The sequence below is a fragment of the Tasmannia lanceolata genome, unplaced genomic scaffold (genome assembly GCF_043159265.1).
Source record: "Tasmannia lanceolata isolate RefF3 unplaced genomic scaffold, GAP_Taslan_0.1 ptg000012l, whole genome shotgun sequence".
Taxonomy (NCBI): Eukaryota; Viridiplantae; Streptophyta; class Magnoliopsida; order Canellales; family Winteraceae; genus Tasmannia; species Tasmannia lanceolata.
In genome coordinates, this window is record NW_027518689.1 from 32,154,699 (window position 1) to 32,224,383 (window position 69,685).

At 39.0% G+C, this 69,685-nt stretch overlaps 7 protein-coding genes across 9 annotated transcripts; 5 read left to right on the forward strand and 2 right to left on the reverse strand.

Annotated features, from left to right (window-relative positions):
* Window positions 1–6,058: 6,058 nt before the first annotated feature.
* On the forward strand, window positions 6,059–8,196 carry LOC143887195 (uncharacterized). The gene is made up of 3 exons (XM_077391299.1): window positions 6,059–6,423; window positions 6,525–6,829; window positions 7,717–8,196. The coding sequence occupies exons 1-3, from the start codon at window positions 6,156–6,158 to the stop codon at window positions 7,777–7,779; spliced, it is 636 nt and encodes a 211-aa protein (XP_077247414.1). The 5' UTR covers window positions 6,059–6,155; the 3' UTR covers window positions 7,780–8,196.
* A 6,488-nt stretch (window positions 8,197–14,684) lies between these two features.
* Window positions 14,685–26,072, forward strand: LOC143887196 (uncharacterized). The gene is made up of 4 exons (XM_077391300.1): window positions 14,685–15,078; window positions 15,160–15,431; window positions 24,428–24,489; window positions 25,577–26,072. Exons 1-4 carry the CDS (start codon window positions 14,876–14,878, stop codon window positions 25,784–25,786), a joined length of 747 nt encoding a protein of 248 aa, XP_077247415.1. The 5' UTR covers window positions 14,685–14,875; the 3' UTR covers window positions 25,787–26,072.
* A 4,087-nt stretch (window positions 26,073–30,159) lies between these two features.
* LOC143887857 (cytochrome P450 89A2-like) lies at window positions 30,160–34,196 on the forward strand. The gene is made up of 2 exons (XM_077392082.1): window positions 30,160–31,195; window positions 33,325–34,196. Exons 1-2 carry the CDS (start codon window positions 30,230–30,232, stop codon window positions 33,877–33,879), a joined length of 1,521 nt encoding a protein of 506 aa, XP_077248197.1. The 5' UTR covers window positions 30,160–30,229; the 3' UTR covers window positions 33,880–34,196.
* Window positions 34,197–36,563: 2,367 nt separating this feature from the next.
* LOC143887858 (cytochrome P450 89A2-like) lies at window positions 36,564–39,203 on the forward strand. Its single transcript, XM_077392083.1, has 2 exons — window positions 36,564–37,604; window positions 38,344–39,203. Exons 1-2 carry the CDS (start codon window positions 36,639–36,641, stop codon window positions 38,896–38,898), a joined length of 1,521 nt encoding a protein of 506 aa, XP_077248198.1. The 5' UTR covers window positions 36,564–36,638; the 3' UTR covers window positions 38,899–39,203.
* An 11,087-nt stretch (window positions 39,204–50,290) lies between these two features.
* Window positions 50,291–52,581, reverse strand: LOC143887859 (cytochrome P450 89A2-like). Its single transcript, XM_077392084.1, has 2 exons — window positions 51,502–52,581; window positions 50,291–50,967 (listed from the first exon to the last, which is right to left on the reverse strand). Exons 1-2 carry the CDS (start codon window positions 52,486–52,488, stop codon window positions 50,422–50,424), a joined length of 1,533 nt encoding a protein of 510 aa, XP_077248199.1. The 5' UTR covers window positions 52,489–52,581; the 3' UTR covers window positions 50,291–50,421.
* Window positions 52,582–53,922: 1,341 nt separating this feature from the next.
* On the reverse strand, window positions 53,923–56,454 carry LOC143887861 (cytochrome P450 89A2-like). Its single transcript, XM_077392085.1, has 2 exons — window positions 55,390–56,454; window positions 53,923–54,681 (listed from the first exon to the last, which is right to left on the reverse strand). Exons 1-2 carry the CDS (start codon window positions 56,374–56,376, stop codon window positions 54,136–54,138), a joined length of 1,533 nt encoding a protein of 510 aa, XP_077248200.1. The 5' UTR covers window positions 56,377–56,454; the 3' UTR covers window positions 53,923–54,135.
* A 90-nt stretch (window positions 56,455–56,544) lies between these two features.
* Window positions 56,545–60,745, forward strand: LOC143887862 (zinc finger BED domain-containing protein RICESLEEPER 2-like). 3 transcript variants are annotated; one of them, XM_077392086.1, is made up of 5 exons: window positions 56,545–56,912; window positions 57,848–57,911; window positions 58,032–59,672; window positions 59,760–60,078; window positions 60,165–60,745. In XM_077392086.1, exons 3-5 carry the CDS (start codon window positions 59,091–59,093, stop codon window positions 60,263–60,265), a joined length of 1,002 nt encoding a protein of 333 aa, XP_077248201.1. In that variant the 5' UTR covers window positions 56,545–56,912; window positions 57,848–57,911; window positions 58,032–59,090; the 3' UTR covers window positions 60,266–60,745. The 3 variants fall into 3 exon arrangements, 2 of the variants coding, with proteins under 2 accessions (XP_077248201.1, XP_077248202.1); XM_077392087.1 differs by having other exon boundaries at window positions 57,851–57,911; XR_013254405.1 differs by lacking the exon at window positions 58,032–59,672 and having other exon boundaries at window positions 56,585–56,912.
* The last annotated feature ends 8,940 nt before the right edge of the window (window positions 60,746–69,685 follow it).

Below are 69,685 nucleotides of genomic sequence, written 5' to 3' on the forward strand. Positions count from 1 at the left end.
AAAATAGACTAAAAATCTGGAAAGTTTCATATTTGTAATTATTTTCAAACATTCTATTTTAAACTACATTCTTCAAAACCCTACCAAAGCTTGAAGACAAGGATTTCTTGCTATTTTTTTGTGCAACCTCATCTTCTATCACATTCTTCACCAAGGGGATTCTTATATTTTTTTTAAAAAAAATTATAATTTTAAATCTTATAACTATTTAATTAAAAATTCACTGGTCACAACGCCTTGTCTGAAACGGAACATCGAAACGGATGAAACTGGTACGTTCCATTCTAATGAGAAAAATGAAATGCCCACCGAAACGGAATTAATAACTAAGGTTGGCGCTCAACCCCTTCAAATCCGACCTCCAATTCAGTCACTGATTATTCTATTTGATGGTCGGGAGTTTTATGTAATTGTGCAGGCTTTGTGATATAGGAAGCATTACATGATTCTGAGGGAGTTTATTTTATTTTCTGGTGATGAATTCCTCACAAATAGTAATGCATATCATACGTTGAATCGAAGACTACCAAATGGGTAGCCTATCTGTAAAAATTTACGGTCGAGAGCACAAGGCTGGATTGCAACAGATTGTTTATTTAGGAGTTCTTATTATTATTATTGGTGAATAGTTGATCAGATTTGAACATCTTAATTGGGAAGGGAAAAAGATTACATGTTTAAATACTCTGTGACCTTGTGAAGGTCCATTGAGAAGATGTGAGTATGAATTTTGTGTTGGGTCTTTTGCTGATTCAATGAGGTGTGAACTTGATTTTTGTAGTTCTGAACAGCTTCCTAAGATGGCTTGCTTTTATTCCTTGTAAAAAAGACCTTGCTTGCATGTTTGTTGACATGACATCAACAGAGCCTCACTGTTAGCCTATTTACATCCAAATTTAGGAAATGTCTATTAGGAAAAGTTGGAGCCCAAGTTGGGACACAAGTCCAATTAGGAAAAGCCTAATGATATGAGATTGGATGCATGGATGGAATTGTTTTGAACATTTGGTTGCAAATTTTCTATTTTTAGGGTTTTTTATTTTCTGTTTTGGATGTTCCTTCTACGAGAAAGTAAGGCCATGTTCTAGTATATTTACTTGTATTTTTCTGAGATAATTCTGTTGGAACATTTTTCCTTCTCCCTCCAAGGTTTAACTGTTTTAACAGATACAAAATAAAGGAAAAGCTGTGACTTCAATCGCAGAACTGTAAACACCCAGATATCTAGCTCATGCTGTAATTAAGAAACTTTAAATCCTTGAGTTCCTCTACTAATGGAACTATTTAATCTAGAACTTTCGTAGACTCAGCTATGTTGATCTCCTGTAAATGGAAAGTCCAATTTCAGGATTGAGCAATAGTTTCAAACAATATTTCTTCAAAAAGGTTAGGGCAATGATAAATTCGCACCCCCTGTGGGATAATTCGCACCCCTTTTAACGTGAATTGCGGCGGACTTTAACGCTTTTTGACGTCGATTCACGTTAAAAGGGGTGTGCTACAGGGGGTGCAAATTTATCATCACCCAAAATTTATCTTTTTTACCTAATTTTTGTTTGAGATTTTGCAATTTTATGTGTGTAACAAGTAATATATTGAAAGTTCAAATAGGATATAATATTTTATTTTCATGTACAAATTTACTATTAGGGTTAAAACTCCAAATATGCAGTAAATTTAAAGTTATGGTAGTAGTATTAAAAAAAATTAGATAAAAGTGATCCAGAAGTGAGGCAAAGAATCTTAAAGTAATGTAACTTAACATGTGTCGAGGAATGCTAAACTCAAGGGCGCCCTTGCATAAATCTGATAAAAGGGCACCCTTTCATAGGAAAAAATATAAAGAATTACAATCGGGAATAGCATGTGCCCTTTACCCCTTAGCATCATTACAAATGAGCTCCAATAGAGCAAGGGGCCGATCACTATTTTAATTAGCCCCCTCCTTATAAAATAGGCTTGCTTTATAATAGAGACAGAGATAGATAAAATTAATTGAACTTCCACTTCTTACGGCAGCCTAGCATCATCTCTCTTAGTTGATACTAAGTATGGGCGACTCTAACCTACCTTCTTTTTTTTTTTTTTGATGACATTAGGTCTTCCACGCCAAGTTTTAGCGCGGGAGGACTATTCCCTACGGATGCGGGCAATCACCCGTGAACCTCGCACATAGGGTAAGCCCGGGGGATTCGAACTCTCGTCAATGGGGGGCATACCCAAGACTCTTTAGAGCCACTCCCTTCAATTAATAATCTAATCGACGGATCTAAATTTAAGATTGATTTTGTATCACTTCATCTTTTCTTCAAGGATCTCAAATTTCAGCATGATATAAAGTGCTTAACCCAATCTTTCCAACTCAGTAAATGGTGTGGAAGGTCCAGTCCATACTGGGTTGTAAATGAGGTTTAACCATCACTTCATATAAATCCTTTAGGCCCTACTTCAAATTTACATTTAAGGGCATGTTTACAACTATTAAAAAATATTCCATGGAATATTTCTGGGCCGAATTGAGAAATAGGAGCTGAGAAGGAGCGAGGGGAGAGACGGACTTTGAGAGGACAGGAGTGGAGAGAGCATTAGAATTTCCCTCTACTTCAAATTGAGGTTTTCTTTTTTCCTTCAACTCCCACCATATGAATGGTCTCCCTCTAGGCCAATCTCTCACAACTGGCCCCGCTAATATTCCATGAAATAATTTTTCATGGTTGCCAAACATGTCCTAATTTTGAGCCCAGGTGTTGTTAAGGGACGATTCGAGGCCGCCATGGACAAATAGACCCTCGGACATGGATTGAATGTGATGGTTGCGGTTGCAAATTTGGAGAGGAAATTCTAATCAAAGTGGTGAAACGGAAAGGATTAGAAGATTCTAATTGTCAAATGGGTGCAAATATCAAATTTGACTGTTTCTTATCTCCCTACGTAAGGGATGACCAATCAAGTCTAGTCATTCCTTTGATTTTAAGACATAAATTCATTGATTGCACTTTTGATTTTGAGCAGCCCATGTTTATCTTTTGATAAGAGCCGCCCAAGTTGGTCAATGGTCACTAGGTTTGTGAGTTGGAAATTATAGAATTGATTATTGGCCCCAGCGGCGGAATCGTGGGTCACCCATCAAAACATGAGTTAAAATGAGGGGCCCCGCCCACCTGATGCGGAGATGGTACAACCCATCGTATCAAATATGGAGTAAAATGGTGGGCCCCACCGTATGAATGGATTTTGGCCTTAGATGGTGGGTCCACTCATGGATGTAAATGGAGAGTCCCACTATATGGAATTGGGTTTTGGATATAGATGGTTGCCCTTACCATATCAAAATATGAAGTATAAAATGAAATTGTAATAGCTCTTAAGAGTTGATTAACTAGCTCTTAAGAGTTGATTAAACTAATAAAGGATAATGTGAGTTCGGCCTACTATGAACGCAGGATAGTGCGTGTATATCTATGAGAAATGCTAAACTGAAGGGTGCCCTTGCAATCCCTCTTTAGCAAGTAGAGAATTGCCGCCACCTCTGAATCATGTGAATAAGAAAATTTTAGTTATAAGACTATTTTTTTCTTGTAAAAGAGGGGTCACATATGACTTTGTACCAAATTGCTCACACACACATGTATAGAAATTATTTTACCCTTTATGATAGTTTATTGATAATCTTATAGTAAACGTTTACTAGTATTTTAATTAAAATTTTAATATTTTTAGGGAGAAGATATTTTCACTCCCCCTGTAGTGCGCATCCGCGCCCCTTATAAGGTGAACTGTGGGCAACTTTATGTCAAATCACGTCAATAGGGGCGCGAATGCGTATTGCAGGGGGAGTGAAAATATTATCGCCCTATTTTTAATATAATACATGTAATATTGTCTATATACATAATTATGTCACATATAAGTAGGGTGATAAATCAGTTTATGACACTAGAACACCACCTAGCCGATAAATTACCAATTAATTTTTTTTGTGGGGGTAGCCAATTTGTTGTGGGTAAGCCCCTCAATCTATGTAAAAAATTGATTAATTAATTTAGCGGATTAATAATAGCATCACCAAACAAAATGTTTCTTGTTAGCTCTAATTGGCAGCAATGGGTCCCACCGTACTAATCCCCGTCATACCTCTTTTCTTTCCTGCCTCCCATCCGTCTGTCTTCATCCAGCTGCATCAGACTACACAGCCTGAAGCTCATTTCTTCAGAATCTGCTAGCTGCATTTTGGCCCCGGCCAGAAAGGCTCTGATGACTCAAGGTTCATATTAGGGAAAGGAGAGCGAGGGGAAGAGGGGGCAGCCCTCGGCCCGATCATCCAATTCGCTCCAACAGACAGGCATGGTTCAGTAGTCAAAGCAACTTCGTCACTTTCGTGTACCCATCGGACGGCAGCCCTACCAATTAGGACATTGCTTTTCATTATCATTACCATAACACGCATATCACTAGTATAATTCTTAATTCATTCATTCTCATCCTTCTTAAGAGAAAAAGGAGAAAAAAAGAAAGAAAGAAAGAAAGAAAGCCAACCTCAAACAAATAGATAAAAAAGAGACGTTTCTCACACTCTTTATATGGTCTCTGGGTACATGTAAGTACAACAAAAACAATTGCGGTGGAGCCCATATTATTGTATGATCCAAATCGTTCATTTATCGGATCAACTTAAATAGACCGTATACGATGAATCGTGACTCTCCAATCTGGAGATAGGTAGAGATTTAAGATGATTGGCATAGTATTAGAAACATGTACAGATCAGAAGGTTTAGATCATCCTAAGTAGATGATTTTCATGGCAGGGCCTATTTAATTGGGGGGATCAGCCAATGAACGATTTGGATCATCCAATAATGTGGGCCCATTGTATTTTTTTGTTGCACTTATTACACCATATGAACACTCGTTTCTCACGCGCAAACGGGATCCTTCCAATTAAAATTCAGCCATTTGTCGTGATCCCTTTACCAGAAACCTAACCATTTTGTTAAAAAAATTGGTAGCTTCTTTAAACAGAGGAAAAAACACGATTCTCGTGAAATTTCTTCTAGACGTGTGAACTTACCAAACCTTTACTTTACTTCAATGATAGATGAAGCTTCCAAAACTATACACATGGCATGCGCATATAAGATCCATGTGGTTCATCTGTTGACCCCACATGGATGAGCTGCCTGCCACGTGTTAGAGATCTATCACTGTGATTTTAATCCAATTTGCACAAGCATATATACATTTCACAATTAGGGTTAGATTTTTTTGAAATGATATATTTGCCCCCGTTTCTTCCCCGGGCAGCCCCTTCTAGTGTAAAAAGTAAGGGTTGTACTCGGGTCGGGTCGATGCCAACCCGACCTGATCCGACCCGATGAACCCTTTTTTTCCAACACGAACCTGACCCAACCACATTTCCAACCTGACAAGCTTCAACCCGACCTAACCCGAGGAACCCCTTTTTCCAACCCAGACCTGACCTGACCCGAGTTCAACCCAACCCAACCCGAGTTTTTAAGCTTACAAAAAAAACGAAAAAAAAAAAAAAATCATAAAAAATGTCGGGTTTCACTCTGGTTGGATTGCCCAAACCCTCAGCCCGATCCCAACTTGAACTCAACCTAGGTTGGAAAAACTCAACCCGAACTCAATCCGACCCGACCCGACTTGACTTTTTTCAGGGTTGAACCCGACCCGAGTTGCACCCTACTAAAAAGAACAGTCATAATTCATAAATACTCTAGAGTGGGCTGTCCCAGGGAAGAAAAGCGGGGGAATTTTTTTCTTATTGCCGTGAGCCCACTCTTACGAGCTTATCATAGTCGGCTACGCGTTTCATTAATGTTTACGTCAGCGCGTCTGTCCATAGCATTTAAGATTAGTTAGCATAAAAGTAAATGGGCGATTTACTCCAAAAATGTCGTGTATAGACAAGGTTTTGCCGTTAATTCGTAAAGATAGAAGCCTCTATTTGACCGGAAGCTTCCGTGTATGCGAAGAAAAGTCAAGTGACTTTACTAGTCAAACCTAGAGGCCTGCAATTTCCATGCGCATCCTCTTTCTATCTCTCCACCCCTTTTAAACGTTTCTCCCATTTCTCTTCCCACAAAATCTGATTTCTCTCTTTGTCTGTGTAAAATTAAGTGGAAAGGAAAAATGGGTTCTGGTAAGGAAAAGCCAAGAAGAGTTGTGAGAGGTGTAAAGACTCTATTTTTCCTCCTTAGTATGTTTATTTCATTTCTTCTTTTTTCTGCTCCTGTTCTCCTCGTTATATCTGATGCGATTATACCTTCTGCTCTTTTCTCTGCTTTTCTATCCCCTCTTTCATTCCAAACTCTCCAAACCCATCTCAGAAACTACGATTTCAGGGCTTCTATCATCGACATACCTCTAATTTCTATCATCAGATCGATTCTCATCATATGTAAGAACCCAATTCTCAAATTATTTGATTAAAAAAAAGAAGATGATTTTTCTTTCATTTAATGATCATTTGATTGAACCTTTTTTTCTTTCAATTTGTAGGTGTTTATTGCCTTTGTGATGGGCCTGGGCTATCTCGTGGGCCTTATTTGGGAGTTACTACCCTGTGCTCTATGGCGTCTTTGGCTTTTGTTACTTTCAAGGCATGTGTTTTTCAGGCGAAGATCAACGGTGTAGATGGGATGATGAAGATAAAGGAAAGTTATCTTTTTGTTCGGGAATCTCCGGCTATGGAAGCCATGTTCTTTTGTTCACTTGTTTTGGCAGTGGGGCATGTGGTAGTTGCGTATAGGACCAGCTGTAGGGAAAGACGAAAGCTCCTGGTTTACAGAATCGATCTAGAAGCTGTAAGTTTCTCCATCTTGGAATTTCGAATTTTACACTGTAAAACTAGTTGTAATTGTAAGTTGTAACTAGTGAAAAATACTTTCATGCACATTCAACGATAACCTTGTAGTTTCAAACTCATCAACTACATCCTGACTTCTCAATTTCAATGTGTATAACGTAGATCTCCTCTTTTGAAAGAAACACTATCAATGCTAATTAAGATCTTCTCTCCGGTTCTCAATTTCAATGTGTATAACGTAGATCTCCTCTTTTGAAACACTATCGATGCTAATTAAGATCTTCTCTCCGGTCGGTCGAACAGAGAACCCTCTTTAGTCTGCAAACCTAAAACACAGGGAGCCCACATTGTTTGGATGATCTAAAGCATTCTTATATACGGTGTGCCCAAAAAATCAGCTTCATAGGATCATCTTAACCCTTCGATTTGTGAACGGATCGTCAACTGAGGGGTCTACCTTATACACATTGAAGAGTTGGGTGAGTTTGAAACTAGAGGGTTATCAATTAATGCGTCAGAAAGTTGAGGGGGGGTTGTAACTGTATTTTTTCCTTGTAACTATATTTGATTTACATCTCATTTTAGCGCGTGCAATCGATCAAAGGAAAAAAGAAAACTTTTGGATGAAAAACTTTACCATGTAAATGTTTTACTCAAAAAATTGATTTTTAAGACACTGTTACTGCAATTGGAAAGGAGCCTTTATTGTTTTCTCTCATTGACCTTCCCTTTGTTTGCGAACCACGATATATGCCGCGTCTTCTTTTTATATTGGCACTCCTATTCTTTATTTCAAGAGTTTTCTTCATGAAAAAGAAAAGACCCATTTGAATGTGAAGATTCTATGTTTGGTGCAGCTTGCTGATATTTTTCTTTGTGGCTCAGGTTTCTGCTTGCAAGAACGGCTTTCCAACCTACCATAAGGTTCTACAAGTGAGAGCAAAGTGACAGATGGGATATTTGACAGTGGGACCTGCCATGCAGCCCAATCATAGTGCGTTATTTTTTTACTATCATTGTTTTCGGTGAGAGGGAGTCTCACCGAAACATTCCTCAGACCTGGAAGAACTGGATTCAAGAAATCCAAAACTTCAAAGTGTCTGTTAGCCATCCACACCCAGCTATTACTGTACTGTATCATCATAGAGCCTATGACCAAGCAAAAGTATTGGTTGTGAGAGATCTTTCATTCTTTCGTTATGTAAAACATGTACAGTTTTATATTGGGAACATGCACAAGGTGCACCACCAAAACATATTTCTTCTGTTTGGACAATACATTGAGAGAGAGAGAGAGTGTATATGTAAGGAGAAATTCGTGTAAATTTACGGAGATAGTGAAGTTCCATTTGTTTGTTGAGACCATGTATCTTGTTAGTGCTTTTGTGAATTGAGATTGTTGCTGAGAAGGAATGCTTCTCTTTCAACGGTTCAGGGGAAAATTTTATACATGAATTTTTTTTGGGTCAGACTTGGTAGACAAGCCTAAATAAAGGTCAAATTTTGGGTTGCACTTTTCGGTAGAAAACCATGAGGTTGGAGATAGAAAACTAGTCAAACACTCCCTTAGTCTTGAGAAACTGCGCTATTGGAATTTTTTCTTGGTTTTGCGATGGCTGTGGGTTTCTATTTTGATTGATGTTTTATGCAATTTTGGCCAATAATTCATAACATCAAACTTCTCTTACGCGATAACTCTACCCATATTTTCTGTTGCAGTTTCTCCAACAACTAGATACAAAATCTCTTGTGATTAGAGCTCTAAACTAGGGTTGAGTTTATTTCTTCTTGTGCTACTTGTTGAAATGCCATATCCACTTAATTCACCTGAACTACTTAATTCACCTGATTGGAACAAAGCTCTAATACGACTATAATATCTAAAATCTGAAAGTATCCTATTTCAGCAAGAAAAAGGTTGACTGATTCACACATTTATTCCAGGCCAAAATATATAGAAAAAATAAATCTGTAAATGGGGCATAAAAGGGCTCAATTTATTTTAATGGGACTATAAATGAGTCAGAGACGCAGGTTAAAAATGCTTGGGGTTACAGCCCTCCAAAAACAACTCAAAATAACAATATGTGATACACTTTGTAACGGTTTTTAAAATGGAAGAAATGGTGTGAATCCACTCTCATGCTCATTAGAGATGACTCTACGTCGAACTAGTGTGTTAGGAAATCTCTTCCCACGAATTGATATTCTGTGAACTGATATAAAATCAATCCCCTTCTCATGAACTGCTAGCAACGGTGAAGCTTCTTAAACGAAGAGAACCCTCACACGATGTGAGCACCAAGGGTTTATTTGGTTGCACAATCTATGGGCTTTACGAGGTGTTTATGTTGGTTTTGGGGTGCCACGTCATCCACTAGTAGTGTTTAGTTGCATATTTTGATTCAAATTACTAGAAGACTTTCCCTTTTCTCTCCCTTGTCTTCTCATGTGGCATGACTTGTCTTCCACCAAACTAGTTAAACAAGGCTTTTTTTGCTAATAAAGTCTTGGGATTTATGTTGGGCTTATAAGGACTTGGATGGGCTTATAAGGACTTGGGCACCCTCCCCTTAACAACTAGTTTTTAAGTGTGAGTTCTACCATAATTGGTATCAAAGCCGGGGCGTTATAACTCTTGTGGTGCCCTCGAGGATGGAAAAAATTCCTCGGGGAAGATCTCGGTAACCCAGTGTAGCCTCGAGCAAAGTCCTTCAGAGAAGATCTCGTAGTTTCCACGTTACTCCCAAGTGAAGGACAGAGATTGTCCATGTTGCTTCCGCGTGGAGGGGTAGATTGTTTGGGGTTCCACGCGAAACCAAAATTCCCACATCAGAAAAGTGAATGGATGTGGATGGGCTTATAAGGACTTGAGCACCCCCCTTAACGGCTAGCTGTTAAGGGTGAGTTCTACCCGAGTCCCAACAATTTGGCCCATCCCTTTCTGACCCAGGCTCGCTCACTCGTCAGGTCGATTTCTTTGGCCCCGGCTCACTTACAAGCCATGTCAATCCCTTTCCGACCCAGAATCTCTTGCTCACCAGGTTGATCCCCTTGGCCCTGGCTCCCTCGCTCGCCAAGCCAATCCCTTTCCGACCCAGGCTCGCTCACTCACCAGGTCAATTCCCTTGGCCCCGGCTCACTCACTAGTCGGGCCAATTCCTTTCCGACCCATTAGTTCGAGGTTGATAAGGTGATGAGTTATGATGCTTGATTTTGAACTCTTGGCATAAGGAAGCTACCTCTTTCTTAAAGTGAGAACCGTTGTCTGATATAAGCTCATGTGGGACACCATGTCTGCAGATGATGTTTGTTCTGATTAACTTCACTACTGATGCTAAGGACAAAGGGTATACGACTAGGCTTCGATCCACTTGGTGAAGTGATCGATCGCCATGAGTATGTACTCATGTCCGCTAGACAATCTGGGAGAAATCTTACCATGATGTCTATTCCCCATACGAAGAATGGCCATGGAGAAGTAAGCCAGTGAAGCTCTGATAGAGGTACATGTATCAGATTACACATATAATATGATTCCATGTAAGCAAATATTTGTTGAATTCCATTTTCCAAAGTTGCAACTATCCATTGCTTTCGTGAATTTGATACAAATGGCACTTCTTGACAAATGCGAAACAATCTTATTCGAGAGTTGTCCAGAAGTATCCAAGGCGAAGGATCTTCAGAGTCAGCATCTTGCCGTTCATGTGAGGGCCACAAACCCTTTCGTATACCTCTTCTAAAATTTCGGCGGCTTTGTCTTCATCAACACACAAGAGTTGAATCCCATCAAAGAATTTGTAGTACAACTCTTCGCCACATATGACGTAATAAGATGCCTACTTCTGTAAGGCCCTTCTCTCTTTTGTGGACAACTCGAGGGGTGCCCCTTGCCCGAGAAAAGGTTCTTAATGTCGTAATACCAAGGCTTCCCATCTAGGCATCTAATTGCTATCTCGATCACATGTATATGTGCCGGAATTGATTGTTGTTTGATTGTCAAAGGCCTGACTTTCACACTGGTAGGGATATTGACCATAGAAGTGAGGGTTGCGAGTGCATCTGCAAACCTGTTCTTTACTCGAGGGAAATAGGTGAACTTGATAGTTCGGGATTCTCCCACCAATTTCTTGAGATAAGAATGATATGGAATCAACTTTTCTTCCTTTGTCTCCTAGTCTCCATTTGTCTGACAGATGATCAAGAGCGAGTCTCCATATACTTGGAGATCCCTTACTTCTAATGACAGAGCAGCTTCGAGACCGGCTATACATGCTTCTTATTCAGCCATGTTGTTGGTGCATTTGAACTGCAATTTGATAGGGATAGCCTAAGACTCTTTGTCATTAAGGTGGAAACCTCACTATAACCTTGTGCGGTATGCCCATAGAACCACCAATCAGATCCATCACCCTCCAAATATAGGTAGGGGTGTAAACGGATCGAATTCGAAGCTGATATGGCTATATCCGAATTCGATTACAGTATACACCATCTGAATTCAGATTTGGATTTGGATTTGAATTCGAATTCGACAGATATTTAATATCTATTACCGAATTCGATTCTTGCGGATATTGTTCGAATTCGGATATTATCCGTATCCGTTTATCTAGTAAATTCAAACATTATATTGCAGCCCTTTATCTTTCTTCTCCTTCTTACTCCTCGAATGAATTTTTCAAACCCTAAAACCAGACATCTACCTTCTCTACTCAAAATTAACTCTCAAACCCTAAAATATATGAGATACTCTTATTCCTTTTAAAACAAAGGCCGAGAGAGAGGCGGCAGGGATGGATGATGGTGTTGGTAGTGGTCTTTGGATTTTTTCTTTTTATTGGTATATATGATGGAATGGGTTTGGGATATTTTGAACAGGGGAAGTGGGAGTGATGATGGTGGAAGATGAAGAGAAATGGGGATGGGGATGGGGTTTGGGTTAGAGATGGAGGTGATTGGCGGTGATTGAGGTGGTCGTGAGAAGGTGGAGAGGGGCGGCGGAGAATTTTGGTGGAGGTTGGGGGCACCAAGGAATGCCAGAGATGGTGTCTCGGCCTCTTCCTTTCTCCTCTCTCTTGCTTCTCCTTAGAAGTCCTATCTTTTAATTACATTTTGGATTTTTATATAACCCTAAGTTGGAAAACTGATCTGAGCCGTCCATTTACCATCAATGACCTAGATGGCCTTTTTGCTTTAGAATTCTCTAGAAGCTATGCCATCATCTTTCAATCACCATCATCCATTTGTCTCTTTCATCCTACAACCCACATTTGTTGCTTCATAAAGACATGTCAAACTCCAAGAATGCTCTTAAAATGAGAGATAACTCCTTTTCCCACTAAAAACACTTTTTGTATTTGTTTTTTTTTTTCCTAAAAAGAAAATTCAAAACAAAATTCACTTTTCTTTTAGAAACAAAAGATAGTGCGTCATTACTAAAAATAAATATTAATGATATTATTAATAATAAATACAAAGGATGTACTTCTCGGATTCGGATGTTAAACAGATCGAATATACCAATTACCAGATTTGCATCCTCTAAGAGCCGGATATTTTATAAACGGATTCGGATTGTATCCGTTTTAAACGGATTCAGAAGCGGACGGTATTTGAATTTTCAAATATCCATTTACACCCCTAAATATAGGATTGCAAAGTGAACCGCATCCTCTTCTAGCGTGGGGCTAAAAATGAAATGAAATAAGTCTGTAGTTTCGCCATTCTTTAGCTAGTTTTGTGGCGGATACGATTGGTGGTTTTCAGGCCTATGCATTAGCGAATGAGTGTAGTGAACAGAACTTTCCTTCCTTGTTCCTGAGCTCCCTATTCAAAGTTTTCGCTTGGTTTTGCCGTCAATGTGGAATTTTCTTTTAATCACGCTTTTTGACAATCTTGGCCATCATTCTAAGACAGCGTCAATGATTTTCTATTGCCGTTTCTCCAGCAACTTAATTCAAAATGTCTCCTGGTTGGTGCTCTAAACTAGGATTGACTTCATCCCTTCGGGCATGTTTGGATTGCAAGAAAATGGGTTGAGCCACCATTTATGCACATCTTTGGGCTTGTTCTACCCTTTTAATTAGACCTGGCAAACGGGTGGGTCAGACGGGTGGGTCGGGCCGGGTCAACCCGCGGGTGATGCTGGTGCGGGTCCACGGGTCGGGTGAGGAAATGACCCGCATTTTTGCGGGTCAGAATTTAGGTGACCCGCGCAGCCCGCAGGTGGGCCGGGTCAACCCGCAAATATGGGATTGTAATAATTCTCCTGATTTGACCGCATCTGTTTTTCCGTAATTATCATAACTTTCTATTTTTATTTTTTTCGTAATTTTACAACTTTATAACCATTTCTATGTAATTTTTCATTTAAAACTTTATAACTTTAGCTATTTTACTTTTTTGTGTAATGATTACTTTTTTTTGTTTGCTAGCAAACCAGGTGCGCATCTTTGCACCACCCCCGATCTTTGCACCACCCCCGATGGCCACATGCAGAGAAGTTGCCATAGGAGAAGTTTGGTAGTAAATTCTTATAAGATAAAAAACAGAAGGAAATGTTATCAACACTGCTGTTTTCTTATGAGCGCAGTCTCACTTTATTAAAAGTATGGTATGGCCCACACCATAGGATGATCCAAACCGTCCATTAGATGGGCCATAGCCTAAATAGGTTATGCTCCAAAAATCATTTCCATAGGATGATCCTAACCCTCCAATCTAAATGTTAGAGGGTTGATCCTAACCCTCTATAGATAAGAGGGTTAGAGTCAACCAATGGAAATAATTTTGGGGCATAACCTATTTAGGCTATGGCCCATCTAATGGACGGTTTGGATAATCCTATGGTGCGGACCATACCGTACATTTTATAAAGTGAGGAGTTCCCTCATAAAAAAACAGTAGTGCTGATAACATTCTCAAAAAAAAAATTAAAAAATAAGGTAAAAATGCGGGTGCCCACGGGTTGACCTGACCCGACCCGTGTTTTTGCGGGTTGGGTCACCCGCGGGTTAGTTTTGACGGGTCACTAAAACTTAGACCCGTGCCCGCAAATTTGCGGGTGGGTCGGGTCAACCCGCGGGCACGGGTCACTTTTGCCAAGTCTACTTTTAATCATTGGCGGGACCATATTGAGTGGGCCCATAACAAATCAGAAAAATATTTTCTTTTTAAAAAAACTAACCAAACACAAAAAAGGTTTTTCTTGAAAAATATTTTCCTTTTCAATCTTGGCAATCCAAACAGTTGAAAAGTAATTTTTAAAATTGTTTGGAAAATCATGGAAAGGAAAAAAAATCTCAAGAAAACTTTTTCTCGCATAAATGTTTTTCTTGCAATCCAAACAGTCCCTTCATGTCTTTTACGTTCCTCACAAGATAGCAGAAACAAAGCTCTGAAAGCGTTGTGATATCTAAGGTTTGGCACTAAGAAAAGCTGTAGCAGCGAGGCCTCTAGCTCAATTGGAGGTTTAATCCTAGTAAAACAAGTTCACATCTTCCTATCAACTCTCTTATAGAGCAATGATTTAAAATATTACACCCTGATGCGGAACGGGCCCACTTCATCACAGTCAAATCTTGATCCAACGGTAACGATGACCCGTTTTAGCCTTTAATTGAAGCTTTGGATCTCTAAAAAGTCTCCCTCGGTAGCTGCTATCACAGCTGTAACTAACCTTTATTATTATTTGCTTAATACTTGACTCTGTGTAAACTAATAATTAATTACCCTAAAGCACAACTCCCCATGATAAAACAAAATTACGAAAATCTCCTTCTGTTTTCTCAAAATGACCAAACTCTCTGTCTCGTGTCATCATTACTTTCCAATATTGTCATGTCCGAGTTTCGTCATTCCAACTGCCCCCACTCGTCAGTTTCTCCTTCATTTTTCATCATCACCACGCTCAACATCTTTTATTCAGTCTCCTTCTTCAATCCCTTAAACCCTAAATCTCTCTCTCAAAAAAAAAAAAAGCAAAAGAGTGAGAGAGAAAGAATGTAAAGATTACTTGATTACTTCTCTTCTTGTAGAAATGTTCATCCGAAGAACAAAACTCCAAAGAATCGATTTTTTTCAGCTTTTTCTTCTTATTCTCTTTCTCAATCCCTTCGATTCCTCTTCTCTACCCTGCGATGATAATCGCTGCAAAACTGGATCCTGCGACAAATCCGGTGACTGCATTTGTAATCTCCCCAATCCTTCCACCATTCTAGAAGGAGATCGCCCCTTTCTAGGGTAAAACCCTCTCATTCTCTCTACTCCTCATCTCAATTCCTCTTTTCTAGGGTTTCTAATTTGTAATTTTGTTGATTTTAGAGGTAGATTCTGTGATGAGGACCAGATCATGTGTGATGGGACAATTTCATTCTGGTGCGAGCACGGGGCGAGCTGTAATGAGATTGTTCAGGGGGAGAATTATACTTGTAATTGCTTGCCTGGGTATGCGGGATTGCATTGTGAGCACATTGGGGCTCCTTGTGGTCAGATTTTTTGCTTTCATGAAGCAGAATGCCTTGTTGAAGGTGATGTCTGTGAATGCCCTACGGGTTGGAAAGGAAGTGTTGATTGCTCATTGCCTACCAGAACTGGTAAACAAGGGTTTTGGATTCTTGTTTTTTCGTCAATTTAATTTCTGCTTTGATTTGTTTTTAATTGTACTGAATTGATCACTGATTATTTACAATTCTATAGTGATATTAAACCTTTTCTTTTTGTTCCTTATCCTTCCAAGAAGCTTTGTTTCCATGTTAACTCCTGGATTGTATTGTGAATTGAAAACAAGAATAATAAAAGTATATAGTGCAATCAACTCAACTCAACTAAGCCTTTGTCCCAAACTAGTTGGGGTCGGCTAATGAATCTTTTAGAAAATTCTCATGAAGAAGGTGAAAGAATCTACCTGGCTCAAATTGACTAAGTCTAATCCTAACACTAGTTGGGTTCGTCAACATGGATCATTTTCTTCCATTCTCTCCTATCCAAGGTCATGTTCTTTGTTATGTTCCTAGCCATCAAGTCTTTCCTCATTGTTTCTACACAATTTGTTTTCGGTCTGCCCCTACCCCTTTTTACTCCGTCAACTTGGCACGAGTCACTTCTTCTCACTGGAGCATCCAAAGGCCTACGTTGGATATGCCAAAACCATCTTAAGTGGTGCTCTCTCAGCTTCTCCTCAATTGATACCAACCCCACCTTTTTACGGATGTATTCATTTTTAATTCTATCTAACCTTGTGTGGCCTCACATCTTTCTAAGCGTTCGCATCTCCTCTACACTCATCTTATGCACATGCTGATTCTTGGTGGCCTAACATAAAAAATCTAAGAGGTGTTTGAATCAAGGTTGCCAGAGCGGGAATCGAAAGCGGGAATCGAAACGGGAATCGATGGCTCCCAGAGAAGAATCCTGCTTCCTTGGTTTGAATTGTCCATTTAGTCAGTATATAGAAAATTTAACTGCTCCTGGGCATCCTTTTTTAAGAGTTATGCCACATAATTCCATTTACTATTATATTTATTAATTTATCAGCCTGTGGTTGTGTTTATGTCTTTTACTCTCAACCCAGATCAGGATTGATCATTCTATTTTGTTTTTCTATTGTTTGCGGGGAATCGATCTGTGCCGTTATGTATGCTGGGTCTAAGCATGCTAGACATTAGAAATATTCTCCTTCCATCATTTCATCAACTCCAATGTGCAGTCCATATTGTTCATTAGTTATGGTTTCCAGTACTCAACACTCAACAAAGCCTTTGTCCCAAACTAGTTGGGTCGGCTAAATGAATCCTTTAGAAAAAATTCATGAAGAAAGTTTCCAGTAAAAAAATGAAATTAGTTGAATGCTTTTTTTTTTAATCCTTTTGAGCTATTCATTTTGCTTCTCATTTGGCACTTGCAGATCTTTGTTACTGAAACTCGTGTGCTGATTATGCACATTTTGGCAGTCTGGCAACGTCATTTTGGGTTCTTGACAGCCTATAGTTTGTTGCAATCTTCTAGACCACTTCATTTCTTTGGAACTTGGTTTTGTGCTCATATATCACATGTTGTTGTTGTGAACTTGTGAAAACTATTCTTTACTGCTCACTAACCCATTTTTTTCTGGATACCAAATCTCTTCACCCATCTTTCAACATATGGAAACTAACTCTTGATGCTTTCCATTGATTCTTAGTTTTTTTTTTTTTTTTGTTAAAGGATCTATACTTGTGGTGTCTGTTGAGAATACTTGAACATTCAACAAGTCTTTCATCGTAATTCATTCATTTTTTTTGGTAATCAAGATTCATTAGTTCATTTTGAGGTGATGAGGATTATACAAAGGAGCTTTTGTTTGGTTAAAGGCAGGGATTCAAAACTTGGTTTCAGGGTATGTGACTTGGGGTGGGCGAAACTGAGACCTTTTGTAATGTTCCAGCCAAAAGATTCAAAAATAAACTCGACACACTGTGTTCATTTTGAGGTTGGCCGAAAGGCCGAAACAGAGTAACTTCTATCAGAATTACTCAATTCCATTAACATTTTAAACATGCTTCAAGTTTTAGTTGCACGTGGTATCTCCTCTTAGAATAAGCCTGACCTAGCCTTGCATTCTGTTAAGATGGTGAACTGGGCACATGGAATGTCTTCACTTCCGCTTGAGGCCATTCGTTTCTTAATTTATTCATGTTTTATAATTTACTACTGATGCTTCTGCCAGATAGAAATTTCACATAGTAGCACGCCGTGGCTCTCAATGTGTTCATCATATTCTTGTTCCTTTCTGTTAAAAGGTCATGAGCATGCATTCCCTTTTCCGTTTGTTAATGCCCTATTAGTTTGGGATTATGACAACCGATTGCCACCCCCCAATCCGATAATCGGATTGGGAGGTGACAATTGCCACCCCTCAATCCCATAATCGGATTGGGAGGTGACAATCGGTTGCCACAACCTCAAACGAACAGGGCCTAAGAAATAGGAGAGGAAGAAAACCTTGAGCAGAAAATATCAGAGAGGTTCAACTTGACGGATATAAAATTATTTGATGGGAAAACGAGCGGATCAGATGGTTGTTAAGATTCTGGATGACCCTCCTTATCTCTGGCTTATTAACCTAATTGTTAACCTCCTTATTAATATGGCTGATCATAATGGAGTGAACTGTTTCAACAAAAGAACTGCCTAGATTGTACCTCTGTTTTAGTTTTACGATGCACAGAAAATAAAATTAGTGTTTCACTCAACCAAAGTTTGATTGCAACCATATCTTGGCCACCAAAGTTTGACTGCAACCATATCTTTGCCAAACATGGTGTGGGAAAGAAGTGCCCCAACTTTCTGTTCTCGTCCATTGTAACAAACAGTCCTGTATATTTGGTTTCCAGGTTTCTTCAGCGTCAAGGAACGTGATTATTTTGGGTGGTGCAAATCGAATCACCTTAATGAAATCCAATTCCATATTTTCAGATAATGTTCATCCATTAAGTGGAGAAAATGATTTATAAGAAGCATAAAATGATTATGCTTCATTACATAGCATCTACTTCCCTTGATTTTCTTTGCTACATTATTGAAATTTTTTTTTTTTCTGTCTTATGCTGAAAGGATATGAATATGCTTTCACTTCAATACATCAAGATATTTTCAATAATCATCTGAGCAGAGATGAGAGGAAAGAAGGGTGTAATGTTGCCTCATCCACTATTGTTTATATTGCTATTGTCGAAAAATGAAAATAACTTGAAGTCATGAACAATTTTCACTCTTCCATTCTTTTTGTTGTTTAAGACCCACAACCTGTTCCAATGAATGATTCCTTGTATTTTCTAGATTCTATGAGGTGAAACGTTTTAGGTTGTTTCTTTCAATTATTCTAAGGGCTTTTTCTTGAGATTAAATAGGTTGTCTATGTATGAGAAGCTCTAGCTCTCAATGAACTCTATTTGGCTCTTGTTTTCTCTAATGGTCCATTGAAGATTGAACAATTGATTGTTCTATAATATGCACTATTATTGGGAAAAGTAATGGGCACCGGAAAATTGCATAAGGGGTACAGACATACCCACCCACGCACACGGACACGCGCGCTCACCACCACATGCACATGCACATGCACACACTCAAGATAGTGTTTGATAGTCACTTATGGAGAAAACCATGTGAATTGTTTGAAAATGTTTGGGATGGAAAAGCAAGGGGAAAATGCTTGGGATGGAAAGCCAAGAGATACTTTTTGTTTGATGATTTTTTATGTTCTTCATATCCAAGTGGTCATGTAGAAAAAAAAAATGAAAGACTGACTATCTATATTTGTGAGTTGGAAAAGTAATGGAACCGAAAAAATGGAAAATTAGCATCATGTGAGTGTGTCTTCCGTGCAAGGTGTCAATGGTCTTTGTGGTGTCTTGTGTTTCAATTTTCAATAAATTCCAATGGCAATAGATGGGATGCAGGTGTGGCTTAATGTAAAATTTTAGGGGCTTATCAAGACTGCTCAGCTTTGTCTTATATAATTTCCTTTTCCATGCAAGTTATATGTAAGGGTTTTTTTTTATGTTTACGGCCATGTCACTGGTTGTCTGAATAATGCAGTTCTTCACTTCTACTACCTTTTGGGAGATAATAGAATGCAAGAGTTATGATGTGATGAATGACCTTAGTTTTATCACAAGATTAAAATTTACTCATGGTTATCAAATCAAAATTATGAAAATCTTGAAAATTTCTTCCTTATTTCTCATTGAAATCTTGTAGTTTATTTTGTATCTAGACATTCTCTTCATTCTTATTCTTGTTTTGGGGATATCTTTCCTTTTTCTGGGCCTGTTATTTGAATTCTAAGGAGGTAAAAGATAGCACTTGCATTCCCATTCCCTTTTTATTCTTTCCCGTTCCTTGATTCTAGGTTTTGTGTTGACCATTTCATCATTATATATATATGTATATATATCTAGGTTTTGTGTTGACCATTTCATCATTATACATGTGTGTATATATATATATATATATATATATATATATATATATATATATATATATATATATATATATATATCTGATATTATTGTAGACGAAACCATCTATTCAATCAATTATCTTCACATTGCCATATTCCCGCCTTTTAGACTCTTATTCATGGAGAGTTGTCCGCTGATTGAATTGCCCTTGTAGGAACATTTTCCATTATTTATTTTTGTGTATTTTCCATTAAGATCCTTAGGATATTGTTGAATACTTGCAATTACATAGATGTCGCTATAGTCACTAGGTTGTTGGAGGGAGGCCATAGCTTGGTTGATCATTGCAAAAACTGACTAACTCTTTTCTTGGTATGAAAAATTTTGATGGATTGGCTAAATATTTTTACTAGTTCTCTAGTTTTGCATTTCGCTTTGCTGTTGCTGGTGCACATGGTGGAATGATAGGGTAATATTCATCAAAATGTCATAGTGCTGGTGAGGGTGAATTCACTATGTCAGTTATATTGCTATTTAGTTGAAGATGGAAGCTTGGAATGCCTTTAAGAGGAGGAATGATTCGTGAGTAGCGCGGCCCTCCCCTCAAACAATCTCGCTATGCCTTAATCCCCCTATGGAGAAGGGTGTGGATTTGTATACCAGGAAACCCTATGAAATGCTGTGTATCTACTCTTTAGAGATTGGGAATCTTTTTAGAAGCCAATAAGGATTTGTTTGGGTAAAAGAGTTATTTTATGTGGATCTGAGTTGAATTACGTGAGGTGCTACTCAAGGTAAGGACATTCTTTACTTGGGCGGAAGGTGGAGATAATGGGATTTGCAATGGGATACTTAAAAGGAGTATCTTGTCCTTAAACATCAATCTAAGAGGAGTTTTTTAGGAGAAAACTAGGAGTGGCTCCATGAACTCATTGGAAACCACCCTCAAAGCTCCCCTAGATGCACATGTTTAACACAAGGGAAGCGGTTGGAACCTTGGTTTAGAAAATTGACAAGAAGTGAGTGTAGACACTAAAATTTTCCAAGGAATCAGAAATACAATTTCTTGATATCGTTTGGTCTTCTAGCACTAAGGGGAAATTGAATGTCCTCTTCCAATTGTTAAAATACCCTGGAAATTCGGCCATGGATTTTGAATAGGGGGAGAACACCTATATGTTTTTCTTAAGAAAGGTTCAAAATTAAAAAAAATTAAAAAAACACATTTGAAATTAAAAAAAAAAAAACGCTTCCCTTTTTGCGGTTTTTAGACCATTTTCGGTAGTTACACCTTTTTCTCCACATCTAAAAAACAATAAATAGAGGGGTTTGGGCACAACAATGGGACAAAACAAGATCCCGTCGACCAATCACATATACGTGTGCCCCTCTCTTGCATCCCTTCCTCATTCTCTCATCTTTTGTTTAAAGAATATGGAAAGGTTGTGTTAAAAAAACCTTTCTCCCATTAGATTTTTTTTTTACTATTTTTTTTCCTTCTCTTCCAACAGAGTGGAAAAGCGGTGTTCCAAAAAATTTTCATTCAATCCTTTTGCCCTTTAGACATTTTACGTGTTATCGTGGGCGTTTACAATCTAGGCTTTGTCTTTTGACAGGGGCTCTCTGGATCACATCCAGAGACCCCAATTTATATAAAGTTATTACAAAATTTTGTCTTAACTAATGGAAAAAAGATAGCTTCATCGTATTGTATTGTATTGCATTCGTTATGTATTTAAAGATTTTTTTAGGGAAGTGATATGTACGCCCATTTTGATCACCAGGGACACCTTGCGCCAGTGTACGTGGCAATCAAACCCACTGGATTCTTCTAACGTCAAGTACATTAGCCCCCCTTTAGTCATTGTATCAACCCACTGGATTCTTCTGACGTCAAGTACATTAGCCCCCCTTTAGTCATTGATACACTGGCGCTAGGTGTCCCTAGTAATCAAAAGGGGTCGTAAATACCTTTTATTTATTTATTTAAGGTATTATTTTTTTGAAATTGGAGGTATTCTTTATAATATAATTAACAAGAGGATAAGTTTGATGACTTCTACTCTGTTAGAAAAATCTCTAGAGAATTGAGAGGATTTCGGCAAAGTGTAAATAATCCTACACCTTCATGGAAATTGGTTAAACACACCTCATGGAAGTGTAGTCAATCCGCTCCTTTTTCTTTATATTTTTCTTATAATTTCCTGATATTTGTTAATCTCGAAATCGTTTTCTCCTTCGCAGGAATTCGAATTTCGACGTTCACAGCAAGTGTGGCAACTAAAAGAGAAAATATGCTACTTTTAAGTATAAAAATATTACAAATACAAGATTTATGTATTTGTTAGGAAAACTAGAAAATGAATGATCTAAAGGTGCTTCCCATTCAAGAGAGGTGTTGGGGCTTTGCTACTCGGGAGTTGAAATAGTTGGAAATTCCTATCATAAAGCAACTAATGGATGGCAGCACAAGCATGATGCTAGGAGGTTAAACATTATTCATTATATTTATTTCATATCTTTTAGTTTATTTTATTTTTGTGGTGGTGGTGGTGGTGGGCTGTGTGTGGGAAGAGAGGGGGGCAGCTATTGTCTGAACAGATGCATTCTTAAAGGCATGGACTGTCAATACGTGGATAGCTAGAGATTGTGGGCAGAATGGCAATAGGGAGGAGGGGTAATCGACAATTAAGTAAAGGAGGGCTGTCATTTCTAGTGGTTGTTTGAGATTGTGAGTAGGTAGAGGGTAATCTACTCAAAGGGGGAAACATGATAAATTTGTTTAACAACGAATGTGATCTAAGGGATTTTCTAGATGTCTTTATTTAAATAATAAAAATGTGTTTTTTGATTTTTCTAGGTAATAGTGTTCTCCGGATAGATTTTTTCTTTGAGTTAATTAAGTCTTCAAATCCTTTGCTTTTCTAAGAGATGGTTTGGGAGAAGCTTCAGAAGAATCCTTTTTTCCAATAGTGAACAATGATTTTATGGCAGACCAAGAGAAGTATGTAAGAATTATGTGTGACTTGGTAAGTTAATCAAACTTTGCTACCATGATTATGTTTGTTTCAAATTTATGATTTTCCATTATGTATGTATTTGTAATTTATTCATTTTCAAAAAAAAAAAGTATTTGTAAATTGTTTTGTAGTTCTTAAACCACACCACTCAACCATCTCTAGATGGCAATGCTTTCTGTGATGGACACATCCACTCTAACATGGCATTTCATTATGAAATGAAAATTTGGGTCCCTAGTGCTAGTAATTCTGTCCATGGCCAGTGTCAAAAGATAGCCCACCTAAGCTTATGTCACCAACCCATCATATCATTGATATTATCGGTGTCATTGTCTTCGTCATTTACATACTCTGCACCCTTTCATTAGGTGAGGCACTAAAATGCAGTCATATTATGTGAATAGTTAGCCATGTAGTGTGATTATGAAAGGCCTCACTTGACTTAATGCTAACACCTAACTTAAGTGAGGTGCATATTAGCCAAGAGAATCTAACAACGGATCAACCAAAAGAGAAAACTGTGAGGAAAAACAAGAAAAACCTAGAGGTTGTGTGAGCAAGGAAAAGGGGAGAAAATAGAGTGAAATGATGGGATAAAGTATTGTTCTATGGAGAAAGATTAAGAAAGTGGAGAATGAGAAATAAGATAGGAACATGATTTGAGATCCAAAGTAGAAGAAATCTAAGGTTTCAAAGGAGAGGCAAGTAGGAAAGATGAGAAAGTGAACAAAGGAAATGACATACCTTTATCGGCAGATTAAATCTCGCTCACGAGAGATTATGAAAGCCCTGTATTATGATTATGAAAGCCCTCACTTAACTTAATGCTAAAACCTAACTTAAGTGAGGTGCTTATTAGCAAAGAGAATCTGACAACGGATCAACCAAAAAAGAAATTGTGAGGAAAAACAAGAAAATCCTAGAGGCTGTGTGAGAAAGGAAAATTGGAGAAAATAGAGTAAATTGATGGAATAAAGTATTGTTATGCAGAGAAAGATTAAGAAAGTGAAGAACGTATGAGAAATAAGATAGGAACATGATTTGAGATCCAAAGGAGAAGAAATCTAAGGTTTCAAAGGAGAGGCAAGGAGGAAAGTTGAGAAAGTGAATAAAGGAAATGGCGTACCTTTATTGAGAGATTAAATCTTGCTCATCATTATAGTAACTTGATTACCTTGCTCTATTACCAGTAAAAATGGATATAATATGCAATGCAAATAAAAAAGGAGAGAGAGAGAGAGAGAGAGAGAGAGAGAGAGAGAGAGAATTTATTAGTTTTGATTTCACTAAAAGTGAGATAATATCATGTACAATGACAAAAAATAAGCCTAAGGAGAGAATAAACGAACTCCTAACAATATATACTAGCTTTCAAGCATGAGAAAAATGACTATGTTGAATCAGTGCCAAAACCTTTATGATTGCAGATTGAAATCCATTGAGCCTTCAGAATTTCCCAAATTTACTTATTGAAATTAAACAAGATTAATAGACTGTAGAACTTTGAAGTATAAAGCAATAGCTATAATTTTTAGCGACTCACATCTTCTATTTTGTGCTCCTTTTTTTTTTTAAGGAAAATTCTATTTTGTGCTTGTTCTGATTGATATTTCTTATCTATGGCAGTTACCATAACAAATTCAACTGATAAAGGTTTTCGGCAGGTGGAAATTAGTGATGGTAACAAGGTGAGTGTGAAATATAAACCTCATTGTTTTTCTAATTCATGTTTTTCCTGTATTATGTTGGTATCTTAATTATTAGAATGATGAATATATTTTATGCAAGGCAACAAGTTGACACAGAGGACCACACTTAGAAATTAAACATTTGACGAGAAATTATGCTATTAAAGATGTTATCCCTTAACTTAAAAATGAAGTTCTCATCCCACCCCAAAGCAAAATCCAGAAGACAAACAGTTGGTTGACGAGCAGGGCGTTATCTTTGGAGTACATCATGGTTAGCAAACATGTCTAATTAGCCTCCTTTTAGGTGTGAGGGCCTTCTGGAGTGAATATTGAGTACATTAGGAGTCTACATAGAGGATCGAGCTTGCCATTCAAAAAAAACATAGAGGATCGGGCTCCTATTCACGTATCGGTAAATATTCAGAAAACATCTCACCATCTACATTTCTACGTAGAACTTAAAACACTTCACTAAAGTTCATGATGACTAGCATCTACAAATTTAGGGCTGCAAATTAATAGTACATCTCGTCACTTGATCAAGAAAACTTAATAGGTCATCTGTCAGAAAACATCTCATAATACTTTATGAAGTCTGTAAACTTGCCTAAACACTTATTCAGAATATTTTACAAACTACAACACCTTTAATATTAATCTCCGCATACTTTTGAGCCTAATTGCAAGATAGTTTAGCATAAGGTCCATTATGCCAATACTGAAAATTGAAAATTCTCTAATCAGTGATGGGGGTTATGTCTTCTTTTTTTTTTTTTTGAAATGGATGGAAGTGATGAGTTTGCTGACTAGATTATATTATAACAGTAAAATGCCGTTTGTCCTTCAGATCCTTGTTAACCCTCATGATCTTGCAGAAATTAAAGTGAGAAAACTTAAAAACAGATCTTGTGCAGTAAGTCCCAGGCACCCAGGGATTCATTGAAGTGGGAAAAGCACCAAGGCTTTCACTTTCAAGCTGGATTTCATTACTGGAAATTATATTGGAATTCCTTTTCGCCAATAATTTGCCAGCTTGAGAAAACTGACACTGAAACGACATACTTATTTCATCTATGTCCTGCAGTGGTTTGTACCGGTGTTCGCCATTTCATGTTCGCTAGGAGCAGTTGTTGGTGTTGTTATGTTTGCGAATAAACATCTCAAGAAGCGGGAAACAACAGTCCCAAAGTTCCAGCAGCTATCCCAAATGCAAATGCATGGGATCTTGGATGATGAGGACGATGACACTTTTATTCCTGATGTCGTCGTCCACCATGATAGTGCGCACCTTTAGATTGTATGCTTCATCCCACAGGAATCTATGTACTTGTTCTTAACTGGAATAAGTTTTTTTGTGTGTTTGTAGAGTGATGCCAAGGACAGTTGCACAACAGTCTACTCAATTTGAATTGAAACATCAGATGTTACTAACAGGTCACCTGCTTGTTTGGCGATTTGGCCATTCTGAAATACACATGCCCCTGCAACTGGGCTTTGTATCGCTCCTTTTTTGTATTTCATGATACTTTTGAAGTCTACTAAGTATAGTCACATTTTGTGGATCAATGACTTTTCTTTCTTATGCAAATCCTAAAGCAGACATCTTTTTTATCACGTCGATTAATGGCTAATGAAAGTCCAAACATAGTGAGACGGGAGCCAAAGGCCTGATGATGGCCCATGCAATGGCCAGATGATCCACCAAATCAGCAAAACCAGGCATCGAAGCCTTCGTGGTGGCTGCAAGTCAAGACTTGGTACAGTTGCTATAATTTCCTTGCTTAATGAGTGTGTGGCAAAGCAAAAACATGTTAGGCTCTGTTTGGAAGCAGTTTAATTCCAGGGATATGCAAAGTTCAGGGAGGAGCCAGGATCTGGGAATCCCCGGTACCTACCGGGGGGTTTCCCTTGTTTTTTTCCCGGTAAAATTGGGATGTAGGAAAAAAATTAAAAAGAACAAAAATGGAAGATTAAATTTAAAAATGACATTCTTGTATCCCTTCCACCTTTGCTACAGTGCCCATCTTCTTTCACAAAAAACGGCATGGGCCTGCCTATGCATGGGACTGGGTGGGAACCAGCCTAGTATGGGATAGGTTTAAAGGGCCTTGCCTAACGTGTTCCATCAGCTTTGGAGCTTTTGACGTATTGGTAAGGTACCTAACATTTGGTACCAGGGCAACCACCATGTCCCGTGTTTGAGTCACAAAAGAGGCGACATATGGAGAGGACTACCTGGAAAGGGCTACCTAGTAAAAAAATGCCAGAGTGAAAGCTGTAAAAAAATGCCAGAGTGAAAGCCGCCAGAGTACCTGTGGAAAGGGCTATTTGGACAAAATGCCAGAGTAAAAGCTATCACGGAGTGGGCTGCCGATGATCCAAACCATTCATTTATTGGGCAACAACATAAATAGGTTGCATCAAGTAAATCATTTCCATAGGATTATCCTAACCATTCAATCTATAGAGGTTTCTATAGCGGGCAATCCCATTATAGATCGGAGGGTTAGGATCATCCTATGGAGATGATTTAAGGGGTGCAGGCGTGCAACCTACTTATATCGTGTGCAACAAATGAACAGTTTGGATCATCTTATGAATTGGGCCCTGCTTTTTAAGAACATACTTGACTTAAAATGCATACAACATATAAAATCTCATAATTAACTAGTAGAGAGTTTTCACATGGTGTGTGCCAGTATAGTCCAGTATTTTTTAAAAAGTATTTACGGGCCATGCCATAGGGTGATCCAAACCGCCCATTTGATGGGCCACAACATTAATAGGCTGTGCCCAAAAATTCATTTACATGGGATGATCTTAGCACTCTAATATATAGAGATGTACATCATATTAATTTCCCACATAAATTAGAGGGATCATACTACACAAATGAATTTTTGGGCACAACCTATTTTCGTCCTGGCCAAACAAGTGGACGATTTAGATCATCCTGTGGTGCAACCCGTACGATACAATTTTTCTAATACGGGCTTACACCATGTAAAATCTTGTGACTCCCTTAATCAAATGGATGGTTTGGATCGTCTTGTGGCTGACTATTTTTCAAATACAAGTCTACATCATATACAATTATGCAGATAAGGTGCCATTCCCCTCAGCAAATCAATTGAAATGAGAGAGGGGGCATTGATTGATATTGAGAGAGAGAGAGAGAGAGTAGAAAAAGGGCATTAATAGGTGACAAAATCCTATAATATATGGAAGATTCCGGATAGAGTTAATCTAGGTGGAGAAAGGCATTAATTTAGTTGGCAAAATCCTATAAGATGGGGAAGATTCCGGATTTTCTGTAGGGAGTAACTGCCCCCCCCCCCCCCCCCCCCCCCGCTCCTTCTCTGGGGCCTACCTAGGTATAGGACTGGGTGGGAACCAACCAGGTATGGAGACATGTTTAAAGGGCCTTATCTAACGCGTTCCATCAGCTCTGGAGCTTTTGGCATATTCGTAAGGTACCTAACATTTACCTAAGGAGTAACCCAGTTTTGGTTTGGGGTTCTTTCTCAAGGATTCTGCGGGTATGTCACATAACCCGACAGCCCCCTGGTTTACTTGCTCCTTACTTGCGTAAATGGCAACCAAGCAAGGAACCTCACCCTCCCTAAACAATTCCTAAACTTTCCGGGATTTACGTATCGAAAGATTGGAATTCGGTAGACATAAATAACACTATGGATGACTTCTTATGATGTTTGTGTTTCAACCACCCCTCCTAAAGTCCTCTGTCTGCCTTTATTATTTTCGTTGGCTTTTCTGTCCCCTGACCTCACCGTAGGAAAGATCTTTTAGAGGCCATATTCCTTCTTTTTGCTTTGTTTTCGCTTGCTTGGCTAATAAGTGCACTCTTTCCTGCATAGTGGCCCACCAGAAAACGTAGGATTGACTTTCTTTATGATGTCTTCATTTCACTCTAACGTGCTTTCTTCTTCATTCAATTTTCTCGTAAATCAATCTTTCTTTATTCACAACATTTTAGCTTTTCTCTGTGAAACCCAAGACGAGTTTTGATATATCAAGGGCTTATGATCATCCAATTAAGGTGTTTTCAATGGCATTTTGTCAGATATATTATGTACGTGCATATTTTCAGAAAAATAAAAATGAGCCGATAGAAGTACAAGTGGGGCCATTTGTCAAAACGAATGAAACCATTAATCTATTAAGCCCCTCGGATGGATCATCCACCAAAATCTACTCTCATCTGCGATTCTAATCCTTTAGGGGCTGTTTGGATATGTGGATTTTAGAATCTTGGATTTCCCAAAATCATATCTGGGAGGCAAGAGAAGGAGACCATCCGTTTGTCTTCTCTTTAGAATCTTGGATTTTAAGTAAGAAATCAAGGTTTTAGAAATCTCTCCTCCATCCAGAGATTTCTAAAACCTGGAAACATGGGATGATCTCCTACTCTCTTGCTGACGGAAAGAAGGGTGAGAAATCAGAAAACGACGGCTGGCCTGGTCTTCTTCTTCTCTCGTCTACCATCTATTATTTTGAAGAAATCCAAGATTCTAAAATTTGCGTATCCAAACGGCCCCTTAGTTTGCGACATGCCATTGCTTCTTTATTGCTCAGTCTAAGTCACAAATAGGAGGATTGGAATAGGGATTAAGCCTCTAGCTCAATGTTAAAAGGCTTTGTTCTTCAACTAGGGGTTGGTGGTTCAATCCCATTCATACCCAACAAAAAAGGAGGATTGGAATCGTCCGTTGAGAGTGGATTTTGAATGATGCAACTCACTTGTACTTCTGCCCACTGCATTTATCATATAAGAACACAACAAAAAGAGTACTTCAAATGCCGCCTGCTTTTATAAGTAGAATGGATTCTATACATAAAGCTTGGATCCTATCACCTGGATGGTGATCAGGATCCTATCACCTGGATGGTGATTGATCCCATAATTCTTGTCAAGCATTGCAAGTCGGGCCCATTTCCCGTGGTCCCATCCCATTGCCCCTCGTCCATCGCCATCAGACGATCCTTGGCCTTTGATCTGGCGTGTAGAATGTATCCTTTTAGATCCTCTCCCAAGCACTGATTGTTTGCGAACTTCAATCTTACTAGGGGTGCACCCCCAAAATTTTATCCTAGCATGGCCCACTACATCAATGGACCTGATTCGTTAATCAAGCAATCTTGGACATCCATCTCTAATGAAAAAAAAAAATGCTCAGTTGTCCACATTAATGTGGCAAGATTCCATTGATGAGACGATCCTAGTGGTGTGATCACTGATTTCTTGACATGATCATCTATCCATGGTGGGACCTACGAATAAACCAGCAATTGTTCTACAAGAACTCCAACTTGTACAAGTGACAACGATGGAGAAAAAATATCAAGACCTCTTGACTATTACTTTAGTGGTAATGTGTAATCAATTTCGCAAAAAAGACATTCATCCTAAATTTAGGGTGATGATATTATCACCCCCCTGCATTACAGGCACCCCACTGTTAACCTGATTTGGCATAAAGTCTTTTAACCTGATTTGACGTGAAAAGTGGGCAACTTTATACCAAATCAGGTTACAAGGGGGGCGTGCATGTAATGCAGGGGGTGAAAATATCATCTCCCACCTTATTTATTTATCATACTAGGTGGCAAATTGCTTTACATGATAAGATTTCACAGCCATAGAACCCTCACCCATAACACACACACGAGAGAGAGAGAGAGAGAGAGAGAGAGAGAGAGAGCTTGCCCTTCTCCAATGGAGCTCTTGTTACTCATCTTCTCTTCCCTCTTCTTATGTCTCTCCCTTGCTTTCTTCCTCAACAAAACCCTAACCCAAAACCAAAACAAGAAGAAAAACCTTCCACCAGGACCACCTACTCTACCCTTACTAGGCAATTTCATCTGGCTTCGCAAATCCTTCTTCGACATAGAAACCCATCTCCGGGCCCTCCGATCAAAATACGGACCCATCCTGACACTCCACATAGGCCCACGCCCAGCCATCTTCATAACAAACTCCACCCTAATCCATGAAGCCCTAGTCCAAAAGGGCGCCATCTTCGCGGACCGCCCTCCAGTCCACGATGCTTCCCGGATCATTACTAGTAACCAACACAGCATCACCTCAGCCGGCTATGGCCCACTCTGGCGCCTCCTCCGTCGTAACCTCATTACCAAACTCCTCAACCCTAACCAAATAGAAGCATTCTCCCCCGGCCGGGAATGGGTCGTCAAACTTTTGATCAAGAATCTAAAATCTAAGTCCAAAATGGGTAACCCCATATTCCCAGTGGAGGATTTCCGCCATGCCATGTTTTGTTTGCTCTTACTTATGTGTTTTGGTCAGAAACTCGATGATAATTTGGTCACAGATATTGAAGTTATTCAGCGGCGGATGCTTCTTCGTTTTTTTAGTTTCAATATCTTCCAATTCTTTCCTAAGATTGGAAAGTTTATTCTTCGCGGGCTGTGGAATGAACTCATGGAGATGAAGAGTAGACAGGAAGAACTGTATGTGCCTCTCATTAGAGCCCGTAGAGAGAAGAATCCAAACGATGATAATTTCTTATTCTGTTATGTTGACTCTCTTCTTGCTCTCGAACTTTCGCATGAAGGTGGAAGAAAGTTGAATGATAAGGAGATGGTGACTCTCTGCTCGGAGCTTCTAGATGGAGGAACAGATACAACATCCACGACCTTACAGTGGATCATGGCCAACCTGGTAATGTGAAACAACCGATTACTCCAAAAGCTTAATTAGGCCCTGTTCGTTTGGGATTATGGAACAGTTGATGATGATTATGGCAACTAATTATGCCAACCATCAATTGTTAAAATAATCAAATGACTAAAATACCATTGATAATTAGATTACAGATCAAATGACTAAAATACCATTGATACAGGTACTAACAACCGATCCTATGGGCTCAGTATGTTGATTTTTGTCAACCCAGTGATCCAATCTTCTCTTCATGATAGATCTTGTGATCCTTTGCTTCATAGTAATTGAAGAACCGAATGATGTAATTTGTTCGCAGAATTTCTCTGGCTTTCTTGGCTGGGATCTATTAGTGTTAGGGTTTAATTTTTGGATTAGGGTTACGAGGTCATAAATGAAAGATTGCGATTAAGGTTTAGGGTTAGGGTTAGGGTTAGGAGGTCAAAAATGAAAGAGAGATTGAGATTTGGCAAAAAGGAACAAGAGAAGGAGGGGGAGGAGGAGGAGCTAGGGTTTGCAGAGGAGAGAGAGAGAGAGGTTCACACCCCATTGGGGGCATTTTTGTCATTTTGTAAAAGTTGTATGGGTACAAGTGGAAAACAGAGTCGGAATTTTCCCCGCTTCGCTTCCTCAACGCGAATAATCGCGCATAATCACCGACTTTGGTGATTATCCCTTGCTACTTTTTTCTTTTAAAAATAATAATCACTTGTAATATACAATCGGTTATTGAGTTGTAATAAGTATGGGTGCAAGTTTGGCCCTGTCACCCCTGAGGGTCAGGGCTGGATTTTCCAACCCTAAGGGCGGGTCAGGGTTCATTTTTTTAGACCCTGACTCAGGTCGGGTCGAGTTCTGGGCTAATGCCTCGGGTACCCTGACCCGGCCCGACCCTAAGTTTTCTATTATAGAATTGAACCATCTGTGCATGTTTCTTTTGCTAATGTTTTCTATTATCTTGGATTGATGTTTCTTTAGATTATTATTATTAATTGTCTATGTTGCCCGTCATGTTGTTGAATTCATATTGTCTTATTTTGTTCCCTTTCTCTGTTTATTGATCATTTTGTTCTATATGATAAATAGTTGCTTTATTTTTGACACTCTTAACAGGTATTTGCACTATGATCAATTAGGGCCGGCCCTGCCCAATCAGGGCAGGCCAGGGCCAGCACTGAGCCCTGTAGGGCGGGCAATGGATTGAGGTTTTTTGGCCCTGACTCAGGGTCAGGGTGGGTCAGGGCCGAGATAATGGGATCCAGGGTTAGGCTAGGGTTTTGAAAAACCCAACCCAACCCGACCCTGTTGCAGCCCTAGTAATAAGTAATAACCGAACTCCTTTTTTGGTGTAACCGATTATGTAATCGTTTAAAAAATATAATCGCTTGAAAATAATCCGAATCGAACGGAGCCTTAAGCTGTTAGAGTTGGTGTTATTTAATCATTTATACAAGTTATCGGCTTTAGAACCAAGGACCTCCCGTAAGCCAATAGCTCCGATACCATGTGAAAACAACCAATTATTGCAAAAGGTTAAGCTGTTAGAGTAAATGTTATTTTATCACGTGTGGCCCCTTTTTTTTTGGGTTGACCATACCCAGTGCCACATGTGACTAGGTGTGCAACTCGGGTCGGGTTGGGTCAACCCAACCCGAGGAACCATTTACTCAACCCGAACCCGACCCAATTTCCAACCAGAGGGTCAACCCGATCCAAAGAACCCTTTTTTCCAACCAGACCCGAGTTCAACCCAACTCAATCCGAGTTTTTAAGCTTACAAATAAAAAATTGATAAAAATGTCGGGTTTCACTCGGGTCGGGTTGCCCAAGCCCTCAACCTGAATCCAACCGAACTCAACCTGGGTTGAGAAAACTCAACCTGACGCAGCCCGACCCAACCCGACTTTTTCTTTTTGGGTTGAATCCGACCCGAGTTGCACCCCTACATGTGACCCCTCCTTTGAGTTGGCCATACACATGGATTTTTAATACAAGAGTTATTGGGTTTAGAACTAAAGACCTGCTGTGAGGCAATTAATAGCCCTCATATCTTTTGAAAACAACCAAATATTACTCAAAAATTTTAAGTTGTTGGAGTTAGTGTTATTTAATCGTTTATACTTCAACAGGTAAAACACCAAGAAATACAGAAGAAGCTGTTTGAAGAGATCAAATGGGTCATCGGAGAAGAAGAAAAAGACACCATTAAAGAGGACGATTTGCAGAAGATGCCTTATCTGAAGGCCGTGATCATGGAGGGACTTCGGCGACACCCACCGGGGCACTTCGTGCTGCCGCATGCGGTGTCGGAGGAGATTTCTATAGATGGATACGTGATACCGAAAGGAACTACGGTGAATTTCTTGGTAATGGAGATAGGATTGGATCGGGCGGTGTGGAATGATCCGATGGAGTTTAGGCCAGAGAGGTTTTTGGAGGGGGAAGAGGTGGATATTACAGGAAGCAGGGAGATGAAGATGATTCCTTTTGGACTGGGAAGGAGGATTTGCCCTGGTATGGGTCTTGCAATCCTTCATCTCGAATACTTCGTGGCAAATTTGGTGAGGGAATTTGAGTGGAAAGCTAAAGATGGAGAAGAGGTTGACTTGTCCGAGAAGCAGGAGTTTACAATCGTCATGAAGAACCCTTTACGAGCTATTATCATCCCAAGGAGAACCATGTGAAAGATATTTCCTAATATTGCTAGTTGTACATAGGGATTTGCTAGGGTCCATGGCAGAAGGCATTTTGCGGATGGGCTGTTGCATGTGACAGCAGCCACGTGACAGCAGCCACATCATGAATGAAGACAAAATCTGTTGAAAAGTGAGCAGGTGTGGCTGCTGTCACATGCAACAGCCCATCCACAAAATGTCTTCAGCGATGGACCCTAGCAAATCCCTCTCTATTATGCTTCTCCTTCTTTCTAAGTTTGTATTATACATTCTCTCCTTAAAGTAAATAAAAAAGAATAAACTCAATCACAAAGATCCAAGATTAACATTTTGTTGGCCCAGAATTGAAAGGCTTGATTATGCAGCATTGTAATGCATAAGAGCAAGGTAAGACCATTGTAATGCATAAGAGCAAGGTAAGAGAGCTGCAAAGATACACTGCCAAAGTGCCCGTCTAGAGCTCCACTAAAAACATATGAACACCCAAAAAAAAAACTTCTATATATCTCAAAATACTTAAAAGTAACCCGGTGTTCTTTTCTTTTCCTTCGAATCTCTGCATTTTTTTCTTCTCCTCTCTTGTTTTCTCCCTTTTCAAACCTTCTTTAACCTCGCTTACATTCTCTACACAAATGAATACATACTTGTAGACACAACACTCCTAAAATAGCTTACCATATTAATCACTTTGTTGTAGTCTCCATAAGTCCTTTAGCTATCCCAAGCAACATCATAGAAACTCCCAACAGACTCACTAATACTTTAACCTGAACATAAAGGACCTTAGAACATATATGACTCACTAATACACTACCCTCGTAGGACACTAGGTTACTAATTATTTGAGTTTTTTCCTTTTAAAAGTGAGTGATGAATTTCTTAAGTTACTAGGATTTTATTTCCTAAGTGTAGTAGAATTACTCTTCTAATTATAAATTTTTAAGTTAAAAAAAACCCAGTTTGGGGGTTCTTTCTCAAGGGTGCTGTGGCTATGTCACATCACCAGGCAAGGACCTGACAACCCCCTGGGGTTTACTTGTCCATTACTTGGTTAAATGGCAACCAAGCAATTAATTTTCCTTACGTGGTGCCTCGCCCTCCCTAAACAATTCCTACACTCAACGGGATTTAGGCATCCATACACAGACTGGAATTCGGTAGACACAATTCAGTAGACATAACACTCTACGGATGACTTGGACTTCTTATGATGTTGTGTTTCAACCATTTTTTACGCCTCATAACTCTCTCTCTCTCTCCCTGCCTTCATGATTATGGTTGGCTTTTCTGTCCTCTCACAGTGGGAAAGATCTTTTAGAGGACGCTCTTTCTTGCAGAGTGGCACACCAAAAAAAAAAAAACAGAATTACTTTCGATATAATGTCTTCATTTCACTCTAACTTGCTTTCTTATTTATTCAATTTTCACGTAAATCAATCTTTTCTTTATTCACAACATCTTAGCTTTTCTCTGTGAAACCGGTAGACGAGGTTTGATAAATCAAGGGCTTAGGATCATCCAATTAAGGTGTTTTCAATGGCATTGTGCCATATATATTATGCACGTCCATATTTTCCAAGGAAACAAATGAGCCGATAGAAGTAGAAGTGGGGCCACTTGTCCAAAGATCTCCTTTCTTTGATGGATCATCCACCGAAATCCACTCCCATTTGGCGATTCTAAACCTTTAGTTTGTGACATGCCATTACTTCTTTATTTCTTCACATCTATTTAAGCGACAGATAGGAGGATTGGAATGGGGATTGAGCCCCTAGCTCAATGGTTAAGGCTTTGTTCTTGAACTAGAGGTTGGAGGTTCAAACCCACTCAAACCCAAAAAAGAAAAAGAAGGAGGATTGGAATCGTCCTAAAAACACAACAAAAGGAGTACTTCAAATGTAGCTTGCTTTTATAAGTAGAATGTATTCTATACGGATTGTATCCTACCATCTGGATGGTGATTGATCCCATAAATCTTGTCAAGCAGTGCAAGTGGGGCCCATTGGCCATCAAACGATCCTTGGCCCTTGATCTGGCGTGATGCTTTTAGATTCTCTCCAAATATCTGATTGTTTCTGACCTCAATCCTACTAGGTGTGCAACCCTGGTTAACTTTTGGGAATTCCACTTGAGCTATTAACATATACAAACAAAATCAGGTTGGGTTCAAGTTGATTCCAATTCATTTTTTAGCAAAAGCTCAACCCGACCCGACCCAAATTGCACCCCCTAAATCTTATCCTAGCATGGCCCACTAAACCAATGGTTCTAATTCTTTAATCAAGCAATCTCGGTTGTCCATCTTTAATGAAAAATGTTCCAGTTTCTTCACGTTAAGGTGGTGAGATTCCATTAATGAGGCCATCCCAATTGTTGTCCGAGAACTCCCACTTGCACAGGTGACTACGATGCAGAAAGTATCAGAGTCCTTTTGTTTTTTAATTTTATGTAGTGGTAATGTCTATGCAATTTTGCACAAACCCATTTTAGCGGCCTCTTTTCAAAGAGAGAAAAGTCACCTCTTCTTTGTCTTCTTGCGCACATGTCACGAGAGAGGCTAACAACCTTCTTTGTCTTACTCATTAATCATATAACGTGGCACTTCTAGTTTGAAAAAGAGGGACTCCAAAATTGCTTCATATGAAACCGAGATTATCATACACCCTACTTTAAGACAATCGAACACTATAAAATTTCATAACCATACAACCCCCGCCCATAACACTCGATCGAGTGAGAGAGAGAGAGAGAGAGTTTGCCTTTCTCCAATGGCGTTCTGGTTCCTCATCTTCTTTTCCCTCTCCTTATGCCTCTCCCTCACTTTCCTCCTAACCAAAACCCTATCCCAAAACCATACCAAGAAGAAAAACCTTCCACCAGGACCTCCCACTCTACCCTTCCTAGGCAATCCCATGTGGCTTCGCAAATCCTTCTTCGACATAGAGACTCACCTCCGGGCTCTCCGATCAAAATACGGCCCCATCATGACCATCCACATGGGCCCACGCCCAGCCATCTTCATAACAAACTCCACCCTAATCCATGAAGCCCTAGTCCAAAAAGGCGCTAGCTTCGCAGACCGCCCTCTGGTCCACGACGCTGCCCGGATCATTACAAGTAACCAACACAACATCAGCTGGGCCCGCTATGGCCCGCTCTGGCGCCTCCTCCGTCGCAACCTTATTACCAAACTCCTCAACCTTAACCAAATAGAAGCATTCTCACCGGGCCGCGAATGGGTCCTAAAACTTTTGATCAAAAATCTAAAATCCGAATCCAAAACAGGCAATCCCATCATTCCACTGGAGAATTTACGCCACGCCATGTTCTGTTTGCTTTTGTTTATGTGTTTTGGGCAGAAAGTAGATGAGAATTTGGTTAGAGATATTGAAGCTATTCACCGGACGATGCTTCTTCGGTTTTTCAGTTACAATATTTTCCTATTCTTTCCCAAGATTGGAAAGTTTGTATTTCGCAGGCTGTGGAATGAGCTATTGGAGATGAAGCGTAGACAGGAAGAACTGTATGTGCCTCTCATTAGAGCCCGTAGAGAGAAGAATCCCAACGATGATAATTTCTTATTCTGTTACGCTGACTCTCTTCTCCCTCTCGAACTTTCGCACGAAGGTGGAAGAAAGCTGACTGATAAGGAGATCGTGACTCTCTGCGCAGAGCTTCTAGATGGAGGGACAGACACAACATCGACGACGTTACAGTGGATCATGGCGAACCTGGTAATGCTAAACAACCCATTACTTCAAAAACTTAATTAAACTGTTAAGAGTTAGTGTTATTTAATCAATGGATGTGCTAGCCAATTTCGCCCAAAGCCATTTCACGGCTGGCTTTTGCATGATGAACCTCCCATATTGTATTGGGAGGCTCATTACTTCAATTGAGATCATAAAAAAATCATTCGTAACATCAACATCGTGTACTAATGACCAGATCGGGTGTAATATGGATAGTCGGATCACGACGAGTCACGTACCAATAATCAAGTGCCAATCGCACGCTATCATGATTGCAGATTGGCAATTGGTCGTGATCTAACGGTTACGGGGGAGAATGGGGGGTTTTACTTGAGCCAACAGTCATTCCAGAACGATTTGAACCCCTATAACTGCCATCTGGTGTGATCTAACGGTCGATAAACCTCTCGTAGAGAGAGGGTGCCAAAAAAGATGCTTTTCAAACAGAAAAGACACTAGGTGGTCTATAAAGGACCTGAAACCCACCATTTGCAATATCATACAAAATTCAAGGGGCCCTCTTTTTTTCAGTTGGCCGGCTCCACATGTGGCCTCTCTTTTTGGGTTGGTCGTACACTTGGATTTTTAATACAAGGAGTTATTGGGTTTATAACCTAGGAACTTCCGTGACGCAATAGCTTTAATACAATGTGAAAACAACATTACTCCAAAAGCTTAAACTGTTAGAGTTGGTGTTATTTAATCATTTATACTTCAACAGGTAAAACACCAAGAAATACAGAAGAAGCTGTTCGAAGAGATCAAAGGGGTCATTGGAGAAGAAGAAAAAGACACCATTAAAGAGGAGGATTTGCAAAAGATGCCTTATCTGAAGGCCGTGATCATGGAGGGACTCCGGCGACACCCACCGGGGCACTTCTTGCTGGCACATGCGGTGTCGGAGGATGTTTCTATAGATGGGTACGTGATACCAAAAGGAACCATGGTGAATTTTTTGGTGAGGGAGATCGGATTGGATAAGACGCTGTGGAAAGATCCAATGGAATTCAAACCGGAGAGATTTTTGGAGGGGGAAGAGGTGGATATTACGGGGAGTAGGGAGATGAAGATGATTCCTTTTGGAATGGGAAGGAGGATTTGCCCTGGTTTGGGTCTTGCAATCCTTCATCTCGAATACTTTGTGGCGAATTTGGTGAATGAATTCGAGTGGAAAGCTAAAGATGGAGAAGGGGTTGATTTGTCCGAGAAGCAGGAATTTACAATCGTCATGAAGAATCCTTTACAAGCTATTATTATCCCAAGGAGAACCATGTGAAAGATATTTTCTAAGGATTTGGTATGGACCGTCGTTGAAGGCATTTCGCGGACTGGATGTTGCATGAGAGGGCAGCCACATGGGATGAATTAAATGAATTAAGACAAAATGTGAGCCAATGTGGTGCTCTCTCATGCAACAGCCGGTCTGCAAAATGCCTTATGCGATGGTCCCCCTAGCAAATCCCTCTTTTCTAATATTGTTAGTTCAAGTTGTATATATGCATTATGCTTCTCCTTCCTTTGAAGTATGTATTGTACATTCTCTCGTTAAATTAAATAAAAGAGAATAAACTTGATCACAAATATCTAAGATTAACGTGAGGTTGGAAAAGCTATGATACCACTTTATTGGCCCAAAATTGAGAGGATTGATTATGCAGTGCTGTAATGGATTTTGTTTTTGAAATGTATAAGAAAGCTATGGAGATACACTAGCCAAATGGCCCGTTTAGAGCTCCACTAAATACCCAAATAAACACCAAAATAAAAATTTTCTATATCTCAAAACACTTGCAAGTAACTTGGTGTTCTTTTCTTTTCCATTAAATCCTTTTTCTTCTTCTCTATTGTTTACTCCCCTTTTCAAACTTTCTCTAACATCGCTTACATTCTCTGCACAAATGAATAAATACTTATAGATACAGCACTCCTAAAATAGTTAACCATGCACGTTAATCACTTAGTTGTAGTCTCCTCGGCATCCTAAGCAACAACATAGAAACTCCCAACAAACTCATTGATAATTTAACCTAACCCTAAAGGACCCTAGAAAATATAGGACGACTCTTCCATTTGCAATACATAATTACTATCTTAGGACACCACAATGACTTTTCCACAAACAAGAAAAATGATTTTGATTTACAATTTCCAACAAGTGATTCGGAAATACTGAAGAATGTGAGATATTTTTCTTCATTCACTCTCTTAGTGCATGTTTGGATTACAAGAAAAACATATTTGTGACAAAAATAATTTTTCGAAAAATATCTTCTCTACAGGGAAATCATGGAAAAATATTCCATGGAATATCAGTAGTGCCGTTTGTTAGAGATGGGCTAAGACTCATAGGGCCGGTGGTAGTGAGGGGAGCATTAAAATTAAAAAGGCCTTAAAACACAGGAAAAAAAAAACCAATTTGAAGAAGCATATATTTTGTTCACTATTTTTCAGGGAATTCTCATTCCCTTTGCATTGGTGCCCTCTTAAGTCTCTCCACTCCTCGTCATCTCTTCTCTTCTCAATTGGGCCTGTGAAAATTTCATGGAATAATTTTTCATGGTTGCCAAACAAGCCCGTACACGATTTAGAGGGAAATGATATGATTGTGATTAATTTATAGTAATATTATCTTAAATTGAAGGTCCATTTAAGTAAAAGTTGTTCAATAGTGTTGGTTCAAGTTATCTCTTTTAGTGTTAAAAAGTAGGAACTTTCACAAATATTTTTCTTTTCCAGAGAATTCTTGCAATCCAAAAAGGGCCTTTAAGGAATTATGCAGTCTGGTTATGGTACGTGTGACCGTGGGCTGAGAAAACATAAGAAAAGATAACATTTTACAAGGAATCCGATAAAGCCAGAAGTGTTGTGGGTCCAGCCCCATGTGGTGGCACCACATACCCCACGCATATTACTTCCCTATTTCGATTTTCGAATAGGAAAGTGGGGTTTCTAACTTGAATAAAAAAAAACGAACCGAGAGTGGTGGTGTGGTGTGTGACGTTTTTTGTAAAAACGTAAAGAGAGTAGAAAGTGACCACAAAAAAAAAAAGGAGAGAGAAAGAGAAGGGAAAGAAGAAGAAGGAAAGAAAGGTAGGTTTTTCTTTGTGGGTTCTTCTTGAGGGTGTTGCTTTGAGTCAAAAGCTAGAGCCTATTTGTTGAATCCCCAAATTTTAGGGATTTCAATAACCAAGGATTTACGTTGGCTTGTTAGATTTAGGCTATCTTTTATATTTTTCTTTTATTTTTCTTTTATTCATTCTTTATTCTGATTGGTTGTAGAGTCCTAGTGTGTTGAAACTTCAGATCTTTGTAGACGTTTATATTTTCTTATTTCTGAATGGAAAAGGGAGAGAAGAATTTAACTTAATTTCGTGCGTTTGTACGAGGGACTGGTTTCCCAAACGAACCATTATTTTGCCTTCTTCAATATCTACTTCTGGGTACATATCACTATTCTTGGGCGTTCTTCTTGGAGATTTTCACCTTGTTGGTGGATCCTTTCGTTGCACGGAGACTTCGTGAGGATTTGGGTTTCTTCGACTTGAAGATCGAAGTGGGTATTTTTTTGTGAGAAAGTGGGTTTTGTTGTTTGCAACGAGGCAACCTTTTATCTCTCTTATTTCTTGTAGTTACCCAAGTTTTTGGTGAAAACTTAAGAGAAAGATGTTGTATTACTTAATTTGATTAGTGGATATTTCGTCGGATTTGCCCCGTGGTTTTTCCCTCCTCGTTGAAGAGTTTTCCATGTAAATCTTAGTGTTCTTTTGTGTGATTCCTCTTTTGATTGTTTGGTTCTTTAAATCCACATATTTATTTGCTTCGTAATTTGAGTGGGTTTTGTTCGACGAAAAACCCAACAAAAAATCCCCCCTCATTTAATGAGCTGTGCATGTATCTCCTTTAGAGAGGTGAGAAGTGATAAGTGGTGGTCCTTACGAGACGTGTTTGATTTTGCAACGCTTGTTGTTTAATGAGAGGAGACACTTCAATTTATTGTTTGAGGGCTACTGGAAAGACAGAAATCCCTGTTGTAAAAATAGATGAAATGGTATGTTGAAACACCTGTGCAAGAAGACAAAGAAGTGAGCACGGATCCTAACCCAAATCATCGGTCATTTTCACTTTGGTCTTGATTTTCTAAACAAAATCCCCTCTTTTTCAGTAGAGAAGGGCCACTTATAGAATGATTTAACGGCATTAATTGAAAAAACCTAACTATAAGGTTAAAGTCAGCAATGAGATGGCACTTCTCTCCTTAAAATAGTGGCTGCAAAAATCTCTTTATAGACTGTCTCTACTAGATAAGGGCAAGGGGCATTTACGATTGGACATGTTCTTCGATAAATAAACTAAACACTAATTTCCTTGATACTTAAAATCACCCCAAACCCTTCACTTCTTCACCAATCCAATAAGCCACTGCAGAGTAACTTGACAAATTTTAGCCAAGGTTTTAGCTTATAGAATTAATCCTTTTCTTCTAAACTCATTTCTCGAACCCAGTCAGCCTTTATCTTGGCCATTTTATAACAGAAAATATCCTTATTGCTCATGAAATCCTCTCTTCTTTCATGAAGATGAAATTGAAGCGTGGACATTTTTGTGTAAGGTGCGTCTTGAAAAAGAGTATGATTCCTTGAGCGGGAATTTCAATTAGAAAGCCTTGATAGTTAAGGAGTTTTTACATGGTGTCAGGCCGTATAGTCTAATATTTTTCAAAAAGTATTGTACAGCTCACTTCATAGGATGATCCAAACCGTCCATTTGTCGGGACGCAACGTAAAGACGTTATCCCCAAAAATCATTTCCATTGGATAATACTAACCCTTCGATCTATAGAATTTTCCCTCATGTGCAATCTCTCTATAGATCGGAGGGTTATGTTCATCTTATGAACATAATTTTTGGGGCCCAACCTATTTATATTGTTGCCCAACAAATGAACGGTTTGTATCATCTTATGGAGTGAGCCATATATTACATTTGAAAAATACTGGACTATAGGGCCACAACCCATATGAAAACTTTGCCTTCAGTCTCTTTTGGTTGAGATTTTATGTGCTGTATACGCATTAAGTCCGGTATTTTCATACAGTAAGGTGGAGCCCCGTCATAGGATGATCCAGACCATTTATTTGTTGGGCCAGTATTTTTTATATAGTAAGGTGGAGCCCCTTCAGAAGATGATATAGACTATTTATTTGTTGTTATGCCCGGAGAAACATTTCCATATGATGATCATAACCCTGGGGACTGCTCATTGTAAAAGCTTAGAGGGTTCCTATGGAAATGTTTTTCCGCTGCCCCCCAACAAATGAATCATCCCATGAAGGGGGCCGCACCATAAATTTTGAAAAATATTAGACTTCACGTGCACACACCATATGAAATCTCCCTTTTGGATATCTGTCATGTCTTACACTACTCCATCTTTTTTTAAAACAAATGTTGACATTGATTAAAATCTAAATAAGAGAAGATTACAAGTGGGCTTCGGGGTAGGGATTTCTTCGGGTACAAGTAAGCTCTAGAAGGGGTAGAGATTGCCTCATATACTAATAATTTAAACTTCTAGGAATAAGAGAAAGAGAGAACAAGCACCACGCTTACAAATATCTTATATCTAATATACTGGATTGTGATGTTTCCATGGACCGGAATTATTTTCATTGACCACAATATAGTGTTGGAAGAGTCGCTTTAGATTTATAACGGCTTTAATAATTCAAAGACACTGCACATTTACCTTTGGCATGAAATTTACATTTGGCATGAAATTTTAAAGTTCATTGAAGGACTATCCCTTACATTCATTCACTAATATAAGTAATTTAAAAACTTTGGCCCGACCCTAAAGAATGCATCCGCGATTTGTATGGCCCTGATGAAGCTAAATGCCCAAAAAATATTAGAAATCATTGATAAGTGGCCGAAGCGGTTACCTCATGCTACACTTTTGTGAAAAAGATGCAATGTTAAATGACCACATACAGCATATACAACCTATTTTCCGAATGATTCTGCAGTTGTTGACAACTTTTCATGTTAATTTTTAAAGTGTATTTTTTAAGTTGATTTATTTTATTTTTATTTTGAGAGATGTAGTGAGGAGAAATATGTATTTTGTGTCCATGGGCATTTTGGTCTTTTGTTGGCCTAGTTTGTACATGTGTGAGCCACACATGTTTGCTACAACTTTTTTCACTACTTCATATTTCAAATTCAAACCCTACTTGAAACTCTAAGCCCACTATCCTAGCATTAAAGTCCTCACTTTTCCATACCCACTATCTCCTACCAAAGCTATTACTTCTCTTTACTATTCCTTAACCAAGCCTATTCCTATTAACTTCACTTTTGTAGAGATTTTCCACTACCTAGACCTCAATTGAAGCTCCATTGAAGCTCTCTTATGTGCAAGCTTGGTTTTGAAGCTTTCTTCTTCTTTTTTGTTCTTGTCTCGTATTGTGTTCTTCCATCATATATATTGGATTACATCTTGTGATGATTGTTCTTCTTCTCTTTTAATTATTGTTCTTGGGCTAGTGTAAACTTTGGTTTCACTATTTGAGAAGAGGATTTTCCGGTGTTGTGAATTCCGTCTTTCTCTATATGGTGTCAAAGCCAAAAGGGTGGTAGTAGGTGCTTGTCTAGATTTTCTTGGTAAAGAAGTTCAATCGGTACTTTGAAGATGGATATGAGTGGAAGGGCTAGTGAACTCGGCATTGAGTTACTAAATCAATCAAATTACAAAATATGGAGAACATGTATGGAGTCTTATCTTGTGAGAGAAGATTTATAGGAGGTTTTTTTTGTGGAAATGCCGTTATAGCTCTGGAAGATACACAAGAAAATGCCGATGTATTAAAGGCGTGGAGGATGAAGAATGCCAAGGCCGAATTTCTTTTGAAGATGTCTATTTCACATGACTTGTTTGAGCACATCATTTGGTGTAAATCGGCGAGTGAGATTTGGACTAGCCTTGATGGATTGCTTAACAAGAAGAATATGGCTCGTCTATAAATGTTGGAGAATGAGTTGGCGAATACTACACAAGGTAGTCTCTCTATTTCTCAATTCTTTTTGAAGATTAAGACTCTTTGTTCGGAGATTTCTCTATTGGATCTGGAAGAGCCTATTTCGGAGACACAAATGAAGCGGCATATTATTCGTTGGTTGAAAAGAGAGTACATTCCATATGTTACGTCGATTCAAGGGTGAGATCGGCAAACCTCTTTGGTGGAGTTTGAAAATCTTCTTGCTTCACAAGAGTCTTTAGCTAGACAAATGGCAGGTTGTTCAATATCCGGGAGTGAAGGAGAAGCGTTGTTTTCAAGTAACAAGAAGCCTTTCAACAAATATAAAGAGAAGAAAAATGTTCCAAGTAAAGGTGAAGATGAAGGAGGATCATCCGTTATGAGTAATGGAAATCGAAAGGGTATCAAGTGTTACCGATGTGGTAAACTTGAGCATATACAAAAGAATTGTCGTGTGAAATTGAAGGGTGGCAATGTAGCAGAAAAAGTTGATGATCCAAAACATGAAGAAGATTGGGGTAGATGTTTCGTGGCGGAAACTACTACGGTGAGTGCTTTGGCATCCATCAATTTTGAAGATGATTGTATTGTCGATTCTGGTTGTGGGCATCATCTTACCGGCAACGAATCTAAGTTCTCAAAGTTCAGAAAATATGAAGGCAATGATGCTATCATCACGGCGGACAACACCATACATCCTGTAGAAAAAGAAGGGGTCATCACCATTGGTGGAGCGAATGAGGAGCCTATTACACTTAAGAGTGTGTTTCACGTTCCCGGTATGAAGAAGAATCTTTTCTCGGTCGCAAATGCGGTTGATGCAGGAAATTATGTTTTGTTTGGGCCTAAGGAAGTGAAATTTCTTCGGAATATTTCAAGCTTGAAGACGGATGTTGTCTATACCAGTAAGAGAGTTAAAGATTTGTTTGTTTTATCGGCTTCAACCTTATATGTTGATAAAATGAGTACAAATGATGGCGCTTCAATTTAGCATGCTAGATTGAGTCATATTAGCATGGATAAATTGAAAGTCATGGTGATTAAGAATCTAGTGAATGGGTTACTAAATTTGAATTCTTTTAGTGGTGAAAAAGTGTATGAGGGTTGTCAATATGGTAAGGCACATCGTCTTCCATTTGATAAGTCTATTTCAAGGTGCAAGGCCCCATTGGAGCTTATCCATAGTGATGTAATGGGACCTTGTAGGACACCTTCATTTTTCGGCTTCCGCTATATGTTATTATTTGTTGATGGTTTTACTAGATTCACTTGGGAATATTTTATAAGGGAGAAATCCGATGCATTGCCTAAGTTTGTTAGGTTCAAGAAGACCGTTGAAGGGGTACTTCACAAGATCAAGTGGTTGAGAACTGATAATGGTGGGGAGTTTACTTCCGATGAATTTTTCACATTTTGTCGTGAGAATGGTATCCAAAGGAATTTTACTTGTGCCTATACGCCTCAACAAAACAGAGTTGCGGAGAGGAAGAATAGGCATCTTGTGGAAACTTGTAAAAGTTGGTTGTATGCAAAGAATTTACCCAAGGCCTTATGGGCGAAAGGTATGTCTTGTGCAACTTATGTGATTAATCAGGTGCCTCTTAGTCCGATTAATATGAAGTCTCCTTATGAGTTGATGTTTGGGGTGAAGCCTAGTGTCAAGCATTTCAAGGTTTTTGGATCAATTTGCTATGTGGATGTGCCGGATGAAAAGAGAACCAAGTTGGATGCTAAGGCGAATAAGTGTATTTTCATTGGGTATGATGAAAGGAAGAAAGGTTGGAAGTGCATGGATCCTGCAACTCACAAGTCCATTGTTTCAAGAGATGTTGTGTTTGATGAAGTCTCATCCTATTATGGTTTGGATGGTGGTTCCACTAATGGCGTGGGTGTAGGTAAGCACATCCTTGTTGAGGTTGAGCCTCAAGCAACAATGAACTTGCCTTTGACACCAAATGCTCCAATGGAATTTGGGTCTTCTTCTTCTTTGCCAATGGAGGAGCAAGGTGATAGGAGGAGTGATGTTGCACGTCATGTTCAAGAAGATGAGCAAAATGAAGAAACTAATGAAGATGAGTGTAGTGCATCACATCTTAGAAGATAAAAAAAAAAGATTGTCAAGCCGGCACGATATCGGGATGAAAACATGGTGAGCACTTATTCTTGTTTCCTTTTCGGTCCGTTTGATGACAATGAGCCTTCTTGCTTTGATGAAGCAAAAGGGGTGAGAGAATGGAAGGATGCCATGGATGAAGAGATGAATGCACTTGTGAAAAATGAGACTAGGGATCTTGTTCCTAAGCCTAATGGTGTGAACCCGGTTACATGTAATGGGTGTACAAATTGAAGCGGAAAGCGGATGGGAGTGTGGATAGGTTCAAAGCAAGGTTGGTGGCTAGAGGGTTCTCTCAAAAGTATGGAGAGGATTATGAGGAGACCTTTAGTCCTGTTGCCAAGATGACTTCCGTTCGAGTTGTAATTTCATTGGCCGCTTGTCAAGGTTGGAAATTGTTTCAACTTGATATGAAAAATGCATTTTTGTATGGTGAGATTGACAAAGACATCTACATGGAGCAACTGCCGGGTTATAATTCAAGTCATCATCCGACTCATGTTTGCAAGCTCAAGAAAGCTCTTTATGCGTTGAAGCAAGCTCCAACAGCATGGTATGGTAAGATTGCCGAATACTTGCAATTTTGTGGTTATTTTGCTTCTAGCTCCGAAGAAAGACAAAGGCTTGCTTGTCATTGTGCTTCTTTACGTTGACGACATGATAGTTACCGGCTACAATGATGTTGAGGTTGCAAAGCTGGGAAGAGCTATCTATTCGTTTTGAAATGAATGACTTGGGAGAGCTAAGTCACTTCCTTGGTTTGGAGGTGGAAACTTTGAAGGATGGAGTGCTAGTTTCTCAAAAAGGTTATGTGGAGAAATTACTTGGAAGATTTGGGATAAGTGGAAGTAAAAGATCCTCTACTCCTCTTGATCCCAACATAAAGATAAGGTGGGGAGAAGGCGAGCTTCTTCCGGATGCGCGGCCATATCGTGCTCTTGTGGGCAGTCTCATCTACTTGACTATCACAAGACCCGATTTTTCTTTTTACGTTGGGCTTGTTAGTCACTATATGCAAGCGCCACGGAAACCACACTTGGAAGCGGCAAAGAGAATTTTGAAGTATGTGAATTCTACCCTTGACTTTGGGTTGCTTTACAAGAGAGGGGTTGATTTTGTGTTAAATGGATTTACCGATGCCGACTATAGAGGGGACTTGGATGATCGAAAATCTACTTCTGGTTATGTGTTTTTGTGTGGATCGGCAGGTGTTTCTTGGTGTAGTAAGAAACAAGACTCGGTTTCAACAACGGAAGCGGAATATAAGGCCGCTGCTCTTGCCTCTCAAGAATGTGTTTGGTTGCAGCTGTTGATTGAAGATGTTCATTTACCTATTCACAAGGCGACGACTATTCTTGGTGACAACCAAACTGCACTCAAACTTGCCACAAATCCGGTTTGTCATGCAAGAACAGAGCATATTGAGATTGAGCATCATTTCATTCGTGAAAAGGTGTTAGATGGTAAAATTGGTGTAGCGGAAGTGAGGAGCAAAGAGAACATTGCCGACATCTTTACCAAGTCACTTTCCAAATGACCATTTGAGCTACTTCGGGGTAAGCTTGGAGTAGTTTCCAAAAAATAACTTTAAGGGGAGTGTTAATTTTTAAAGTGTATTTTTTGGGTTGTTTTATTTTATTTTTATTTTGAGAGATGTAGTGAGGACAAATATGTAATTTGTGTCCATGGGCATTGTGGTCTTTTGTTGGTCTAGCTTGCACATGTGTGAGCCACACATGTTTGCTACAACTTTTCCCACTACTTCCTATTTCAAATTCAAACCCTACTTGAAACTCTAAATCCACTATCCTAGCATTAAAGTCCCCACTTTCCCATACCCACTATCTCCTACCATAGCTATTACTTCTCTTTACTATTCCTTGACCAAGCCTATTCCTATTAACTTCACTTTTGTAGAGATTCTCCACTACCTAGACCTCCATTGAAGCTCCATTGAAACTCTCTTGTGTGCAAGCTTGGTTTTGAAGCTTTCTTCTTCTTTTTTGTTCTTGTCTTGTATTGTATTCTTCCATCATATATATTGGATTACATCTTATGGTGATTGTTCTTCTTCTCTTTTGGTTATTGTTCTTGGGCTAGTGTAAAGTTTGGTTTCACTATTTGAGAAGAGGATTTTCCGGTGTTGTGAAATCCGTCTTTCTCTATATTTCAAATTATATATAGATATTAAAATTCCCTTAGAGGTAAGTGTCCAATACCTATAGAGAAATTTAAAATTTTAAAGTTCTTGTTACATAAATAATCTAATTCATAGAGAGATATTTATATTTATAAGGTTTTAATAAACATAGGGGTTTGTGACTTTTTGTGCATTAGTATAGCCCAAACTTTCCTTTCAATTTGATATCCATTGATACTTTTAGAGCTTAAAAATGAAAGGTATTTAATAGCTATAAAAACAACTGCAGAATACAGATATAAGTTAGAAAATAGTCATAGAGAAATTCACATGTATAAGATAATTGTTAAGAATAAAAGATTAAACAATGCCATCTCCAACACAGTTAAGCAAAAGGTCCTGGGTTCAAAACTCCTTGATATTAAAAATTCACATGTAATGGCCAAATCCGACAGCTTAATCTTTTGAAGTAATTGGTTCTTTGGCGATAATTGACGGTGCAAATATATTTATAGGGAGATGTTATCGGCACTACTGTATTTTGATGAGGGCACTCCTCACTTTATTAAAAGTACGGTATGGCCTGCACCATAGGATGATCCAAACCGCCCATTAGATGGGCCACAGCCTAACTAAGTTGTGCCCCAAAAATCATTTCCATAGGTTCATCCCACCCCTCTGATCTGAATGTTAGAAGGTTGATCCTAACCCTCTATAGATCGGAGGTTTAAGATGAACCTATGGAAATGATTTTTGGGGCACAACCTATTTAGGCTGTGGCCCATCTAATGGACGGTTTGGATCATCCAATGCTACGGGATATACCGTACTTTTAATAAAGTGAGGAGTGCCCTCATCAGAATACAGTAGTGCTGATAACATTTCCCTATTTATATTAGAGAAAACAGTTCCTACACATATTTGTAGATAAGTTATCTACACACTAGCTTAAAATACAGTGGGGACCACATTATTTGGGTGATCCAAACCATTCATTTTTAAGGCCCTCACATAGATAGGGTGTCAACAAAAAATCAGATCCATAGGAACATCCTAACCATTCGAACTGTGGAGGCAAAAAATGGACTAATTTTGTGAAGGTTTAAAGACATCCATTTTACCTCCACAAATCGTAGGGTTGAGATGATCCTATGGATCTGATTTTTTGTAGACACCCTTTCTATGTGAGGGCCTTTAAAATGGATGGCTTGGATCACCCAAACAATGTGGGCCCCCATTGTATTTTAAGCTACACATATGTGTAGGAACCGTTTTCTCTTTATTTTAAGGTATTTAGAGATTAAAATAAACTTCACTATTTTAAGGTGTTAAGCAACCTTGCGTCACACAAGTTTTATAGATAGTTCCAGACAAAGAGTGGCTATAACTATTCCCAAATTTTATTTCAAACATCATATTCTTCAACAGTTTTTTACAATCCCCATAAAGAAGCATCACATTCTTCAACTAATTATACAAATATGCAGAAATAATATTTCCACTCCTTTTCTACTTTCTCCTCGGAACAATGGCCGCTCTCAAGGGATTCTTCATCACGATCGTAAACGCCGGCTTCTCAGTCAAATCAACCTCTACTCCTTCAGGCTTCTTCCACTCGAACTCCCTCACCAAATTTGCCACAAAGTATTCAAGATGAAGCATTGCAAGACCCATCCCTGGGCAAATCCTCCTCCCAGCTCCAAAAGGCATCATTTTTATCTCCCTACTCCCAGTAATATCCACCTCTTCCCCTTCCAAAAACCTCTCGGGCTTAAACTCCATTGGATCCTTCCACACCTCCCCATCCCACCCCATCTCCGCCACTGTGAAATTAACAATTGCTTTTTTGGGTATAACATACCCATTTATAGCTGTCTCCTCAGACACGGCATGTGGCAGCACGAAGTGCCCTGGCGGATGCCGCCGGAGCCCCTCCAAGACCACAGCCTTCAAATACTTCATCTTTAACAAATCCTCTTCTTTAATTGTGTCTTCTTCCTTCACAACCGTTTTTATTTCTTCAAACAGCTTGGCTTGTATCTCCTGGTTCTTCACCTGTTGAAATATAAATGATTAAATAACACAAACTCTTAGGCCATGTTCGTTTCAGATTGTGACAACCGATGGTGAGGCCCCAAACTGATTATCGGACCAAAAAATCTAAATCATAAACAACTTAAGCTTTAAGCATTTGGAGTAATTGGTTGTTTCACATTGTATGTGAGCTATCAGAGCTACGGTCTCAGAGCAGGTACTGGGTTCAAAACCCAATAACTCCTTGATATTAAAAATCCAACTGTACGGCCAACCCAAAAGGAAATGAGTGTTTAAATATAAGGCCATGTCATAGCCAAGAATTTTTTAAGAGAGAGATTAGACATGGGCAGGATTAGGAAAAAGCTGATCCCATTTAAGTTGTGTTTTTTGTTTCCTGATTTTTAGCCACTTAACCAGCCTTACACCTCTCTCACCACTCGGATAAACTTACTCAAAAATAGGATAAACTTTTTTCTGATTTTTAGCCTAAATGATTAAATAACAAAACTCTAATAGCTTAAGCTTTTGGAATAATTAGTGGTTTCAAATTACCAGATTGGCCATAATCCACTGCAACGCTGTTGAAGTAGTATCAGTCCCCCCATTTAGAAACTCCGAACAGAGGGATACAATCTCTTCTTCCGTAAGTTTCCTTCCCCCATCTTCCGGTAGCTCCAAATCCAAAAGAGAATCAACATACGAGAAGCAGAAAAAGTCACCCTCACTGTCATCGTCCAGCTTTTGTTTCTTTTGATTTTCTCTACGCGCTCTTATCAGAGGAACAAGTTGTTCTTCCTGATTCCGACGAATTTCCACTAGCTCATTCCACCTCTTCCGGAATAAGAATTTCCCGAACTTAGGAAACAACACCAACACATTGAATCTAGAAAAACCCAACAACAAACTCTGTTGTGCCTTTTCGATTTTTATAACCAAATCCTCATCAAGTTTCTGGCCAAAACACATCAATAAGAGCAAACAGAACATCACGTATTGGAAACCCTCAAGAGCAGAAATCGTTCCATCACCTGATTCGGATTCCGATTCGGTTCTGAACTTTTGGATTAACAGTCCGAGAACCCATTCCCTGCCAGTAGAATAAGATTTAACGCGATTAGGGTTGAGAATTTCGGAGATAAGGTTCCGGCGGAGGAGGCGCCAGAGAGGGCCGTAGTGGGAGGAACTGATGTCGTGTTGATTAGTAGAGATGAGGCGGCCGACGGAACTAGCCGGAGGGCGGTCGGAGAAAGTTGAGCCGTGTTGGACTAGGATTTGGTGGGCCAGGGAACGGTCGGAGATGAAAATGGAGGGACGAGATCCGATGTGGAGGGTTATGATGGGACCGTATTTTTGACGGAGTTGACGGAGAACTGGTTCTATGTTGAAGAGAGTTGTGCGGAGCCATAGAAAGTTGCCTAAGAAGGGGAGTGTGGGTGGGCCAGGTGGGAGTTTTTTGTTTTTTGGGGTTAGGGTTGGGATGAGGAATTTGAGGAGGATTGAGAAAGAGAGGGAGAGGATGATGAGGAACCAAATCTCCATGTTTACTATGCTTGTTTGGGAGAGGAACCAAAAGTTGTAACAGAGATTAAGGATTGGATCATGTGTTTCTCTTTTTTTAATCCAACTACGTGTAGCTTTATAGGCGTTTTATTGATATAGAGACGCCACCGAATTGAATTCGTGAATGGGACCCTAAGATTGATCAGCACAACCATATTTTGATATTTGCACATCTAATCATGGTGGGGCCAAGGATAAGGCTTTAGATTTCTTTTTTGGCCCATTGTTAGGGAAAAACTTATGTTCTCTTTTGGCTTGCAATGAAATCAAATTAATTCATGAAACATCACGAATCGTTTCGCAGTAGGATGAAAATTCATTTCCACAAGGTCAATTGGAGAGTACCAATACTAATTTTCATCCTCTACATGGCCAAAATAAACTAATTTTCTTTGTTCTAGATCGAAAAGTCCAAGCCTTTCCGCTTTTTCTTCTTTCCTTTTCTTTTTTCATATTATATTATTTATAAATGGTCAGTTTACATTCTCCACACAGGCTCTCGTAGGGGTGTTCATTATTAGGTTATAACCGAATAACCGAGCCGAGCTGAATTGGTTCGGTCGGTTCAGTTCGGTTTGTTTCCTTTTCGGTTTTGGTTATCTCAAAAAAAAATTCGGTTAACCGACATAACCAAAATTTTGATAAAAACCATTATTATTTTTTTAAAAAGGTGTTATATGGGCACTCCATAGGATGATCAAAACCGTCGATTTGATTGATCACAACTTAATTAGGGTGTGCTCAAAAAATCATTTCGATTGGATGATCCTAGCCCTTCGATCGAAACCTAGATTTTGTTTTTTTCCCTCTTTTTCTCACACTATTCGGTTAACCGAAATAATCAAAATTTTTATCGGTTCGGTTTCGGTTACCAAAATTTGATAACCGAAATTATTTCTGTTCGGTTATAACCGAATAACCACCCCTAGGCTACCGCAAGATCGTCGTTGGAAGAGGTGTCAGTCTCAGCCATCTGCATTTCAGTCTAGGCTTGAGACTGCATATGCTTCTCCACCGCCGCCTCGCACCCCTGCAAGCTCGGCATCAAAGGCAGCATGGGCTTCCGCCATGGAAAAGGCCTTATCGTGCTTCTCATCTCTTTCTCGGAGCACCTCTTCGATCTTATCATACTTCTCACCTCTCTCCAGGAGCAGATTCAGCTCTCCCCTGTACTCCAAAATGGGCTTCCACTAGAATGTACCTCTTCCCTCTTTGTCTCCCTCAACCTCAGCAGGCGGATGAGCGGATCTGTTCATTTTGCATTCAAAACTAAATTCCAAACGGGCAATCTGATTTTTTTCACTGTCAGTCGCTGAATTGGAAATCCAAGAATTTGAACAGGATCCAATTCACAATGCAAAAAAGGCTACAAATGTGAGAAATCCAAACCAAAATATTCTCCGAATCCAAATGGAAATTAAAAGAAACTTCATTTTTATAAGGTGATAAGCAAACCTTGGGTCCCACAAGTTTTATAGATAGTTACAGACAAGGAGTGGCTCTAGCAATTCCAAAATTTTATTTCAAACATCATATTCTTCAACAGTTTATTCAATCCCCATAAAGAAACGTCACATTCTTCAACTAATTATACAAAGATGAAGAAACAATATTTCCACTCCTTTTCTACTTTCTCCTCGGAACAATAGCCGCTCTCAGGGGATTCTTCATCACGATCGTAAACGCCGGCTTCTCAGTCAAATCAACCTCTACTCCTTCAACCTTCTTCCACTCGAACTCCCTCACCATATTCGCCACAAAGTATTCAAGATGAAGCATAGCAAGACCCATCCCAGGACAAATCCTCCTCCCAGCACCAAAAGGCATCATTTTTATCTCCCTACTCCCAGTAATATCCACCTCTTCCCCTTCCAAAAACCTCTCGGGCTTAAACTCCATTGGATCCTTCCACACCTCCCCATCCCACCCCATCTCCGCCACTGTGAAATTAACAGTTGCTTTTTTGGGTATAACATACCCATTTATAGCTGTCTCCTCAGACACGGCATGTGGCAGCACGAAGTGCCCTGGCGGATGCCGCCGGAGCCCCTCCAAGACCACAGCCTTCAAATACTTCATCTTTAACAAATCCTCTTCTTTAATTGTGTCTTCTTCCTTCACAACCCCTTTTATTTCTTCAAACAGCTTGGCTTGTATCTCCTGGTTCTTCACCTGTTGAAATATAAATGATTAAATAACACAAACTCTTAGGCCATGTTCGTTTCAGATTGTGACAACCGATGGTGAGGCCCCAAACTGATTATCGGACCAAAAAATCTAAATCCTAAACAACTTAAGCTTTAAGCATTTGGAGTAATTGGTTGTTTCACATTGTATGTGAGCTATCGGAGCTACTGTCTCAGAGCAGGTACTGGGTTCAAAACCCAGTAACTCCTTGATATTAAAAATCCAACAAGTGTATGGCCAACCCAAAAGGAAAGGAGTGTTTAAATATAAGGCCATGTCATAGACTCATAGCCAGGAATTTTTAAGAGAGAGACTAGACATGGGCAGGATTAGGAAAAAGCTGAACCTATTTGAGTAGTGTTTTTTGTTTCCTGATTTTAGCCACTTCACCAGCCTTACTCCTCTCGCCTTACTCCTCTCTCACTGAGACACTGGTTTATACTTTATAATGAAAAAAAAAAAATCTGGTTAGCGTGGGCACGTTTGGCTACTATGATTTTTTTTATTTATTTATTCCTCCAAGTGAGAGAGGGGTAGGCTAAAAATAGGAAACAAAATCAGGAAACTAGTGTGGCTAAAATCAGTAAAAATACTCAAAATAGGATAAACTTTTTCCTGATTTTTAGCCTATATGATTAAATAACAAAACTCTAATAGCTTTAGCTTTTGGAATAATTAGTGGTTTCAAATTACCAGATTGGCCATAATCCACTGCAACCCTGTTGAAGTTGTATCAGTCCCCCCATTTAGAAACTCCGAACAGAGGGTTACAATCTCTTCTTCCTTAAGCTTCCTTCCCCCATCTTCCGGGAGCTCCAGATCCAGAAGAGAATCAACATACGAGAAGCAGAAAAAGTCACCCTCACTGTCATCGTCTAGCTTTTGTTTCTTTTGATTTTCTCTACGCGCTCTTATCAGAGGAACAAGTTGTTCTTCTTGATTCCGACGAATTTCCACTAGCTCATTCCACCTCTTCCGGAATAAGAATTTCCCCAACTTGGGAAATAACACCAACACATTGAATCTAGAAAAACCCAACAGCAATCTCTGTTGCGCGGCTTCGATTTTTCTAACCAAATCCTCATCAAGTTTCTGGCCAAAACACATCAATAACAGCAAACAGAACATCCCGTATTGGAAACCCTCAAGAACAGAGATCGTTCCATCACCTGATTCGGATTCCGATTCGGATCTGAACTTTTGGATTAACAGTCCGAGTACCCATTCCCGGCCAGTGGAATAAGATCTAACGCGATTAGGGTTGAGAATTTCGGAGATAAGGTTCCGGCGGAGGAGGCGCCAGAGAGGACCGTAGTGGGAGGAACTGATGTTGTGTTGATTGGTGGAGATGAGGCGGCCGACGGCATTTGCCGGTGGGCGGTCGGAGAAAGTTGAGCCGTGCTGGATTAGGGTTTGGTGGGCCAGGGAACGGTCGGAGATGAAGATGGAGGGACGAGATCCGATGTGGAGTGTTATGATGGGACCGTATTTTTTACGGAGTTGACGGAGAACTGGTTCGATGTCGAAGAGAGTTGTTCGGAGCCATAGAAGGTTGCCTAAGAAGGGGACTGTGGGTGGGCCAGGTGGGAGTTTTTTGTTTTTGGGGGTTAGGGTTGGGATGAGGAATTTGAGGAGGATTGAGAAGGAGAGGGAGAGGAAGATGAGGAACCAAATCTCCATGTTTACTAGGCTTGTTTGGGAGAGGAACAAATAATTGTAGCAGAGAGGGAGTGGGTCATGTGTTTCTCTTGTTTTTATCCAACTACGTGTAGCTTTATAGGCGTTTCATCATAAGAGAGACGCCACCGAATTAGACCTGGCAAAAAGTGACCCGCACCCGCGGGTCCACCCGGCCCGCCCGCAAATTTGCGGGTGTGGGTCTCTTACTAGTGACCCGTTTGAAGTGGACCCGCGGGTCCACCCGGCCCGTCAAAAATGGGCCGGGCTGGGTAAACCCGCGGGTGCCCGTAGCATAAAAAAAAAAACAAAAAATGAAAATTGAAATTAGACTTTAGGTTTTAACTTTTAAGCCCTTTTAGAGAATAGAGACCAAGTCACCAAAGACCAAACCCTCGTTGAAACTCCATCTCTCTGCTGCTGTTGTCTCTTGCAAAGGTTTTAAGCCCTTTTAGAGACCAAACCCTTGTGGCCTTGTTCGAGGAATCGAGCTTCGAGCACGGCAGCACACCCTTAATCTGCTGTTGTCTCTTGCAAAAGTGAGCTCTCTCTCTCTCTCTCTCTCTCTCTCTCTCTCTCTCTCTCTCTCTCCTTCTCTTTCTTTAAGGCTTCATTTCCTCCTCTACCTATCTGTTTTTTTGTAATCTGTCACAAACCCTAAATCTAATTTGTCTGTATTTTTACGGGACTTTGGGTATTAGGCTTTCAATGTCCTGTAATTTTACCCTAATCTAAACCATGACGTGATGCCGTTGTTGCATTCTGCAACCCTAGTCAAAACCCTTATTTTTGTTATGTACAAGAAATTTTAGAATTGAAGTTATAGTATCTCCTAAAATTAAAGATGTGGAATCCGTGATCCATGAAGGATGACATGAAAATGAACCTGCAATTATAAACCATCAATTTTGTGAATAGTCCCTTCACTTATTTGACTGCCATCGTGAAGTATGGTTTTACTCATTCAATTCGATTTTTTTTATAACCGAGGGTGAAGGGGGGATTAAGATGCCCAAGAAATAATTAGTTTTACTAAGTTGTTTAAGGTTTATGTAACCATGATTTTAAATTCTCACCGAAACCAACACAAAATGACGGCTTTTGTTTCAATCCCAACCGAAACCGAAATCAAAACAACCGAAATACATAACCAAAATTCTGCTAATAAAACTCGAAAAATCCTTGCCCAGCATAAGCAGAGCAATAGGGGCATAGGGCTAGGAATCAATTTTTCTCTATAAACAATATTTCATTCGTTCTTCAAAAATTCAAGCGTGGCCCGAATTGGTACCAATATGAATAAAAAAACCCTCCCTTATCACTGATTACTGATAGGTTCGGGTCATTGATTAACTATCATACAGTTGAATATTTTAAAGATTATTGTTCATTTATTTTTCTACCAACCATTCTTTACATTGTTCCTTGTTCACTTTGATAACACTTCTTGGTGTCAAATACTTTTTCTCAACAGCAGTCTGTAGTGAGAAAGTTATTATCTCACTGTCCCTCTCTATTCGTCGCAACGGAAGTGACAGGTATAGCTTCCTAGTTCTTTCATTTTTTTTTTCCAATTTCTTACATTATTACTGTGTGTGTGTAAGAGGACTTTTATTATTGGTTTCTATATGTGATTTCTGTTTATAAATTTCTAATAGGATATTCAATTTCAATGGAATCTGTGAACAAGAATCCCACTGTTGGTGTGGCCAATTTGTCCAATGATGATGATGATAGCCATCTGTTGTTTAATAATTTGTCTAACAGTGAAAATCCTCCGGCTAGTGAAACTCTTTCAAATAAAAAAGCAACTATTTGGGATGATTATGAGAAATATAAGGATTCTTCTGGAAAAGAAAGGGCAAAATGTAAGTGGTGCAAAGTTGTATCTTATGCCATAGGGAGTAATAGTCATGGTACCACAAATTTGAGGAAACATCTCACTAAATGTGCAAAATACAAGCATATGAGCATGGACGTAGACCAAATGCTATTTGATCAAGGGATGAAATTGCGTAAGTTAAAAATTTGTCAAGAGACTTACCGTGAGAAAATGGCTATTTCCATAATGAAGCATAACTACTCATTCTTAATGGTTGAACATGAAGGTACAAGAGATGTTCATAGTTATTTGAATTTAGATGTCAAACCATATTCTAGGAACACGGCGAAAGCTGATTGTTTGAAAATATATAAGAGGGAAAAAGAAAAGCTTAAGCTTGCTTTGGGTAAAGTTGATGGGAGGATTTGCTTTACTTCGGATGTATGGTCATCAATTACACAAGATGGGTATATTTGTCTTACGGCACACTTTGTTGATGAGGATTGGCGTTTGCATAGTAAAATTCTTAATTTTTATCACATTCCTCCTCCACACACTGGTTTCCTTTTGTCGGAGAAAATTTTTCAATTCTTGAAGGAATGGGGAATTGAAAAAAAAAGTATTTTCTCTTACATTAGATAATGCTTCTACTTGTGATAATCTACAAGACATATTAAAGAATCAACTTCGTATTCAAAATTCTTTGTTATGTGGTGGTGAGTTTTTTCACGTGCGATGTTCGGCACATATCTTGAACCTCATTGTTCAAGATGGATTGAAAATTGCTAATGTTGCGATACAAAAGATTAGAGATAGTATCAGATATGTGAAAGGATCAGAGGGTAGGTTGAGGAAGTTTGCAGATTGTTGTGCACAAGTTGGTATTGTGACCTCAATGGGTTTGCGCATGGATGTTCCCACTCGATGGAACTCTACTTTCTTCATGCTTGAATGCGCCATCAAATTTCGTACTGCATTCGTCCATTATGATCTTGTTGAAATGGGTTATATTTATTGTCCATCGGAAGAGGAGTGGGAAAGAGGGGTGAAAATTGCCAAATTCTTGAAACCATTTGCGGAGATGACTAATCTTGTATCCGGTTCCGAGTACCCAACGGCAAACTTGTACTTTATATGTGTGTGGAGAATTCAGTTGCGTCTATTTGAGGAGATGATGTGTGAAGATGAAGTTATTAGTGATATGGCTCAAAATATGTACCCAAAGTTTGAGAAATATTGGGACTCTTATAGCATTGTTCTAGCCATGGCGGTTGTTCTTGATCCTAGGTACAAGTTTGAATTTGTGAGATTTTGCTATAATAAGATCGATTCACATACGACGGAGGGAAAAGTGTCATTTCTCAAAGGGAAGTTATTTTCACTTTTTCAAGAATATGTTGATCAATATTCCACGCACGATAAAGATACCACTTCGGTTGGGACTAATGGCACTCATTCCTTCACCGATGATATTTGTGTAAGTTACATAATTCTTGTCGCATTACATTTTTTTTTTTAAGTTTCAATTTTTTTTGTACTTGATATAAAAATTGCAATGATGTAGGAATATGACTATTATAGAAAACGACGAAATGTCAGCAAGAAGTCGGAATTAGACCTTTACTTGGAGGAGCCAGACTTTGATCCCAAAGAACATCAAGTTTTGGATATTTTAGAGTATTGGAGAAGCAATCGTAGTAGATATCCCATACTATGTAAGATGGCACGTGATATCATGAGCATACCAATAACCACTGTTGCTTCCGAGTCGGCTTTTAGCATTGGAGCTAAAGTCCTCACAAAATATCGAAGCACGCTTAGTCCGGATAATGCACAAGCTTTGATTTGCTCTCGAAATTGGTTATTTGGCTATGAAGTTCAAAGTAAGTGTAAAATTTAATTTATAACAACACAACATTTATTCATTTTATAATAATATTTACTTCATTATTTATATTTGTAAATGTAGGTGAAGGTCCGAGTGATGATCAACTAATGGTGAAATTTTTCGAAGATGGCACTTCGGAAACAAGAGACCCCTCAATTGTCGATGGAATGGAAGGGATATAGCAACTTCTTTCGCTTTGGTTGCATTTTGTTTGATGTTATCGTGCGGTTGCATAAACTTTGTTTTGTTTGTAAGATGTAGACCTATGCATAAGAGCTCTTCCACATGCATCTGGTGGTGTTGAAGCCTATTGTAGTGTTGGAGATATTCCACATAAGAGCTCTCCCACATGCATCTTATTTTAGATTGGCCAATCAATTTTGAATTTTCAGGTTGCCTGTTGGATGTTGTAGTGGACTTATGCATCTTATTTTAGATTGGCCAATCACTTTTGAATTTTCAGGTTGCCTGTTGTAGTGGAATTTTCAGGTTGCCTATTGTAGTAGACTTATGCATCTTATTTTAGATTGGCCAATTAATTTTGAATTTTCAAGTTGCCTGTTGTAGTGGAATTTTCAGGATGCCCGTTGTACTTGGAATAGACTGAAGGTATTTTCATATGCTATTCTATTTTCATTTTCATTAATGTGTTCTTTGATGTGTATTATATATTATCTTGAGTTACTGATGTTATTTCTATTTATTTACTTTCCAAACCCCCACCTTTTTGGGTTGCTTGACTTAAATGTAAATTTATGCACCATTCACATGCTTTAGGTATTAAAAGGGATCATCTCAATAGCAAGAGAATCAGTTTTAGAGCATTGGCTTGGTGAGAAAATCGGTAACTGAATACTTCAGTGCCATATGCATGTCTCCTAACTCTCCTAAGTGGTACTCTGCCATTGCTCAGGTCAAAAGTCTTAGACCATCCACAGCCGTGATTTCTCATCCACTGTATATGTTGTCTACATCACCAAGATTTTTGGGGGTGACACAAAACAATGAATTGAAAATTGGAAGGAGATGAAGTAGTTTAATATTTTGCATGTTTTGCAGAAGCTCTTTGAAGAATGGCAACAGGGAATGAGAAATAAGAGAAGTTCTCAGCTTTTATGGTGTTTGTCAAAGTTATCTAGAAAACTAGAACAACGGGACCTTGTCTTCATTGGAAACAAATTTTCTGATTTTGGTCTAATTTGTCACAGGCACTTTTATGGTGAAATGATGGACGAAATGTATTCTTCTACTAGCTTTTATGCTCTGCATATATCAATTACATCTTTTGTTCATGCAACAATTGCTTGTGTTCAATTAGTATTTATTGTAATATAACCTTAGTTTCTGTTAAGCCACCAGTGTAAGTGTAAGCAGGAGTTTTTATTTAGTGTAAGCCCATACCATACGGTGATCTAAACTGTCCATTTGATGGGCCACAAATAGATTGTGCCTAAACAATCATTCCCATACTGATCTATGGAGAAACGGCATATTATAAGTTGGGCACAGCCCTATTTCCATTGTGGCCCATCAAATGGACGGTTTGGATGGACCGTACAGTACCTTTTGATTAATACTGGACTATATGTATCGGGCTTACACCATATAAAATCCATATTTCTTGTTACCAGATGTGACTGTATGGCCAACCACTGGATGGTGTAGATCTGATAGACCCAACAAATGGACTTATTAATGAATGGAAGGATTTTCTTCAAAAGGGAAAATGGGTGTAAAGGGATTGAATTTGAAGCGGATATGGCTAGACAGTAGACATCAGTTCATAAGCACACAGAACAACACCTTAGTTTCTGTTAAATTTACAAAATTTTTCGGGTTACCCGCGGGTTTACCCGCACCCGCCCGGGTGGGGTCCGGGTACATGAAATGGCTACCCGCAGAATTGCGGGTATTTTTTACCCGTACCCGTTGGGTCAGTACCCGCACGGGTCGTACCCGTACCCGCACGGGTTACCTGTTTGCCAGGTCTACACCGAATTGAAGTCGTGAATGGGACCTGCCCTTTATCGGTACAGCCATATTTTGATATTTGCACATCTAATCATGGTGGGGCCAAGGATAATGTTTTAGATTTTTTTTTGGGCCCACCATGATTGTTAGGGAAATACTTATGTTCTCTTTTAGCTTGCCATGAAATCAAATAGATTCATTCAGGATTTGCTAGCGTCCAACGCAGAATGCATTCCACGGATGGTTTGTTGCAGCTGACAGCAGCCTCAGAGGCTCACTTTTCAGCAGATTTTGTCTTCATTCACGAGGCAGCTGCTGTCAGCTGCAACAGACCACCCGTGAAATGCCTTGATGGACGCTAGCAACTCCCATTCATGAAACATCATGAATCGTTTGGCATTAGGATGAAAATTCATTTCCACGAATTTTTATATGGTGCCCGACCGTCAAGTCAAATCGGCACCACCCTTTGATATTTGATCCAACGGCTGCCCACTTTCTAAGAAGTTGTTGTTGGATCAAATATCAAGGGTGGTGCTTTTGAGGTACCACCTTCACGGGACTTGGCATCACATAATTTCTCCATTTCCACATGTAGAGGATGAAATATACTATTTCTCTTTGTTGTAGTTCGTAAAGTCTCGGACTTCCCTTTTTATCTTTTTCTTTTTCTTTTTCATATTATATTATTTATAAATGGTCAATTTTCATTCTCCTCACAGGCCCTCGCAACATCGTCATTGGAAGAGGTGTGGGTCTCAGTCTTGAGAGATTGGGATACCATTTTGAAAGGTCTTTTTTAACCATATGGAAGGGAGTTTAGAAGTGGAAAGCGACTCTTCCAACACCGTACTGTGGCCAATGAAAATAATTCCGGTCCTTGAAAATATGGCTATCTATTAAAATAGATATTTGTATGCATTGTGCTTGTTCTCTTTCTCTTATTCCTAGAAGTTCAAATAATTTCGTTGAGGGCTCTATTTGGATGCCAATTGCATGGATCCTCAAGCAATCCTTAAGCAAAAAAATGCACATTTTGGATTACTTGGTGTATTTATTTGCCAAAGTAACACCCAAATCCTTAGAGATTACCAAACAATAAAAAGGTGTAATAATTGCATGTCTGTCTCATTACATCTTCGGTCGGGATAGCTGATCACGGTCTTTTTCAGCCTCCGTGGGCAGAAATTTATTCTAAATTTTATGTAAATCCGTTTTTAGGGTACTTACTGTGTATTGGGGGACCTCTTGTCCCCATGGATGTTGTTAGAGTATTTTCAAAATAAAAGTGATTTTGAAAGGGGTTTGAAAACAAAAGTGTATTTTATTTGTAAAGTGGATAGTTTTGAGAAGAAATGAAAAGTGCTTTGTAGGAATAATCACTCAAGGAATAATCTGGACTATAGAATCGCGAATGGGAGCGATCTAACAGTTAGATTTCGTTCCAATCTTAAAAGATTGCATTCAAAGGGTATTTTTCAAAGGCAAAAGATAGCAATATGAAAATGTGTCTTGAAGGGGTGTTTTCCAAAGGCTCTGTTCACTTCTTTTCCCTGGAAAACAGCCTTTTTTTCCCTGACAAGACCTTGACAAGATAGAATTTCTGTGTTCACTTCTTTTCCAAGGAAAACTATTATCAGATGTGAAATTTCTTATTTAAAGGCTAAAAATGACGTGGAAATGGACTTTTTCCCTGTTACTTAAAATTTGCTTTCCGATTAAATATATCAGAAAGAGGCTTTCCATGGAAAACGAAGCCTTTTCCTCTTCATTCCTTTCCCTTCTGCCATGTCACCTGGAAAGGAAAGGAAAATGAAATCGTTTCCTTTCCTTTCCGGGGAAAAGAAGTGAACAGAGCCAAAGAGAAAAGACACCAAATTGAAAAGGTGCCTTGAAGAGGTACTTTCCAATGGGAAAGGACACCTAATACTCTATAAATAGAGTAGAAACCATCCATTTAAAGAAAAGTATGAATTTCCACATGGGAAATTCAAATATGTGAGATTCCAAAGCAAGATTCACACTCTTGAAAACTTTTGAAAATTATTCTTTACATTTTTCTTCAAAGTTCCTTCTAGTGTATTGTTATTCTAGAAAAAACAGACACTAGTATTTCAAATACTAGTCAAATCCAAAAGGTCATTCGGGGTTTGTCTCTGTTTAGTGCAAAACGTCGACAAACATTTAGTGAATGATTCACCAGGCTTCATTGTATCTTGGAGGCAAATTCGTGATCCCTTTGCACACTATTCGTGGGGGAGAATATTGTCTTAAGGAAAGCGAAATCTCAGCGTGCCTTGAAGCATCTTTTTCTTCTACATCTCCACCAAGATTCATCCACAATATATTAATTTCCAACAGATGTATCTCATGATTTTCAAATTAGAATGTCATCTTTCAAAAACAAAAAATTTGAATGTCTGGTGACGTGGTGCCACTTCTTTTTCCATATGAAATATCTCAAAAAGACAAGATTTAATAGGTAATCCTCCTCTCTTTTTCTCTCTTCATCTATCCCTCTCCTGGTTAACTTGCATCCAAAGCTCATGATTTTCCCAAGATTTACATGACATCCAAAATCCTGCCCCCTTCCATAGACTTTATTTTTCTAAAGAATGCTTATGCATCCAAACATAGCATTACTGAATCCAAAACTTCTGGAGCTTACTTGCATATGAGGCAATCTCTACACCTTCTTGAGCTTACTTGTATACGAAGCAATCTCTGCCCTTGAAGTCACTTGTAATCTTCTCTTAATTAGTCAACTTTATTTTTAGAAGTATACTGAGAAAATGCTCTTGAGGTATGGAATGGATAAAGCGAAGACGGTAACTACCCCTCTTGGTGCACATTTTAAACTTTCTTCTAAATTGCCTCCTAATACAGATGAAGAAATGAGGTACATGTCTCAGGTTCTATATGTGAATGCTGTTGGAAGCATGATGTATGCTATGGTCTTCACTGGACCGGATATTGCACATTTAAAGGGTGTTGTCAGTAGATATATGGCAGACCCAGGAAAGGAACACTAGTAGGTAGTCAAATGGATGAAGGGTACATTGTCCCTTGGGAATTTGTTTGAAAAGAGCAGTGTTGGAAAAGAAAATGTCATGGGCTATGTGGATTCCGATTATGCTGGAGATTTGGACAAGAGAAGGTCCACTATAGATTATGCTTTTACGCTTGTTGTGGGACCTGTCAGTTGAAGGTCCACTTTACAATCGACTATAGCTTTGTCTATTACAGAGGCAGAGTATATGGCAGCAACAGAAGTAGTGAAAGAAGCTATATGGCTGAGAGGACTAGTAAGTGACTTGGGGTCAAGCAAGAAAACACGCGTGTATTGCAACCACCAAAGTGAATTGGACTTGGCAATAAGTCAAGTTTTTCACGCGAGGATTAAACACATAGACATGAAGTTTCATTTTATTCGAGAGGTTATACACAGAGATGAAATTTCCTTGGAAAAGGTCGACACGAGAAACAATGTCGCAGATATGTTGACTAAGCCTGTTACGACTGAGAAGTTCAAGCATTGCTTGGACTTGATTAACATTCGACAAGTTGTATCGAACTAGCACCCTCCGAGATGGGGTGGAGAAGACTTTGTTATGAAAAAAATGTCTAGGTAGTGGACGAATCAAATTCAAGCTAAAGGGGAGAATGTTGAGATTGCCTTGAATTTTCTAAAGGCAGCTAACGTTATTTTAATAGGACTCTTTGTTTTGGTGGCTATTGGAAAACTACTAGTATCCTATATACATGGAACTCTCGTATTTAGCTATTGGATAGTAGCTCTCAAGAATTGAAAACCGTATGGGATTCTTGGGGTGTTTGGAATACATATCCTAAACGGAAAAGGAGGCTTGGCTTGGTTGTGCGACAACTCCGGTACGACTTCAACCATAAAATAACGAAAAGCATTATGTGAAGAGGTTTTTGACGACTTGGTGAAATAGAGTAAACGTGAAAACAAGAGAGAGAGAAACGTTTTCAGCAGAGTGAAGAGTTCTTCTTGGGCACTTTTTGGTAAAGGGAAAGTGAAGAAGAAGGGTTTTTGTTCTCTCTTGGGTGAGGTTGAAGAAGCACGCCATTTAGAGAGCGAAGCCGCTCGAATCCTAGACGGCGTAGAAATTGTATCTTTTGTAATCCGGAGAAAACTTTGGGCTTTTGTAATCCGGTGAGTGCTTCTTGTAACCCTTTTATTTTCCACATAGTGAAATCTTTTGAAGTCTTCTCCCGTGGACGTAGGCTTGGCCGAACCACGTAAAACCTGAGTGTTCTTGTGTGCTTTATTTGTGGTTTGGTTTATACTTTTATTTTTTGTTATTGTAAATCGAACTTCAAAAACATTGAGTAGCATTATCAACCAATACCGATAACACGCTTCTGTGTTCAGATTATTAACTAGTCACCACGGTGGGCTGTTTTGCGCCCCAATTCTGCAACAGGGTGTCCGTGGAGGTTGGTTTTAGGGGAGGAATCCTTGGAGATGATATCGAGCTTGGGAACCTTTTGCCTATAGCTATCACCGGGGGTTTCTATTGTTATGATCAATGTGTAAGTGGTCGTCGACCCTATATTTCTCTGTTTAGACTCCAGCCTACAAGAGGAAGGCCATCATTAAGATGCTGGGGTACAAGGGCGGATGGCTGAGTCCAAACTGTTCATTTGTTGGGTAATAACATAAATAGGATGCATCGCGAAATCATCTCCATAGGATGATCCTAACCCTCCGATCTAAAATGGAATCACCCGTTCAATCAGACGGCTAGGATCATCCTATGGAGATGATTTACTCAGTGCGGTACATGAGATGTAAATAGTGGCGCCCCACCCATCAAAACAGTAGGTGTAAATAGTGGGGGTAAAATTGTCGTCTCTACCTTATGTGTGGGTTACGGGGAGATGGTGGGCCCATCTATCAAAATTGGAAGTGCAAAATGGTGGACGCTAACATGCTACAACGACCATTCCCCCCCTCCCCTAATGCATATTCCTGGCTCCGCCCCTGCTCAAGATGATGTCTGCCCAGTTGCCTAAAAAGGAATACTGTTGTAGAACCCAAACAACTGTTGTGAATCTGACCTTTCAAACAATCTGCTTGATAGATGAGCCTCTACCTCCAAAAATATAGCAATTCCTCTGTGACCAAGATCTTCGTTAAGGAGATTATCTCTCCTTATTTATTCGGTGTGCTGAAGCTCTATCCTTTCAATTTCAAAAGCAACTGCGATTGGGGATATTCAATTCAACGCCCTCCTAACACTAGGTTGGGCTTGGTTATCATTTTTTTTTTTTTTTTGAATAGCAACGGATTATATAAATGATGAGGAAAAAAGATAGGGAAAAATTAAAAATAAGAGACTCCTCAAGAGGGGAGAAATTCGAAGGTTTCCAGAGCTGCGCTAGAAACTGCCACCCTGGCAAGTCTATCGGCCTCACTATTGCCGACCTTCTAACATGGCGGAAAGAAATGGAGGATCCCTCCAACCTATGCAAGATTTTGTCCTTCCAATGAGCAACCCGCCAAGGAATCGGGGAACTCCCCTTCGTAGGTTGAGCTTGGTTATCATCCACCTACTCTTCGTAGATGATCTAATGCCATTTGATAAATCTTCTTTAAAGAACGTTTGTACAATTACTGACATTCTCAATTGATTCAATCATTGCCATCAGGATCATTCTTTGTGGGCTGAATATCTACCAATTCCCTCCAAAGTAAAATGCCTCACTCTCTTCCCTTTCTCATCTCTCACTACCAAAAGGGTCCTTCAGTTTCATTGGAGAGCGATTTGATGTTCATCTTAAGAGTTGAAGAAAAAGCTTGTTTTGAAACCTGGTTGATTAAGCTCATCAAATCGGTGTTATCGGATTTTTGGTTCTATGCTTAAGAAAAATCAGGATTTTATGACTAATTTTTTATGAGGCAAAAATAAACCTTAAAATGTAAGGTACTTAATAATTACAAAAGCAACCTACATCTATAAGGTATATCATTGCCATAATTGCTTTAGAGAAATTTAGATTTATAACGGCTTTAATGATTTAAAGAAGGGACTTTTGCTGATTAGTCCCTACATGGCAAAATAATTGCTTATTAGTCCCTAAGAAAAGCATATTAGCTGAACAATCCTACTTTTAGAAAAGATTTGCTAAAAGGTCCCTAAAACTGACGAACTTCAATTTTCTCCTTTTAAAATTTTAAAATGGCAAATTTACCCCTAACCTATTTAATCAGTTTTAGCGTTTTTTTATTTCCCTACCAATATTTTTAGAAAAAAACTAAGAAATAAGCAACAATATTATCTCTTCCAATATTGACTTTCCCTTTGACATTCTCCCTTCTTCTTCTCCTAAGATTAGAAGCCAAACCCTAATTCTTATTCCCAAAACAAAAGTTCGGAAAGGAAAAAAAATCTAAAATTTCTTATTTCTGACACATAAATTTTAAGAGATTGCCTCATATACTAGTACAAGCTCTAGAAGTTTTTTAACACAAATGTTGACATTAATTAAAATCTAAATAAGAGAAGATTACAAGTGGGCTTCGGGGTAGGGATCTCTTCGTGTACAAGTAAGCTCTAGAAGGCGTAGAGATTGCCTTATATACTAATACAAGCTCTAGAAGTTCTAGATTCAATAAAAGGGTCGACAAAATTATTTGAACTTATAGGAATCAAGGTTTAAAATTTCGGTTTCGGTACCGGTTTCAGTACTTGAAATTTGGTACAAAACACGAAATGAATATTTTATTTAATATTAAATTTTGGTAATTTCGGTCGAAATTTTGGTAAAATATTAAATTAATATTAAAAAACAGTTTTTTGGGTCAAATTTCGGAAAAATCGAAATTTCGGCCGAAATAAATGACCGTTTCAGTATTGGTCAATTTCGGTCGAAATTTTAAACCATGATAGGAATAAGAGAAAGAGACCAACACCATGCCTACAAATATCTTATATCTAATTTACTAGATTGTGATGTTTCCATGGACCGGAATTATTTTCATTGACCACAATATGCTTCAGTCGCTTTAGATCTATAACGGCTTTAATAATTTAAAGAAACTTCACATTTACCTTTGGCATGAAATTTTGAAGTTAATTGAAGGACTATCCCTTACATTCATTCACTAATATAAGCAATTTGAAAACTTTGGCCCAACCCTAAAGAATACATCCGAGATTTGTGTGGCCCTAATGAAGCTACTTTTGTGAAAAAACTCGCAATGTTGAAGGACCCCATGCAGCCTATACAGCCTATTTTCCGAACGATTGTGCAGATGTGCCATTTTTCAAATTATATATAGATATATAAATTCCCTTACAGGTAAGAGTTTAATATCTATAGAGAAATTTAAAACTTTAAAGTTCTCGTTACATAAATTATCTAAGAGGAATGATAGATGGAAGGGCCGGAGAAGGCCCCCTTGAATAGATCCACGTCATTTTAAAAATCGGTTGAGAAACTGTTGCTCTTAACGACGTGGATCTATTCAAGGGCCCTTGCATCTACCATTCCTCATAATCTAATTCATAGAGAGATATTTACATTTACAAGGTTTTAATTAACCTAGTGTTTGTGACTTTTTGTGCATTATAGCCCAACCTTTCCCTTCAATTAGATAT

Bases quoted from the DNA above. Each gene is read 5' to 3' on its own strand.
- LOC143887859 (XM_077392084.1), bottom strand. From the start codon at position 52,488: ATGGAGATTTGGTTCCTCATCATCCTCTCCCTCTCTTTCTCAATCCTC. The intron at 50,968-51,501 runs GTAATTTGAAAC...ATATTTCAACAG, and splicing joins AGTGGATTATGGCCAATCTG to GTGAAGAACCAGGAGATACA.
- LOC143887196 (XM_077391300.1), top strand. From the start codon at position 14,876: ATGTTCATCCGAAGAACAAAACTCCAAAGAATCGATTTTTTTCAGCTT. The intron at 15,432-24,427 runs GTAAACAAGGGT...TATCTATGGCAG, and splicing joins CTCATTGCCTACCAGAACTG to TTACCATAACAAATTCAACT. The intron at 24,490-25,576 runs GTGAGTGTGAAA...TATGTCCTGCAG, and splicing joins AAATTAGTGATGGTAACAAG to TGGTTTGTACCGGTGTTCGC.
- LOC143887862 (XM_077392086.1), top strand. From the start codon at position 59,091: ATGGGTTTGCGCATGGATGTTCCCACTCGATGGAACTCTACTTTCTTC. The intron at 59,673-59,759 runs GTAAGTTACATA...GCAATGATGTAG, and splicing joins CCTTCACCGATGATATTTGT to GAATATGACTATTATAGAAA. The intron at 60,079-60,164 runs GTAAGTGTAAAA...TTGTAAATGTAG, and splicing joins ATTTGGCTATGAAGTTCAAA to GTGAAGGTCCGAGTGATGAT.
- LOC143887858 (XM_077392083.1), top strand. From the start codon at position 36,639: ATGGCGTTCTGGTTCCTCATCTTCTTTTCCCTCTCCTTATGCCTCTCC. The intron at 37,605-38,343 runs GTAATGCTAAAC...ATACTTCAACAG, and splicing joins AGTGGATCATGGCGAACCTG to GTAAAACACCAAGAAATACA.
- LOC143887857 (XM_077392082.1), top strand. From the start codon at position 30,230: ATGGAGCTCTTGTTACTCATCTTCTCTTCCCTCTTCTTATGTCTCTCC. The intron at 31,196-33,324 runs GTAATGTGAAAC...ATACTTCAACAG, and splicing joins AGTGGATCATGGCCAACCTG to GTAAAACACCAAGAAATACA.
- LOC143887861 (XM_077392085.1), bottom strand. From the start codon at position 56,376: ATGGAGATTTGGTTCCTCATCTTCCTCTCCCTCTCCTTCTCAATCCTC. The intron at 54,682-55,389 runs GTAATTTGAAAC...ATATTTCAACAG, and splicing joins AGTGGATTATGGCCAATCTG to GTGAAGAACCAGGAGATACA.
- LOC143887195 (XM_077391299.1), top strand. From the start codon at position 6,156: ATGGGTTCTGGTAAGGAAAAGCCAAGAAGAGTTGTGAGAGGTGTAAAG. The intron at 6,424-6,524 runs GTAAGAACCCAA...TTCAATTTGTAG, and splicing joins CAGATCGATTCTCATCATAT to GTGTTTATTGCCTTTGTGAT. The intron at 6,830-7,716 runs GTAAGTTTCTCC...TTTGTGGCTCAG, and splicing joins ACAGAATCGATCTAGAAGCT to GTTTCTGCTTGCAAGAACGG.